The sequence below is a fragment of the Anopheles marshallii genome, chromosome X (assembly GCF_943734725.1).
Source record: "Anopheles marshallii chromosome X, idAnoMarsDA_429_01, whole genome shotgun sequence".
Classification (NCBI taxonomy): Eukaryota; Metazoa; Arthropoda; class Insecta; order Diptera; family Culicidae; genus Anopheles; species Anopheles marshallii.
The window spans coordinates 18,477,077-18,549,165 of NC_071325.1; the positions used below are offsets into that span (position 1 = coordinate 18,477,077).

The window sequence follows — 72,089 nt, forward strand, 5'->3', positions numbered from 1 at the left end:
GAAAAGTACATAGCGAATAAAGAACAGATGTCGGCCACGGTATCAGCTAATACTGAGCACAAGGAGATAACAAAAGAAAAAGCGGAGGATTTGCGGTTCTTATTCACATAGGACCAAAAAAAATTTGGATGGGAGAGTAACTGGGAATGCAGTTTCCTATGTAAATTTTGTATCTAGCACGATTATAGATGCGGAGTTGGCCCAGTAACATAGTAACAGCGGCGCCGGTCTTCACACGAACGGATCGGAAGAAAATCAAATCCGTACCTATCCCCCGTAGCAAGGACTGACTATCTGGCTACGTGGTAAAATAAGTCGATACGGCAGGCCGTTCTAACGAAAACAAATAATAAAATAATAAATAAATAACGATTATAGATACGGAAACCGACACGCAGGGAACGGAGTGTAAAATCAGTTCAGGGTGGGAATGGGGGAGGTTTTGCGATGGGACAATTCATAGGGAACGCAATACAATTGCGGTAAAATTATCTACAGGGGTATCCGTGGAAATGTGCGCAATGTGATTTTGATAGTGCTAGGATTTGTGACGCAGCAGGACGGATTTCGTAGAGCGTTTATAGCATTTTATTCCGGACGAGACAAAGCTTTTTCACGATGTTCCATCTACATCCCGACTTTAAATGATGAAAATGTCAGGGTTTTGGGATCATGGTTGGCAGCCATTAGTTTAAGTCCGGAACACCATCAATGCCAATTTGGTCCTTAATAAAATCCATAACCTACGGCTGGATGGCCGCAGGCGACATATATAGCCAAAACGTAAGCATTTCAGGAGGTAACAGCAATATAGCATGTGATGTGGTGATAGGTGCAGTGCTGGTGAGCAGCGATCAGTGTCTACGGTAGCTAGCAGTATCTACGGTGGAGAGCGATCGACGAGGCGTGGCTAAGCTGTATTAGTAAGCACCGTGGCGGGAATGTGTTGGGTGATCCCGTGATACTGTGTCTATCAATGGGTGGAATCGCATAAGATTTCGATTTCCATCGAAATCGAAAACCTGTAGAAAATTGTTCATTTTGCGTAAACATAATTCACCAGGCCATCCCGAAAGCAACGAGGAGTCGATCGAAATCGTAATGTCAGTTTCAACCAGTCGATAAAATGTATGTAAAACATCAAGCAGTCGACTATTTTATCGACAGTTCGTATCGCGAACACATCTTGTCCATCGAAATCGTTTCGACATTAGGCCAATCACAAGCTAGAAATTTAGAATATGAATCTGTTTATTTGTTTTTTTTTTTTGCTTATTGCGGCTGGCCGCAGTATTTTCCTTCTTGTTTTTTGCCTTATCCCAGGCATGTTCGGTTACAACTACAGATATTTGCTGGTGGTGTTGTTACTGGTAGGATGCTACAGGTAGATTTGTGCGATGAGATTTGTATTGAAAGTGTTATGCTCTATCCGGTTTTATTGCTGTACTGTTTTTTTTTTTTGTTTTTGTTTTTCATCCAGACCAGACCAAAGTTCTCGCTAGCATACTTGCATACTTGCATATAGCATATAGGCATACTTGCTGGGACCAACAACATTTTTGTCTGCGAACAACATCGGACCGAATGGGGGAAAATGGGGGCGGCCCGGTGGTATGATGGTAGCGGCACCGGTCTTCACACGAACGGACTGGACCAATATCCCATCCGGGTCAATCCGTTCATCAGACCGTTCTAGCGAAAAAAAACATCGGTCCGAAGAATAGTAAATCCGCGCGAGAACTAAAGTTATTTACAGAACCATTAATCCATTTCAATAGACCATAACGACAAAAGCGTTACTTTGTAGAAATAAGTCTGTTTTTTAGTAACACGGTCGTACAAGTTTTAACAACGTGCAATCAATTCGCATCAACGATTTTTATCCAAAACGGAATAGAGAAAACATCTATCGTGGAAGTCCCACGTGTTAATACTATGATCATCTCCTGAGAATACGTGTCACCGTACACGCATTGATAAATTTAACACGATGAGTGTCCCGTAAATTTCACAATCATAATAGAAAAAAACTATATAAATTCCGTACTGAAACAGCGCAGTGAGCCAAATGCAACTTCGTCACAAATGTAAACAAATCCCAATTTGACAGATGAAAAACTGCTCGACAAGTCAATCGAATTGATTTTCTCGATCGAAATCGTAAACCCGTATGCGATAGCTATTTCGAGTCGACTTCGATGTCGATCGACAAATTTGCTTCGATCGAAATCGAATCGAGTTTTCTAATGCGATTCCATCCAATGCGTGGTTTGATGTTGATGAGAGAGATCGGGTGAGTGGAACAGAGCATTTGCCGTGAAATGACAGCAACAATCCTTTGAACGCATCCGTGGCTGCATCCAGACATGATGAAAACTCAGCAGATTGCTGTTTTTTCAGCTCAGAGAATGCCATTGATATCTCGGCCGCTGCCAAGGAATAGCCGCTACTGCGGATCCCAGCGCAGCTCGTACCATACCAAAGTAGCACGGAACCTCCCATAGTGAGCTTCTTGACCACCGTACTGCTTACACCAAGGCAGGAACGGTTGGCCCTACGCTTATAGTATATGTCACAAGTATAGGTGTAATACCACAGTAGCACGGAACCTCCCTTAGTGAACTCCTTGATCACCGCACTGCTTACACCAAGGAGGGAACGGTGGGCTGAACGCTTACAGAATCCGTCACAAGTATTGGTGTGTTCATTAGATAAAACAGCACGGTCACAGGTCAAACACAGGTCATCTATTGCGCTAGCGAGCAGAAATAGCACAAAAATTCAACAACAAAAATCAACGTTCAAAAATCAATCAAAATATGTATGAATAATGGCACCACATGGCTGTTAAAGGAGTGCTGGTTTCAAAAAACAGAACTTAATTTATGCACCAGATGTTATGCTTTTGTGGAAATACCACAGAACCACAGAAAGTGAAAAAATACAATTGAATTGAATTGTAATTGATAGTATTTTCACAGAGCCGATCGAACGTACTGGTGACTCGAGAGAGTACTTAAGTGAGTCAGTCTCGTTTAGTTATATGTTCAATAGTTGAATGAAATAAGAAACGGCTTTTTATGATAGCACAAGCAAGCGACTATGCAATTTCAATGGCCAATGACACCACTAATATAAATACAAATTCAAAACACCAATACGCCGGTTTAAGTTTAGTACGACCGGGTGCGTATAAACGCGCTCTAGAGGGAATTTTTACTTCCGAATGAGATGACTTGAGAACAGTTTACACTCTTCAACTTATAATACGGTTCATAATACGGCCGCGCATATTACAGAGCCGCCTGAATAGAATAAATTAAATATATGTTCCTATCATTTTTGTAAAACATAGATGTTTGACAAAAGTTTTCAAAAAGCTAACATATTCAAACTCTTACTTATTTTTTAAAGCGACTTACCATGTTCTGCATTGTTCCGTTCATAACCGTCGTTCCAACAACTCGTCCAAGGCAATTCGTTTGCATTTCTTTGAGATGAGTCTCGCTTTTCCGCGCTTTCTTCCGGACCAGGCAAACCTGTCTGTTCGGACTTTGGATGTTCCGTTTGTGATGAGGATATTTGCGGAAGTTGTCGTGCGTTTTGTAGCTGATGCGATTGCGTTTTGTTTCGTTCATTTCTTTTTCCGCTGTTGCCAATACCGCTATTGGTTACACCACTTCCTGCACCAATAATCGAGTTACCATTGCTTGCTGCGGATCTGCTCTGGTCTGTAACACCAGATGCACTATTACTGCTTGCTAAAACTGTAGATCCAGCTCTTTTTTCACTTTGTCCCCGGGAATTTCGATTATTACGCCCGTCCATGTAGTTACTGCTACCGGCTCTGTGGTCTTTATCAACTCTGGATGTGTAATCGTCCTCATTATCTGCAGCACGCCGAGCTTTTCCAAAATATAAACCAAAATTTGAATTGAATATTGAATATTGAATATTGAATACAATTTGAATTATTTTCCTTTATATTAGCGGAGCAACCTAGCCATATAGCTTCAACATTTGACAACAACAACAAACAGAAACAAGTCAAATGTTCTTTTTTAGCAAAACCGGAACGTTCTTTTTTAAAACAATAATATACTTACCAGAATATCGTTGATTTGCACCGCGACCACCGCGTCCACCGCGTCCACGCATTCCCCCGCGGTTTAAACGGGATCCGTCACTATCATTGTTATAAGATCGATCTGATCGTCGATTCATTGAGAAACTTTGCATAGAGCCAATGCTTGAACCTTGAATAGCGCGTAATTGTTGATCGATTTCAAGTTTTTCTTGGCGTAATTGCTCTACTTCCTACAAAAAGAAAGAATGATTATTGAAATTGCCAATGCTGTAATAAATCTAGTTACAGATGATGCTGTAACTTCCAATAATCATGAAGCAGAAACTTTCCTTCAAATGCACTAAATGATATTCCAACAAAACTTTGGCATTGGCTATAGATTCAACAGTGCCGACAAATACGAATGGGACTTGTCCTTCTTCTCTCGGAATGCTAGGCTGAGGTTCGTTGTCACCTTCAATCTGCATAAAAATAAAATAAAATAGCTTAGGATTATCATTTCATGTCCAAAAGACTGTTCTGTAACATATGCCGAATCGAGCATATATTATGGTACGGATCCAACATTTCGCTGTTCTGGTTTTGTTATGCATAACATGTTAAACATTAAAAACAATTCGGTATGAATAATTGTTGCTATTCAGTCTGGACCCTCATTAAAACAGACACTATTAGTGGTACAGCAGCTCCTCGCTTTACGCTAATGTTTGGGACCGAACGCTTTAGCGTGTATCGTATTTTCGCGTATATGAAATTCCCTTAGAAAAATCGTGTATACTACATGTAGAAGAGTTGAAATAATGACATGTATAAGGGATTACAGAAAATTTCACAATAAATTTGCGAAATCGCGTATAGCGAGTATAGCGTAAAGCGGGGAGCTGCTGTATATCTAAGCAAGTACAAGTAATCAGTATATATCAACAATAAAATAACCTTACCTTCACGCGTACAACACCGCTTTTATCCACAATTTCTTGAATAATTCGACCATTTTTTCCGATAACCTTTCCTACCAAATTTCGAGGAACTTGCAACGATTCCTCGCTATATTCTAACATCGCCCGGGCTTTTTTTACTGCTTCGCTAGACTAAGGGGATAAAAATATACATATATTGTGTATTCTAACATTGATATCAATTCCTATTTTTCTAAAACAATCGACATACCTCTCCAGAAATTTTGAAGGTACAAGTATTTTCTTCCAGTTCGATATTCAACACACCATCCAACTTTCGAGCTGTTTGAATATTACCACCATGTGCGCCAATGGCAAGCCCCATCAAATCTTCACGAACTTTAAATTCATCAGTAAATCTGTTGCCGAATAAGAACACAAATGAAAACATTCTCGTGATTACATGACACGCAGTAATTGCAATCAAAACAAAGAATTATAAATGAGTGAGCAGTGTCCTTACATATAATTATAATATTACAAATTGTATATTTGCATTGCTTCGACGAAACACTAGTTTATTTTTGTCAATAACATTCACAGTATGTAATCGTTAAAACTGAAAACACTAACAATAGCATCGGTGCAATGATAACGTAACGCTTAAAGTAAAGTTATATAACATGTGCTTGCTCAGTAGCTGTTCTGACGATAATTTTAGGAATTGAATCTACGAAATTAAGTTGAGATCGCTTGATCAACTGCTTTAAATGTCATTCAAAGAATCATTCAAGAGCAAAGTAATTGCAGTTAACCCCTGGATAAAGCGCTGTTCATTTAGAATTCGGTCACTTATCACAAGCTGTAAAAGGAGCATTTTTTAGCACAGAAATAGAATTTTTACATCAAACGAAAGGTTTTTTATTATTCTTTTACTAAAAAAAAAACAAAACATTATAATTTTGATGTACGGATGAAATCACAGACTTTTCTTTTGATTCTTCCCACCGATTTATCGACTGCAGTAGCTATTTTTTCCAGCAGTATGCGAGTTATTTAGCGGTTTTGTGGTTTTTCTGTCTTTTTTATAAAAATATAGCCCAATATTTTTAAATCGGACAGAATTCTGGACAGTTCGATGGTTTCATATTCTTGCTGATGGCATCCACATTATTATTGGTGTACCATTGTAACACCTACCGACTGAAGTGGCACTAGTGTATAAAACCGAGTGACCGAATTCTAAATGAACAGTACTTTAATGGTATAATCGGTTTAATTACCAACTAAGTTCTGTTACATCTAGACGGAGCCTTAAACAAATAAACATCTGAATGCAAATCGAAATGCAATTGTTTATTGAGAAATAAGAGGAAATAAAATAATCTAACATATATCATAGGATGAGCATGATCATGAGCTAACATTATTTGTGTACGGACGTAAACTGTAGCGTAAGGAGTAGAGCGCGATAGTTGATTTGCCGTACTGGTTAAAAGCAGTATAGGATAGGACATTTATAGGGCTACGTGATGATTTTGAATATTTGATTTATCATTAATCAATATTGAAATAAGTTCTGGACCTCAAATAAATGGGTAAAAATTTTAGAAGCGATTACTAAAATTTAGCACCACGGTTAAAGGGTTAACAAAAGATTAAACAATTTAAACAAGTCGCGTGGAACTGTCTTCATTGCAATTATGTATAAACAAAACGCACCAGAGTTTTTTATGTGATAATATCTTTTCCAAGAGGGTTAACATAATGGCTTTTGTCGCATTACCAGCCTAGCACAAACAATATTAAAAATAAAATAATATAAAAATAAAAAAATACTAACATAGCATTAGCATAAAAAAAAAAGTTTCTACTAGTATGGTCTTCGTTTGTTAAGAAATGGGTACAGAAGATTGAGCAGTATCTTGTTAACAACAATATCTGTTTGCAATATCACTGTTTTTTGGAGGAATCCTTCTGCAAATGGTTATGAAAAACGAGTTAACGAAACGGTTTTTTTGTGAGTCGTCGCAGATGCGTAGATTCTACTATTGCTTTGCCAAACTAATAACAATGTGTCGAAACTAAAACACAACCGAACCGTTTAAAGAGCTAATTAGTACTAATTTTATTCAATCTGTTCACCATCGCAAATGATGTTGCTACGTTACAGTAGCGATGTAATGTCTACTAGATTGATCCGCCACAGAGTCCCCCTCAGTTACACCAGGAACCGAACACGATGAGCAGTAACTTTTGTTCTGTCGTCAACTTCGTTAAATTGCTGGAAATTTTTCATTTTTCTCCGTTGAAGTTTACGTCCATGTATTTATCGTTTCGTTCGAATATTTCGAACCCTTCATATAGATGCTGAAGAGGTCGTTTCACCAAGTCAATCCTTACTAAAACACTTTTACAATCCTTTAAATCCTTCGGAACGAATACAGAGCGTTTGGCATGGTGGAAATTTTTAATGGGACTTATTTGCTGCATTAAACAACAAAGTTGTTTTCCAAATTCCGTACGACTAATTCCCCCTGTCTTTGAAGGTTCCAAAAATTCTCCCGGATTTCGAAATGGTTGTCCATATGTCATTTCGGCAACGAAGCCATCTATATCTTCCCTTATCGCAGTTCGTAATCCGAGCAATACCAATGGTAGTTTTTGACACCATTGTTTAGAATCGACACAAATGAGCGACTATTAAAACGTTCAATGAGCCCGTTGGCTTCGGGGTGATATGCTGTAGTGTGTATGCGATGAGCTCCAAGTAGTCTCATCAGTTCTATGAACAAACCGGATAAAAATTGGCGTCCTTGATCTGTGGTAATCGTTTCAGGAACTCCAAACCGAGAAATTCAGCATTCTCAAAATGACTTGCCTACCGTTTTTGCTAGCATGTCAGGCAAGGGTACGGTTCTGGCCAACAACTGTACCGATCTATCATTATTAACAAGCATCGATTTCACGTCGGAAGTGGTCCAACCAGATCAATGTGCACACATGACGAAAGCGATTTTTGGGAATATCGAATTCATTGAGTGCAGCAGACGTGTGACGATGAATCTTAGACCGCTGACAATCAATGCAAGATCTCACAAAACGAGCTACTTCCCGGTTTATTGAGGGCCAAACAGGCCTACTTGTTACAATCTTTCTCGTTGTTCGTACGCCAGGATGAGAAAGCCGGTGGATGCTGTCAAGAACTTGTAGTCTTAGCTTCTCTGGAACGTAGGGTCGAAACATGTCCGGAAACCGACAAATCACAGTTCGGAAACTTATCTTTCAGTGTTTTGGGTTGTTTCGTTGAGTTTCCGATAGCAGTTCGAAATACATTGTAGAAGGAGCTACGATGGTGTTTACTCTAGAATATGCGTCTGCAGCAGATTTGTCCTTTCCACTAATGTGCCGAATATCTCTGGTAAAACTCGATATTTACTGTAAATACCTTTTTTCGCATGAAAGATGATTAGAGTTAGAGTTCAATGCGAATGTGAGCGAGCGCTGGTCAGTATTCTCTTCCTTCTAAAAGATAATGGAAATATTTAACTGTTTGCTTCATAGTTGTAAGCTCACGGCCGAAGACTGAATACTTTTTCTACAACGATGAAAATTACTGTGAGAAGAATCCTAGCGGTTCCCGGGCATCGCTATCGTACCGATGTAGAACTACATCTGCCGCTGTATCCGGTGCGTTGATCGTCAAATTCATTAATTTGAAGCATTCATTTGATTAGGCAGGATATGCCAGCAAAGCTGCGTTAGCCAAGCTTTCATTACTTTTGTTATTCGTTAGTTATTTCTTAAATTCAATGGGCCTCATGTGACCCCTTTGAAGCATTTTTAAGATTAGTTTTACAATATTACAAACAGAAAACAATTTAACAGGAAGTTGACCGCACAGCACGAATACTATTTAAAAACGCATAACGCGACATGTCAGGTTCGTAACGATCACAAACAGCATTAAATTCTCGGCAAATAATTAAGAACGGATCAGAGGAGCCGAAACGATTATGACTTTCCTCTACATCAAGTAACATCCTAGCACGGAGCCTTCCTGCTGGGTCGTATAAATTTAGTCTGGAGAGCAGCGTCGACGAGTCAATTCAATAGTCAAGCAGCTCAGCGACAAATAATCTACGCGCATTACCGCTGCTTTAGCGACTCCAGGCCAAGTAATGCGCAGCGTCCATCATGATCCACTCGGACGTTCCAGAAATGTAGTGCAATCCGCGTGAATTTACGCTGAATAGACTCCAGACGCGCCATGGGACGCCCGGCTGTAGGCCACTACACCACAGATTCATGGGATGGGAAGAAACAGCTTTGCATCGTCAGCATACAATAGTAATAATAGTGATACGTCGTTGATGTAGATCACGAACGGTAGCGGTCCAAGATTACTACCTTTTGGCACTCCGTAGCAAGCGAAGTGTGGGTTCCCATTTTCACTTGGTAAGTTCGGTCGCTTAGATATGACCCGCTTAGATCCGCTTAGATAGGAGTCATCATTTGTTCAGGAAGACCCAGAACGTTAAGCTTGACAAGTAGCAACGAATGCGGAACGCTTTCAAAAGCTTTTTCATATTTTATGTCAGCAAACACAGCATCGACCTGGAGACCTGCATCAATGGACCTGTGGCAGAGGCTAACAAATTCCACTAGGTTGGTGGTAGTCGAGCGCTTGGGGACAAACCCGTGTTGAGCGGCAGTTCGTAATGTAGTTGGAAGCGCCTACAAGGAGTGGTTCGCACATTAAAAGCTCGAAGACCTTTGCACAGGCGCAAAGCGAAGTGATGCTACGGTAATTGGAAGCACTCGATATATCACCCTGTATACTGGAACTATTCACGAAGTTTCCAGCAAGCAAGATAGACACCCAACTGTAGTGATTCGTCAAAAATTGCAACCAATATGGGGACAACCATTACGCCGCAGCGTTTCAAGATAGATGGTGGGATTCCGTCAGAACCCGGTGCAAGCGATGATTTAAGCCGTTCGATCGACCTCAAGACCGACGAACTTTCAATCGATCGGAGATTGGGGACCATGGCATCCATTGGAACGTTAGATAATGCGTCTTTTATCTGGCTCTGTTCAATAGTGTTCGGAAGAAACACTCTCTCTCTCTCTCTCTCTCTCTCTCTCTCTCTCTCTCTCTCTCTCTCTTTGAAACTTCCCTGGCACCAATATTTGAAGCGGCTGTTGCAACGAGATAGCATTACGAATAAAACGTTTGTATCCGTTCAGCAATACCAATCGTCGCAATTCTTTCACCGTAATAGGATGTTCATAATCAATAACAGCTTGTACACGATTTGCTTGAGGTTTGATACCAAAACCACTTATATGATATCCCAGAAAATAAACTTCTGATAGTGCAAACTTACAGTTCTCTAAGTTCAGAACTAGGCCGTTTAACTTGAGGCGCTCGAATACAATCCTCACGTGTTTCCGATACTCGTCTTCAGTGGAAGAAGCAATGCATGTATCATCAACAAACACAACCACGAAATCGAGATCTCCGAAGATACGATAAATAAAACGCTGAAATGTCTTGCTGGCGTTACATAATCCAAATTGCGTCCTAGTAAATTCAAAGACCCCAAACGGAATAATAACGGCAGTGTTGGGAATATCTCTTTCTTTAACAGGAATTAAATGATATTCTCGTACCATATACGGAGCTGTAAAGATATTCTTATCCAGAAAGTTGTTCAGCAGATCATAGGTATGTGGCCATGAGTAATGATCTGGCACGGTGATCCGGTTTAAACTCCTGTAGTCTCGACGAAACATAACTGACCGTTCTTTTTAGGTAAACATTAGAGTGGACTTGCCCATTAATTGTTGGATGGTCGACGATACTGACAATACAGAGCTCCATCATAATCTCGAATTCCTTTTTCGCGGCTTGCAGTTTATTTGGTGACATTCTACGTGATTTGCAAGCGACTGGAAGACCAGTGGTTTGAATGTGATGCATCACGTCATGCCGTACCTCAGTGCGCATCGTGGAACTCTACAAGCAGATCCCGAAAAGGGTGATCACATGCAATGGTTGTGACGCCGTAGACAGCAGATTCAGTTTAGCTACAAACAGTCTGTAGCTGCGTATCATTATCGATGAGTCTTCTGTTTGCTAGGTCTATAAGAAGGCCGAAGTACGCAAGGTAATCGGCACTGATTATTGCAGAGGTAACATCCCCTGTAAAAAAAATCCAAGAGAATTTTTGGCGCAAACCGAGATCCGTAGACACATACTTACTCCCATACGTACGCATTTTTGTTCCATTCGCGGGGTGGAGATCTCTAGTTTTCTCTAGCCTTGATGCTGGAATTATCGATACATCTGATCCCGTGTTGAATAGGATTAGGAAGCGAGTTCCTGAAATTTTGTCGAAAATCTGTAGACAGCGGCTGTTTCCTGATCCACCCACCTCGTCAATTTTTGATGGGCGGAAAGTTAGTTTTTTTACTGATGGTACTGACAAGGGCTTTGATATCGGTCAGCTCTGCTTCCGTACTTTCGATGATACCAGCAGATACTATTTTCATTATAAGGGTCACGGGAATTAGAACGTTAACTGCTGCTGTTAAAGCAGCAACTTGATTTTCAAGACTTTCCTGTGAATCTGATTCCACGGAAGTATGGATGGCCGAAGTTTATGGAACCAATTCCATCATTTTATCTCCCGTCTCTGCCAGCTTTGAAAGACTGCCATCGTTGACTACCGCACGAATATTGTCAGGTAATTTTCGTAAAAAGAACATCTTTAACAACGAATCGTTTACTTTTAATTCCGAAGCAAATTCCCGCATCTTGCACAAAATATGTGTAGGGCGAAGGTCTCCCAAATCACACGGTCGAAGTAGCCTTTCTATTTTTGGTTCTGTGATGAGCTCGAACCGGAAGATGAGACATTCTATGATAGTGTCAATTTTTTTCCGTCGCAAGAGGCTGTTTTACCAATGTGACAATGTGATGGAACTTTGTTTCATCCTTCATGTTTAAAAAGAACAGGGATTTTGCTTTCGCGAACCATATCATAGGATCCGACTTCCAGAAATAGGGAAGTTTTATAGCGACGGCTGCAGAAACAGTGGGTGCTTCGACCATAGGTATATTTTCAGTAGACATACTCGATTATATCACGTCGGAGTTACCAATATGGGATCGAAACTGAAACACAACCGAACCGTTTGAAGAGATAAATAATACTAACTTTATTCAATCTGTTCACCATCGCAAATTATGTTGCTACGTTACATTAGCGATGTAATGTTTACTAGATTGATACACCACCATGTTTTATCGATACAGTTTGACATCCCAAAATAATTATCATGTTTTATAAAATCATACTATGAACAAGTTCTATATCATTTGAGACATAGTTATTGTAAAAGTATGTATGTAATGATGAACTTTTAACAACTTGAGAGCTATGCATGAATTACTATTCAAAGTATCTTTAAAAATAGAAAAACAACATCTAATATTCCCATATCTAACAAACCAGATAAAGCAAACATATGCATACATTATATCGCACGTTTATGGGTTGATAAATTTTATTTTTCCTAATTATTTGAGAACTCCTGAATTATTTGTGAATTTAGAAAGAAAACCAAATTTCAATTTATTTTTTTTTAGTCGTTTTCAACGCCTAACATGAACGTTAAATGACTCCAAAGCGTCATTTGGTTTAATGTACGCATTAATTAACAGATTCTTCGTTTTTTTTTATTTAACGCCTTCTAGGCGTTAAAATCGAACGCCGGCGCAAATGTATGTTAAAATATTTGAATAAGAGATGTAAAATACACTATGTAAATCATTGAAAATGTAGAACAAATAATGAAATAGCAGTACCCATTCACGCATAATATTGACGATGAAAATTAGAGCCTAACCGTGGTTAGATTGCGAATCGTATAGATACAGATTAATAAAATTACTAATAAAAACAATCATATCAACATATTTCTAAGCTTGGTGATAAAAACCGACATCCGGAACACCTATTAAAATATCTTTGAGACATCTCGACAGTCTGACCGTTCTGACATATATAAAAAATAAATTAAACCTTTGACTACTAATGAAACTATGCGTCCATGATGTAATAATGAAAATCATAATGCATATACTATCAAATTAAAAACCAATATGCAATAAATAATACGCGATCTGGTCGTTCTTAAAGAAATGCCAAAGAGAAAAAACATTACCAATGAAAACTAAAATGAACTCTACCATGACTGAAAAAAACTTAACACAATTATTTAACAAAATAGGACTTCGTGTTTGGTATTCTTTACCTTTCACTCATACATTGTCCCATAAAGGCAGATATTCTCTGATTGTTATTAAATTGCCTGGAAGCAAAAAAAGAAAGATACATATTGATTCAACTGTATTATTTTATAGCATTTCTTCCATATTCATGAATTAATTCATGAAGAACAAAACCATATAAAATTATCCAAATTGTTGAAAAAAAAAATAAAAAAAGTATTGTCAAAGAATCAGTGTTATGTGAAATGTTTAAATTTATATACGCTTACGTTGGATTAATTTATTTTGAATTTATGTAAAATCGATTGTCGATAATGTAAAATCGATCGACTTCCTATAAAGTAATATACATCATTAATTATGAAATTAACACATAACAAATAAAACAAGTGAGCAATTCATACAGCTTTGGATTTCCCCTTCGCTCAGTAGTTAACCATTCATGTATTTCATGAAAAATTACCATCTTAGGTGAACATTTTTAACTTCGTTATTGTTCAACAATTCGCACATGAAAACAATTAGCTCAACAACAAACGGTATGAAGAAATTAGAGAGACATAAAAGGTGGCAAAATTATCAATCAAACAAAAAAGCACACCAGAAACATTCAATTTTGCATGTAACCTGGAAATGATTTTAAGAACTACAACAATCAGTAAATTTGAGGGTGAATTCAGTTCTAACGACACTAAGAAAAGCTTAAAACGTGACTTATTTTTTCCCACATATAGCCAATTTATAATATAGTTAGTTTATGTCGCTGTATCGTCTATTGGAGAACTCTTTATAATTTTTGGATAACTTAAATTACCTCTATTATTTATATTATTATTTTTAATACATTTTTGTTCATAGTACAGTTCAAACTACATAAAAGATAAGTAAAAGTAATGCATCAGCTATGGTAGAATTGTTTTATCCAAAAAATTTATACAATTCCCCTGGTCCAACAATTGCAAACAATTCCAATTGTTTTACCCCAAAATTAATAAAGCGTTCCAATCAATATGACTGGTCCATTAGTTCTAGAGATAATCCTGTTATATATGTTATGTTATATGCCAAAAAAACACCATATTGCTGGCAACCGGGCTACTCGGGTAGCCAAAACGGTTGGAAGCTCATAAATTTTGTAAACGTAATGCAAAATCGATGCAATGTTTAGATGAAAATTAATTTAACTCTTCTAGTTTACATTGCTGTTAATAAGTCGCCTCAACCCAAATTCGTTTTCATGTTATAGCTTTTTAAAGTTGACATGATTTCTTTCAATTAAATGACAACACCAAAAATATGTTTATTGAGTTTTTTTAATGAAATTTTCATTACAAAATGCTTTTGATAGTTAATGAAGTTGTGTACCACGGGTCTAAAGTATTTTTTTCAGAATTTTAATAAAAGCATGTAAAATATAAGGAGCTTAAGTTTGAACTACAACCGTTACATAAAACCCATCTTCATTGTTAGACTCATTCCCAATATAAAATAACACACAAAACATCAAATTCACATTGTTTTTAGTCTTTTTATTAATTAAATGTAACCAAATTGTTAAACGATAACTTAAACGATGCGATAAATTAAAAAAAAATACTGAATCGTTAGTAACGATTTTAATTGAAAGTAATATGACTTTTTACTTACTTTCACTGTAATTCTGAAACAAATTTATGTTAGACTCGTGGTACACAGCTCTAACAGCTATTAAAGCAGTTTGTTATAGATATTTGTTGAGGTCATTAAATAACTACGTTTTGTTTTTATTTCGAACAAAATCATGTCAACTTTGAAGAGCCATAAAATGAAAACGGGTTTGAGCGGGGTCACTAGCCATGTCTATTAGAAAAGTTGATTTAATTTTCATCGTATCGCTATTGGCTTACGTTTTCAAAACATATAAGCCTCAAAAAAAAAATTTTTTTTTTTCGTTAGAACTGCCTGGCCATATCGACTTATTTTACCACGTTGCCGGATAGTCAGTCTTTGCTACGGGGGATTGGCACGGATGGGATTTTGGTCCGGTCCGTTCGTGTGAAGACCGGCGTCGCCATCATCAAGCCACCAAACCAAATTACAGGCTCATTTTAGCTCTCTTTAGAATGTAGAAACTTTCAATAGTGCCGATATAAATTCGGCCCACATTTAACCCTTCAAAGTGATCTCTTCTGATTTCTTCATGGATGAATTGAATAGTTTTCGCTATTCCATATTCCAAAATGCTTCATGAAACGGACATTTCTCGGGTTTTTTTTCTGACTGAATGTTGTGTTTATGCTGGTGCATTCATTTACAGCGTTTCAGACTACACAAGCGTATGACTTACACACAAATGCGGTAATAATATGCGGACAATAATATTCGTTGTGTCCCATCTATTTTAATCTCTATACTGTGTCAAAAAATATTCAATCTATTGTCCTATACAATCCATTGAAATCAAAATAACTGTCGAGGGCATAGACAGCCACCAAATTTTTTTTTTTTTAATTTAGTTTCTTACGAATTGTTCAGTTTTAAATTACTTGTTTGGTTAACGACAAACAAACGACACATAAAAATAATATATATCCACAATACGCTTCTTTATCGGCACAATTACAACTTCAGGAGGTCTAGGTCTACAAATTCTGGCTTTCTGTGACTTTATTTACCCGTTTGGTCTGTTTTGGTTTTGGTCTGTTGTGGATAGTTTTGGTCTGCTTTTAGCCCGTAGATGGGATTTTGGTCGGGTCCGTTCGAGTGAAGACCGGCGTCGCTAACATCATGCTACCGGGCCTCCCCATGCATGCACAATAAGCACCCAGAATTTTATTTCTCGATTACTGCACTCAACGAATAAAACATATACCCTTATTATTGGGTACAGGGCTTAATGGCTTGTCTTAATAACTTGTTAAAATTATGTTTATGAAAATCCATTTAATTTGAACTTATTGCAAAAATATATCATAATGTACATAAATCTTGAAATAAAAACACGGTAAATATGTACTTACCCTCCAGAACTCTGTAATTTCGTGGACTCTAATTGCCTGGCAGCTTCTTCAGTACGTTTTAGCAAAACCACCTACAATTGTATAGTAAATATTATGTTCCAGGCTAGTAACAGTGAGTACGCTGCAATAGTAGAGTTTAACTTTACTTTTTGATTTAAATTGCGGAAATGCATCTCTTGAATCATCGTTGCTTTTCGTTGAGTTGCTTCGGATCGAGAGATAACACGTAAAACACCGTGATCGGGTATGTACCGACAAATAGCTGCTTGTATAGTTTTCTGAAACTCTTTATGAACACCATCAATTTTAGCGCTGCAAATAAGACAACGAAAAATGTATATCAATACCGTGCCTATTCGAGTTTTATGATAGTTTAAGTTAAATTAGTTAAGTGTAAGATCGAATTGGTTTTAAGTATAAATATAAACAACACTCACTATTCCCGCACTTCTTCTGGTACCTCTATTTCGAATCGATGGAAGGTTTTTTCATTGATTGTTGAACTAGGATTTATCGCTCGAATCCGATCAGTGTTCACAATTTCTGTATAACTGTGGTCCCAGCCAAGGTATTCAACGACGAGAAACTCTCCTTTCATCATCTAAAAGTTGATAGAGTAATGTTTTCCTTTTGATTTTTTGAAACATTGATTGGTTGTCAGATATTGCAGCTGATTGCGAACAACATAGCTTCTCTTCTCTGTTTGTGCGCGAGGATGCAATTTTTATTTATTCTAACTATCCTCGAAACAAATCCTTACCTTTATAACCGCCCGCCACCAACCGCAAGCTTCATTTTCATGTGAACGAGAAAATACTTCCACCTCCATTCGCTCGACAAAACCTTCATAATTTTCGCTTGGTGGTAATCGTACTTGATTGAAGTGGAACTTTGATGCCTCTTGCCAACTGTATTGATTGAAAAACAACGTGTGATTAGTGTTAGCATTGACGAATTTCAAAATAGTTGCTTCTTGATAATGGAGGAATAGTATCCATTATTGCAAATAACCATCCGGAACTGTGAATGTCTCTTTGTAACCAATATGCAGTGCTGTTTTCACTTGAGATCGTTTGTTGTTTACTTACTCATTCTCGAACTCGACCATGACTCCATCATCAAACACTTCGGTGACAATGCCCTATGCGAAGAAAGTAAAAAAAAAATACTCATAACTTTTAATCGTAATACAAAGTTTTTTTTTTTTAAATCAATCATAGCGATTAACATCATATTTGGAAAATATCGTCGGAATCCAAAAACATTCTTTGGTCATATTGAAAATATCTGATTAGATAAAATCTGGTGATTTGTTAATTGTTTAAAAAATGTATTACAAAACTAACTAATCAGAAAAAGGATCGCTTAAGCCATGACATTGATAGAGTATTTAACACGTTACTATAACATTGTGAATAGATAACAACGAAAACTTCTTGGCACTCGGTTTATTTATTGTTTCAATTCATCGAATTCAAACAAACATTTTCCAAAACTTTAGTAAGTTATAGAAATTCGCAATTCTTCATTCTGTTCCCCGCACACAGCAACGCCCTCATGGCATCGACACAACCATCTAGAAGGTCCAGTTCCAGAATACATAAGATAGAGTGAGACATGACAGAGAGATAGACAGAGGTTATTGTCCCTTCAGCTGCCGCCGGTAAGCGGAAACGTCTTTACCAATAGAAAAGCGTAAGTGTTTTTTTTTTATAACACGCAACAACTCCGTAACAATACGATGCAGAACACTTATAACAAAATAAATTGTTTTTTTTTTGTAATTTCTGTCAATACGTAGTCGCGCTAGGCTGGGAACGAAAAGTATTCACTGACCCCTACGCAGGGTTTTTTCACTAACATTGGGTAGACGCCTTGACTGGCTTTAGTTATATAAAGAACTACCAATATAATGGATTGCACCAAATATTAACCTTGTAGTGAGCACCATTGTCACCACATACTTCAACTGCAAGTTCATCCATTTCAAACAAACTATGAACAAATTATATTTTCCTATCACACTCCTTTTTTCGGGGTACAGCTCACGCGATCCAATCAGCCAAGGAATGAAAATGATTCGATCCAATCCCTCGGAGCTAACAGTTCCCGGAACACAATATTCCCAAGTTACAATTTCTCGCATGACTCTCATTCGAGCAGTTAGCCATCACCCACCCAAGCAGCCAACCAGTCAAACAACGCGTTGTTAATTTACCCATTCAGGCAGTTTTCTTCGTCAAGTTGTATCATTCGCTTCTGAGTTGTGGAAGCAGTTTGATGATGTAGAAGAAAGCAAAAAAACAGGATAACAGATTTTTGTAGTTCCCTCCCATAAGTTTTGAGCTACTCTGGACAAAAATTTGACATGACACTATGGGCTGAGCTTAGTCATGAAAAATAAAAACAAAATAAAAGTGTTTTTATTTTTGGTCCCCTTGCAATAGAGGTTTTAAACGGTGATTGAAGAGAAGTACTGTGAAAAATAAATTAACTTTAAAATTCAATAACTTTTTAGTGCGTGATCCAAATTGGATGAAATATTCAAGAGAAATTCAAGATATTTTTTTAAATTTTTAAATCCGTTTAGAATTTCTCTCAACTTGTTTGAAATGTGCATAAAAGTTTTGTCAATGTTTTTTTTCAATAAGCAATATTTAATTAATTGTTATATTAAATAGAAAATTTAAAAAAAAGTAGTAAACGCTTTATGTTGCCAAACTAACTTTACTCAAGCATTAAAATTGAAAAGCTACAATTTAGAAAATCTAATACTACGGTTTTTTTTTTGCTTGAAAACTGGTTCGTTTTGTTTTTTTTATGCATCTCTGTGCAGCATCTGTTCAGTACTCGTGTTAAAATTACTTTACTAATGGCACAAATACCGGAAAAAGTAAAAAACACAGTGTTCACAGTAGAAAACATGAAACAGAAACAAATGGAAAATATGTTTTATTCGTGTTGCTTTCATTAATTTAGTATTTCACGTAACATTTTCCAGAAAAAAGCACATTGTTCTTGGGTACAAACAAAAAAAAACCAATCAAAACAAAAAAATAACAAAATTCAACAGTCAAAATTCACCTGTTTCAAACACACACTGGAAATTTGAGTGGCACGACCAAAAACTGGTGTTCACACGTATGTTGAACAATTCGAAACGCGCTCCGTTTGACAGCGTTCACGCGCGTGTCTGAACCAAGGCTATTGAAGGAGACAAGGTGAATATTAGCGATTTTCCGCAAAATTCTTCTTCCAATAATTTGACGTTTGTGCCATTTGAATTGCAACGGTGTTTCTCTGTTCGTTTAAAATTAATCATTTCTATGTTTTTCTTATTGTACATTTACACAAAATTTTGCGCTTTAATTGGAAGTAATGATAATAACTAATGAAGTATAAAAGAGAATGTCCGTTGGGGACGGTTTATATTGTTAAGGCTATTGGTGAATGCAAAGTTGCTACCAAGCAAAACTGTATCATTTACATCCAAAATAATTTGAGGAGTGAAGAGGCATAAGTGAAACAGTTTTTGATGATGATTACATTTCATAATATTTTGTACAATCATTATCTATCGATATCGATTAGCCACAATCGTCCGTGAAATGTCCCTTTCCACTTAGTGTGGAAAGTCGATCTGTCGATCTTAAGAAAGTGGCACTCCCAAGAATGAACTCGTGCGCAGATTCAGTTATAACGAAATGAATGCCTTCCGATTAATTGATGATTTTTAAACGAAAAGAACCATATGCACTTGGTACAGTAACATCCTTTCGTTCATATTTAGCACCGCCACAATTTGGTTTCAAGTCATACATTCGGCGAACCACACCAAAAATCTTGCTGACCACAATGCGTATGGACATATAAATCAAGCATATACTGCAATATTCTTATTTTTTAATAGATAAGCTGGTATCAATTACCTAGCAATGAAATGAGTGATATATTCTACAAATAATTATTAAATTTCCCCTTCTCAAATGATACACGTCCTATACGCTTGAACCGCTTTAACTGTAGTTATAAACTTATGACCCCACACCCACAAACGTCAAATTATTGGAAGAAGAATTTTGCGGAAAATCGCTAATATTCACCTTGTCTCCTTCAATAGCCTTGGTCTGAACATACGTCTGAACGGCGCTATGACACTATGGGCTGGGCATAGTCATGAAGGAAAACAGAATAAAAATGAAATTGTTTTAACTTTTGGTTCCCGTTGCAATGGTGGTTTTAAACGGTGATTTAAGTGAGGTGCGGTGAAAGTTTAAGTAACCTTAATGGCAAAAGATTTGGCAAAAGATTTTTGTAGTCCTCCCCTATAGGGTTTGAAGCTACCCTGGACATATTTGTTGCACTATGGGCTCGAGTTGATCATGAAAAGGTAAAAATTAAAATTTTATTAGGTATGTTTTAATTTTTTTTCCGTGGCTATAATAGTTAAATACAATGGCGGTTCTGAAAATTAGGGAAATATTTTAAAAAATATAATACTATCAGCGATTAACTTCTAGTATATTAATGGCTGAACAAATGAACAATGAACAAATGGCTCTAGTGGTAGAGCAAGGGCGTACGGCAGGTCCTGCTGATGGTTCAAGTCGAGCCAGCACAACAACCACAGGGGTACAGGGGTGTGGTCTCATTTTATTTTGCGTCCTTTTTTTTCGTCAAATTTTGACCGATGACAGTTCTTCGATCACAAAGGCCTGTTTTTTAAACGCAACTGTGAGGGTCACAGTTGCATGTAACTGTGTATAACCTTTGCGGTCGCTGAGCTGTCAGCTGCGTCGCTGGCTCGTATCCCGCATATCTGGGATACAAGCCGGCGACGAGCGTGTCCGGCTACCTTAACTTCGTGCAAATCCGAACATAAACGCCTATCCTTTACCGTACGCACAAGCGAGACAGCGTTTGTCGTACGATCAGCCCGTATGCTCCGTACGCGTCATTCTAATAGAAGCATACGTAAAATTGAGCGAGGATGTAGGATCTTACCCTCTAGTTCCTTTCATAAACATTTTCTTTGCGTTTTGAACTAAACGAATACGTTTATATGCTGACGTTAGACAAAAAAGAGTTGTAGAAATCGATAAACATTTTTCTGTGAAACTAATGGTTGGTTTGGAAATGGTTTATGATAATGAGCAAAGTTAAACCTTCTATTTATGCCGATAAATATAAAAAAAACAGTACTACCGAGCATTTTCGTGTGCTTATTTCGCCTAGTCTAAAATTTGTTCGTATAATTATATGTTTAATATAGGTTTTAGATAAACCATTGCAAATATTGAGTTATTGAAAATAATAATATTGTTACCAAATTTCGTTGGGGTTGTTGTTTATTGTTTTTATAGAGACTTTAAGCTGGGCAGCTTCATTCGCCTTCTACATTCGCGCGGGACCGCTTCGCAACATGTATGTAGTGTATAAACATTCCATCACAAAAAAATAATGCTTTTCTAGCTAATTCTCACAACGGTTCGATCATAACCCATCTGTTTGCAATCCATCCTTTTTTACTCTACAACAGCAAGGCTGCGTAAGCGGGTGAGAGCAAGTAGGCTGCTCTCGAGAGAATTATTTCCGATTCCTCTTTCACTTCCTGCGTTGTGGACGCTTTGTGGACGGCAGGACCCAATTTTTTTGAATTATTGTATGACTTCGTGGATTTCGGACGTCCAGTGGACGTACATGTGTGCCCAGCCATACAAGTTATACGCGGCCGCCCGTGTGGATTCGGCCTTAACCCTATCACTGGCAACCAAAAAACATCCTATTCCTGGCAACCGGGTTACCCGAGTGGCCATAAAGATGGGAGGCTTATAACTTTTGTAAACGTAATTCAAATTCAATGCAATGTATAGATGAAAGTTAATTTAACTATTCTAGTTTACATTGTTATTCAAAAGTCGCCTTAACTCAAATCCGTTTGTATCTTAAAACTAAAGTTGACATGATTTCTGTCGATGAAATGACAAAACATCAAAAATATTTTTTTTCTTTATTAAATTTTCACAACAAAATGCTTTTGATAGTTAGTAGAGTTGTGTACCACAGGTCTAAAATTTTTTTTTTCAGAATTTTACTCAAAGTAAGTAACAACTTAAAGGTGCTTGGATTAACTGTGGATTAAAACCGTTAAATAAAACTCATCTACATTGTTAAACTCATTCCCAATATAAAATAACACACAAAACATCAAATTCACTTTGTTTTCAATCTTTTTCATAAATATATGTAAAAAATTTGCTATAATAATATACAAAATAACTCCATACAAACAAAATTATACAAAAAATATTTTTATAAAAAAATACTGATTCGTTACTAACGGTTTTATTTAAAATCTAAAATAATATAACTTTTTAGTTACTTTCCCTAAAATTCTGCTAGACTCCTGGCACCCAGCTCTAACGACTATGAAAAGCAATTTATTGTAGAAATTGTATAAAGTACTTAAATAATTATTTTTGACATTTTATATTTTTTTCGAAAAAATCATGTCAACTTTAAAGAGTCATAAGATGAAAACGGGTTTGAGTTGGGGAGACAAATCACTTGCAATATAAACTAGAATAGTTAAATTAATTTTCATCGATACATTGCTTCGATATTAGATTACGTTTACAAAAGTTATAAGCCTCCAAACTTTCTGGCTACCTGCCCGGTTGCCAGTAATAGGGGTATTGAAAAAAATAATCTAAAAACAGTGATTAAACAATTTCAAAAAAATGCAACACATACATTTATGTAAAAAATTCCAAGTTTTGAATAGCTACTATTCTTAGAAAAAAAGTTATAAGCGAATAAAAAACGGCTGGGCTACCCGGGTAGCCGTTTGCCAGGAATAGGGTTAATGAAATCGTGCGGGGTGAGGAGATGTGTTAAGATGGTGAGATAATGTGTCACAAAACAAATGATATATCCTGCCCATATGAATGTTTTGACGTGTAATTTGGCAGGCAAGTCAATAACACTACTATTGACAGTAAAAAAATAACAAACCGTCAATTTCTTTGACGCGTGTCATTTGAGATCGAATGTCGCCTTATTTATTGTGCAGAATAGTATAGGAGTGAAAAACACTATGATTTTTTTTTTTTGCTAGAAAAGTGGTGATTTCACATCAATTGTACGTCTAACAAAAGTCAACAACTCTCAATTTAACTCGTTATTGGTTCAATAAGGCTAGTGATTTATCAACAACTGATTCGTGTTCAGTATCATCAATTATATAGCTTCTAAAAGAAAGAATCGCCCCAATCATAAAAATTGTAAATATCTAAAATAACTATAGAATGTATGTATTTGTCAACCGTTACTGACTTCTATCTATAACTAATTGAAAGAATAAAACTAATTTTTTGAACAAAATGCTTGAAATGGTAGCGGCGCACACGAACGGCCCGGACCAAAATCCCATCTGGAACAGTCCCCCGTAGGAAGACTATCCGGCTACGTGGTACAATAATATGTCGATATGGCCATATTCCGTTCTACTGTTCTTACGAAGAAAAAATAAATAAATGCGTAAACCACACCGATGTTACTTACATGTGCCATATTTGTGGAAAGACCCAATTACGAAACATAAAAGTAAAATGAAGGATGATACGAACTTTGTTTAAAATACACTTTTTATTGTTAGGCCTTAATGAAGCAAATGTTTTTGTTTGAATAGTAATAATTTTTCCAAATCGTGTTGAATATTTCTCCACTTTAATATCCCGAACAATCAATACAGCACTAGAGTTAAATTAAAAAAATTAAATTACTGAACATGACCAGCTTACCAAATTTAAGAGCGTTTTCAAGGTGCTATTTCATTTTGACAAAAAAACTCAATTAGTTTGCTTCTTTCTTGCTTTTGATGTGATTGATTAATTATAAAAAGCGAAGTAAAAGAGAATCAAATCTATTTGCTTATAAGAAGCCATTTTTGTGCACTTACTATCACGCCTCTCATTTCGATCGATGTCAGCAACACTCAATGTGGTTCGACCAATGTGTGGAAAAACTTAAACTTTACTTTAATTTCTACGTTAACGAACATCTGGTGTTACATATAACAGCATTTGCATTCAAAACTTATGCCTTTAACTTATGCTGCCTCGAATGAATCGAGTCTTAGATGCAGCATTATTATTATTTTTCCATTTTTTTGTTCTTTTATTTGTTAACAAGATGCAATATTCATCCTATAATCATAAATAATATAACATCGGTTTTGCAGTAGATAATAGAAACTAATAGACAGAAGCGCCAACGCAACATAACGCATGTGGAATGATATCTTTTATATGCTTATTCATGCTACAACTCATAACTTCATTTAACTAGCCTTTTTATCGAGAAATTATATTTGTTACTTGAGTAAGACGCTTATTCTGATTTACACCGAGTGCTATTTGGAAATCAAATGAAATTCAAACCAGTCTTTTAAGATTACGTTAAACCGGGGTAAATGCTTCGATTTTACACCTCATACTACGCGCATGAGTTGTAAGGAAGTTATTTAATAGTGTGTGCTGTAGTCTGGCAGAAAAGCGACAACAAAGCTGCGTACTGCCCAGAAGCATACTACACTGATAACGTGCTTAGTGGCGAACATCGATATAAGCCTTTGTTGATTTACTCGATTGAGTTTAAATTGGTTTAATCAGCATGTTCAGCTTTCCTTAACGTATGCTGGCTGGTATGTAATAAAACGTTATGTTTTAAACTTACATGTGTGTAATTTTTGTTTGACATATTCTCTTGTATCTATCGTTTTTTTTTTGGTTTTATATTATCGTATTGTTCATTCATCCCATCTTATTATGCTCTTTATTGCTTACATTACCTTCCAAGTAACAGTTGTTCAATGTCTAAACCCATGTAGGTGCGATCAAGTGCCTTAACAGGTAGGGCTGCATGATGCTTATTTGGCTATTTTTTTAATTACTTTCTGTTTTTATTTTTCATAAAAATGGAACAAAATATGTTTCCCTCACAAACGTCAAAAACCTTACAAACCAACACCTGGACGCATGCTTTTGCAATGATTGTATTAACAGCCTAATTCCGGATTATGTTGAAGTATTTAAAATACACACATCCACATCAAGCAATATTTAACCGCTGTGGTTCAACTGGTTTATCTACTGTTATTTTGTTGAGCGAACTGTGATTACTGTAAAGTTACCTATGGACGCTGCGAAAGTTTGGTTTGTACAATGTGATGTTTTGTGCGTCAAAGTTGTAATATTACCTTGTTTATTAGCATAACCGTGCATTGTTCATACATAATGATACAGCAGTTGGAGTGTTTCCTGTTTTCCACAGTCATGTCAAAGTTTTAGTTTAGTTGGGAGTAGTACTCAAGTTATGATTGCATTTTTGTGTTTTCATAGTTACATTGCTTGCATCTATAAATTCCTCTATTTTCCTTCACATTTACGTGTCTGCTTCACTATTAGATGGGTTGGATTACGTGGTTTTTCCCCTGAAGACATATAGCTATGTTTTTTGTCTTTTGCTCTGTTGCAGTTACAAGTTTTTGCTAGTAACGTCAAAGGTGCGCCAACTTACACTTGAAAAGTATGCAGCTATGTATGTATAAGCAATTGTTGTCCATGCTCTTTAAATTAAACTTAAAAGAAACAGCTTGCTTCAAATTTGTTACTTTGTTGTATGCGTTGATATTTGGTGTTTATTTGCTTAACATTCTTCTTCACTATTCCCCGCACTGGAATCTTTAAATCAAATCAGCATATTTTATCCAATGAACGTTGCATGTATTTTGTTATACACGTTTTACCTAATAACCAGTCTGTTCCAGTACAGTAATAATGTGTTTTCGAACACATTATGAAATAAACATCGATTATAAAAAAGAGTCACCAGGTCCCAAATTGAAAATTGATTGTAGTAAATGTTGTTATAACTAAAAACCAGCTCATTGCATATTGCTGAAAACATCATTGTATTTGATACAAGTGAAATTTAGTAACAGTTACCATGATGGAACGATGGCGTATGCACAAGCAATAATATTCCTAATTTGTGTTTTCGTTTTGCGATTGTTGCTTTGTGCGGGGGAATATATGTTATATTGCTTTTCATGCACTACCGTACTCTGATTAGAATATTATTATCCATTTGTCTCACTCCTACGCTGGATAGGCCGCTAGGTGGAAAGGAAACAATAGCCTCGTTCCACAATTTCCTGCCCTAAAAGCCTCCTTGAGCTTAAATGCATTTTCCTTTTGTTTTAGAAATCGGATCCTTTTTAACAATGATTGCTTCATTTAATTAATTTCATGTTAAAACGTGCTGATTTGCGTCATTTTCTTTTTGCTATCAATATCTATAACAGTATATCGGAACCGCTTCAGTGCTAGTATCAAATATTTATAACAGTTTGACTTTTTTAATATATCTCAGACTGTATAATCAAGTAAAAGCCCCTTTTTACAGTGCATCATCTCTAACACAAGCTAGCGATGCGTTCATGTTTGTTACAAAGTTTGTTGCCTTCGTGTAGCGTTAGTTGAATTGCTCCTACATAAATGCAATTCTACTCTTACAAACTTTAGTTTTGGCAAATTATGTTAGTATGTTTCATGTTAAATGCTTCTATAGTATGTATGAGACCTTCAGCATTTTAGCTGTTTTTTAGATGTATACATTCGGTCATCAATGTGTTTGTATATGTGTTTCGATCGTGTAGTGTAGAACAACCTGCTTTTATGACTATCTGCAAAAGAAGACCGTCCGAATGGTTTGCAAGTTTGCAATTTGATTCGTTTTTTTCTGTTTTGATCTTTTACAGATTTTACCGGGTTGCATGTCTTTGAACTTCATAACAAGAAAAACTATGCATTGTATCAACACATGTCACAAATGAAGACGAACTCTAATAATAACACGCGAAACGTTTTCCTCCTATTTATTCATGTATGTGAATTGGTGTAAATAGTTGCAATTATTATGTAAATATTTTTTTTCAATTTCTCAGCCTACGTTCTGTCTTGCATCGTAACCATTTGTTGCTTTTTCATTTCTATGACTTTTAAGAAAATAAACGATTTTTTAAAGTATCTTGCACGAAAAATATCAGTTGTTACTAAAATGTATTTGCTATCAACGTTGAACATCTACATTGCGATATTCTTCAAAACGGATGCGATATTTCTCCCACGATGCAGCCAATATACTTGTTCGAAAACAAATAGTAAATTTTTGGACCAATAATCGATTAACTAATTGAAAACTTACTCAACGAAAAGGTTACATTGAAAAATAAAAACCTATCCATAATGCGTTTGATTACTTATGCATTGATGGCATATTTTGATTGCCTTCGGTTTAACATTCTTAGTCATTTAATACCTTTATTTGCTTTGTATTGCATTCCTTTCCAAGTATGTTAATAGATTAGACTACCAATGTTGTCTTGTTATCGATTCCTAATATGATTCCGCTACATAACTTCACTAGAAGTGAGCTGGAGAACACGAGTTTAACGAACAATCAGAATTAGATTAAGCATGTATCTTTCCTAAGCAAGCAATTTTTTCTGGTTGATTGATAGCTAGTTATTTTTTATCGATTGTTTTCACATTTTTTTCATCATATAACGCGTTGTGCATGATTGCTTATTCAAGTGTGTGAATTTCAAAGTTTATAAGGTGTCATGTGAAATATTACAACATAATTTTGTATGATGTGCAATTAAGTTAACACTAAGTTAAGCCTCGGGGACAGGTGACATTAGCAAGCGCAATTTTTTTTGCTGAGCATTCAATCACTTTTGCAAGCGTGAGTTCATTGCCCACTGTTTCGTATTTGCATTCGGAATCAATCGTGCTGACACTCATGTATGTATACACTCAGTAGTAGGTAACACTCTGCCTTTTGAAATTTGCAAGCGGTTTTGTGTTCGTGCCACAAATTTTGCAGAACTCTTTTTTTACAAATTCACTCAAGATCCATAATGGCCGCATTCCACGATGGCTTTTTGGCAGGTTACTTTCTGTCAAATCGCGTTTGACAGATTTTTTTAGGAAAAAGACATTCGACATGACCAATTTTTTTTGCCATCGGAAGGTTTTTTTTTCTGTCAAAGTTAAAATTGTGTGTAAACATCCACTGTTTGGTGTGGGAATCATCATCGGCCTCAGGCCGATCATTTCAACAGTGATGTTTCGTTCAATTTTATGTAAATAAATCATGCTTTATGTTTTAGAAATAAATTAATGACAGAAAAAACCTTTGGGCCAGGCTCAATGTACTACACGGTCCAGGTGGAACTTTGCGTCAAAGTGCGGATTTTGACAGAAAATAACCTGCCAAAAAACCCTCGTATAACACGGGTTTAAATTTGCAGTCTTTTGCACTCACCGAGGCCCCGAGGCTTTACGTAATTATTAACAGAAGTTTGTATGTAATAATCACATAATTGATAATACTGATTAGCGAGTGATCCTATTCCATAATATAGCTAGGCACATGAACACAAACTGAGAAATGATTATTCCGAGTAAATAAGACGGAAGCTAGAAAACTGTTTCTAGCTTATAAAAATATTTCAATAGGTTAATACTAGATTATTTCTTGGGTATCAAACACGACACATTCCATCCCATTAGGTGTTTCATAACTTTAAGCATAGCTCAGTTTGGGCTAACAAGTGCAACTTTAATAAACCAGCGCAGCTGTTCGAGCAAACTAAAGCAAAAATGCATCACACTTATAATCAAACTGTAACCAATTTCATATCAATACAAACAGTGCGTTGCTGCGATTTATTTCGATGTTATGCTTCACATCGTAGCAATATGAACGTGGCGGGATTTGTTCATCCTCCCGCATTTCATCGTTCGGTTAATCACCACCTAAACTCAAGGCTTGTACAATCCTGGGATCTGCCTTGCTGCCTTCGCGGAACTCTTCCAGTGTAAGCCGATCGTCGTGATTTTTATCCATCTGATCGAAGATTTTATCCACTCGCTTCTGCGGTGTGTTATCGTCCTCGGTCTGTGGTTGCTGACCCTGTTTAAGAGTAAATATATTCATTATTTTCATATGTAAAAGTTTCTCAGAATTTCTTGTTGATTTTTAAGGTGTCATATCGGATTCAGTTGATGACTTCTCCTTGTTCCGTTTAATGGAAATGTCACTTTTCTAATGTTTTATTTGCTACTTACCACCATTTGGTATATTGCATCGACAATGTTGTACATCTCCTCTCGGGTTATGAAACCATCATTGTCAACATCATAGAGTCGGAATGCCCCTGAAATTGGAATAAAATTTCATTAAATTGCATACCATTTCAAAAAGAAAGTTAAATTATGCAACATACAATGTAGCTTTTCATCAAGGTTTCCTCTAGATGTTATAGATAGCGCCCTTATGAACTCTTCAAACTCTATTGATCCGTCCTGTTAAATTGGAAGAATAAAAACACAATAAAAAAATCAAGAACATTAGAAGTTGATCTGTGTGGGATTTTAAAAGAGTATTGTTAGTCCTGTACATATTTCATAACTGTTGACCGGTGGTGGGGGGAGGGGGGTTGGGTGGTATGCTACTTTCTCTAGAGGCCCCTTGTGATACACTTCGGGGCCCCTCTAGCATCCGGAGAGGGTTTAAGAGAGGCTTTTCGGGCCCATTTCTGGCCCACAATACAGTTTTTCTTGTTAAATAGCTTTTTGCGGGGCCCCCAACACGGCGGGCCCTAGGCGGCCGCCTACTACGCTTTTCTGCGTTTTCTGGGACCTACCATTAGATCCGCCACTGGTTCTTACGATGCCGTTATTGCCATGCCAATAATCGGGTTATTAGTCCTGACCTATTCTGCCAAATGATTTTATCGTCTATCTGTCAAACGGGACTCTGGTAAGGCGATTGATAGATAGATGCTGTGCGTTAGTGTAATACCGCTACGGAACGTATTACCAACAAATTTCGTTTTATTTTTTTAAAACTTCAAAGATCGAACGACGAACGAACGAAAATATTTTCGTAACACGTACCATCAAATTAATATGAAAACAACACAAAAGTTAACAAATCGCCTCTATGACAGATTAACGTTTGCCCAAAGCAAATCGGAATCGTGCATTCTCGATTCTAATTTTGGGATTATCGTCTATCGGCCATTACTACCATGCATTACTACAGAATCGGCCATTACTACCATGCGGCAGGTTAGCCAAACCTCCCCTCGGTGATTTGCTCGTACGATCAGATAAATAACGCGAGTTGTCACCGGCATATTCCTATCCCAAGCCTACTCGTGGCGTTGCTGGATACGGATATACTGGGCCTCACTAACCCAGTATAGCTTTACTGATTGAGAAGGTTTTGGACCGCGAGATATTGGAAGTGGAGCGTGGCATTCCGCGTCTGTCACTGAAAGGTCAACCATAAAATCCGTTATGTCTACAGGTAGATCCGCGAGATGTTGAAAACTGTTGATTGTTTGCCAGGCGTCAACAGGTTAACTCTAAAATCCGTTGAGCCCTACGCGTTCTCTTGGCCGTTTCCTTCGGCTCTACCATGGCGGTGGAGCAAGAAAATTCTGACTCCGAAAAGGAGATTGAACCCTGTGTGAAGCGTAAGCCGGGACGCCCTAAAGCTGCACCAGCCACTAAAAAAGTGGCATTGGAAGTTCGTCCTTCAACTTCGAAGGATGAACAAACAAACAAAATAGAGCCTACCCAATCAGCACAACATAGGGCACGTGCTTACCCTTCCTCCTGGGAAGGTAAGCCTCTCGTGTATTTCATGCCGCGAGACAAACAGCTCGACGTTTGATCGATCGCGGGAACGATCTTTAAAAAGTATCCGGGTGTCGCCGATGTGTTTCGGATGCGCCCAAACAAGATCAGGGTAACCGCAAAGGACCGGGTTCAAGCCAACGTTATTGCGGCTGATCCAGATTACACGGAGCACTATCGGGTTTATATCCCTGGTAGTCTGGTTGAAGTTTCCGGCGTAATCGAGGATTTCGATTACTCCGAGGAAAATGTAGTTAAAATGGGCCAGGGAGTGTTTCCTTCCCCTGACACGCGCAAAGTTAAAGTACTGGAAGCTAAAAAGTTGTATAAGCTGGACGCTTCAGCATAAGATAATGAAACTTTTGTCCCTACTTCCCCGATCGAACGAATTACGTTTGAGGGTACGATACTTCCGCAGGCCCTCATTAACGAAGGTCTTCGGATACCCATTGACCGGCTATACGTGCAAAAGGTGGCCACCTGTTCTAAGTACAGTCGAATTGGCCATGCCGAAGCGTTTTGTACTCATAAAACGTGTTGTGGAAAGTGCAGAGGAGCGCACGCAACTGAGTACAAAGCGCCGTCTCAGAAATGCTCGCATTGCCGAAACGAGTGGCAGGTTGCACAGTGCCCCGTGTACCGGAAACATCAAAAGGAGCACAGGAAGACGGTAGCCGAAAGGGCACGCGGCTCGTACAGCAATGCCCTAAAGGAGCAAGCGTTAATCCTTTTGTGGCATTGACCAGCGAGGATGCAAACCATGCATCATCCCCGGCTGCCCTAGGTGGTGGCCATGGCAGGTGGCCATGAGACCAGTAAAGAACCGGAGAGTACTTTACAAAAAAGTGCAACGGAAGGTCTTAAAATCAAAAAGGAAACCCTTGGCAACACAGCGTCTTGGTAAAAACGAAATCCCCCTTCCCGTCAATCCAACACGGGACGCTGCTCCTTCCACCCTTGATCCTCATCCCAGAAAACCCAAGACAAAGCGATCCGCTCGGTCCGAGGTTCCTTTGGAAAGCCTGGCTTTCTCAAAAGAGCCAAGAAACTTCCCGAGAACCCCCACCCCATCCCTTTCCGAAATCCTGGAGTCTCTCCTCATGACCTTAATCCTCCCGCAACCTTTGCAACTGATCGCTACTTGGGCCCTTCCTTACCTAAAAGGGATGATCAAACAGTGGCTGGCACAATGGCCGTGCTTGAGTATGATGGTCCGCCTGGACGACTAGTCTTCCAATGGCTACCATCATTCAATGGAACTGCAGAAGTTTGTTGGGAAAATTAGATTATTTTAAAGCATTAGTGGGTGAACACAATTGTGTTCGTTCTCTGTGAAATCTGGCTATCGGAAGACATTACGCTTACCTTCCCGGGATATACCATAATCCGTGAAGATCGAATCTCTAGGGGTGGGGGGGTATTGATTGGTATAGGAAAGAGCCACAGCTTCTCCAGAATACCAACCCCAAGACAAGAATCCATTGAAACTGTCACAATAAAGGCTAAACTTGACGATCTTCACGTGACAATTGCATCTGTTTATATCCTCCCGATAGCCAATAGTGAAAAAGAAAAATTGAAAAGATCAAAAAGGATCTTGGAAATTTTACAACGGACTAGCCTGGACCGCTTTTGATCCTGGGAGATTTTAACTTCCATGGAATCGAATGGGGGAATGATAAGGATGAAATTCGCGCTCCCATCATTCGAGAGTTCTGGGACCGGTTTGCGTTTTCAATCCTAAACTCAGGAGAGGCAACTAGGATGCCGACGCCTAAAAGTAGAGCAAGTGCAATGGATCCGTCTCTATTATGTCCATCAGTTATGGCCCTGGATTTTTGTTGGAAGGTCATCCAGGACCTTATCGGAAGTGATCACTTGCCGATAGAAATTTCCTATATCAAGGGAGGCTGTCCTGTTAATAGGATTCCCGTCAAATGTAACTTAATGAGTTGGCTCACAAGTTTTGTCCCGATTTCGTTCCAGCGCAAAACTTCACTCAAGATGCGCCTGGTAGTAACCCAATTTTGGACTTACCATTCACCATGGTGGAGCTATCCCTGGCTCTTCTTTCATGCAAAAATTCGACCCCAGGTCTGGATCAGGTTAGTACCAAACTGCTTCAAAACTTACCAGACATGGGCAAGAAACGACTGTTGAGAATCTTTAACAATGTGTTGGAACTCAACATCGTCCCGCAAGAATGGAGAGAAGTGAAAGTTGTCATTATTTTGAAGCCTGGCAAACCACCATCAAGACAAGACTCATATCGTCCGATATCCCTGTTGTCGTGTCTGAGGAAACTTCTAAAAAGAATGATTCTTTTCCGGCTAGAAGAATGGTTGGAATCCAACAACCTTCTCTCAAGTACCCAGTTTGGTTTCCGTAAAGCTAAGGGTACCAATGACTGTTTAGCGCTGCTGGTAACAGAAATTGAACTTGCTCGTGCTTGCAAGCAAAACATGGGCTCTATTTTTTTTATAGGTATACAGGGGGCGTTTGACTGCAGTTTCTCCACACAAACTGAGCCAAAAACTGCAAACCGCCGGGCTGGGACCTAAAATGAATAATTTCTTATTCAATCTTTTGGCGGAAAAAGCTATGAATTTTTACACGGTCACGTCTTTCAATTGGTCACGTTCAATTGAAAGGAACCTGCTACCATGGACTTGCACAAGGGTCCTGTCTGAGCCCCCTGCTATATAGTTTTTATGTGAGTGAAATAGATTCTTGTCTAGCACCCAACTGCAGTATTAGACAATTGGCAGACGACAGCGTCATTTCAGTCGCTAGCAGAGACGCCGACGAAATACAACAAGCTTTACAAACCACTCTGGATAACCTTGCCGAGTGGTCCGATAATCTTGGTATCAAGTTCTCTCCAACGAAAACAGAAATGGTAGCCTTTTCTCCTTTTTGCAACACGGATAAAACAGGGAGAAAGGACTATATGAACCTAACATTGATGTCTTTTTATATGGGGAAAAGTTTTCAATTACCGACAATTTTCGATACCTTGGTGTTTGGTTCAACTCCAGGCTAAACTGGAGCATGCATATCACCCAGCTGATCAAACAATGTTCAAAAAGAATCAACTTTCTAAGGACAGTCACAGGGTTTTGGTGGGGCGCACACCCATCAGATGTCCTGCGTCTGGATAAGACTACGGTACTCTCCGTATTAAAATATGGAAGCATATGCTTCCATTGGGCATCCAATACGCAGCTCCTTAAGTTGGAGAGATTACAGTATCGTAGTCTTAGAATCGCACTAGGCAGCGTGAAATCTACTCACAACATGTCCCTAAAAGTGATGGCCGAAGTGATACCGCTGAGATTACGTTTTGAAATGCTGTCGCTTCGCCTTCTAGTTATTTCTTCAGTATCAAATCCCTTGATCATAGACAATTTTAAAGCACTTATAAAGGCAGGTTCTAAGAGCAAAATCATTAAAATTTATAATGATAGTTATTCATTTATTAAAATTTATAATGATTTTGTTGCTCTACAAGTCAATCCTAACGCCCCACAAGCAGTAAACCGAGCTCCCCTTCCTGAGTGCTACAGTTCCATTCCATTCCATCCAGCTGAAATCTTCGCATGTAGCAATTCTACAAGTAAAGGACGAGCACCGCGCGCATCAAATCGTCGATATGAACGACGGTAAGCATGCCATCACCGCCAACGGGAAAGAGGTCCCGATTCCCATCAAAATGAACGACGGTTCCGTCGTAATCAAAATACACGATCTGTCGACCGATATTAGCGACAGTGAAATTAAAAAGCAACTTATGGCCTTCGGAGAAGTCCAGGCAATCCGTGAAGGTATCTGGGGCAGCCAGTATCCATGCGAAGGCATTCCGGACGGATACCGTTACGTGACAATGGTCCTGACGAAACCCATACCGTCATACATCGCAATTGGCGGAGAGCGAACACTCCTCACATACACGGGACAGAAACCCACATGCCGGTACTGCGAACTTGCTGCTCACTTCGGCATGACCTGCACGCAAAACAGAAAGTTGTGTGTACAAAAGGCAAGTGTGCAAGAGAGACTCTTGTCATATGCAGCAGTAGTACATGAGAGAGAGTCTGCAGTAAGCCCAGAAGGCGACACGCGGAAACACGCACCCAAGCAGACACAGCAGCCAAACACAATCCAGCAGGCAAGCGCCAGAGCAATTAGACAAGGTCATTCGCTGGCACCTACACATACACGCTCACAATCAGCTAGTAACAGCGTGTCATGCAGTTCCCGACCATCTTCTTTAAAGAGGCATGCCGAAAAAATCAGTGATCAGGGCTGGACTTCTGTCCTTCCTAGAAAAAAGCAAAATCCATATAAAAGGGCAACCAGTGATGATAGTGAATGCGAAGTCAAAGAGCAAGTAAAAACGGTAGGATGTGGTCGTGGCCGTCCTAGAACGATTCGGAACGGAACGGTACGGAAAAAGTAGATTTAAAAATGGCATCGTTGAATGTAATGAATGAATGTACAGTGAATCTGAACAATATCCAAAAACAAACGAAATTGGACAGCTTTCAATCCTTGATGGGATCCTTCGTTGCAGATATAATCTGCATGCAGGAAGTTGCAGACAGTGATATGACAGTGAAAGGATATGAGACAATAACAAACGTAGATCATACAAGAAGAGGCACAGCAATAGCATTCAGAAATAATTTTAAAATAAAAAACGTAGAGCGAAGCTTGGATTCAAGGCTAATTAAATGTGACTTACAGGACAATATAACATTCTGCAACGTTTATGCTCCTTCAGGATCGCAAAATCTGAAGTACAGGAATAAATTCTTCAACAGTACGATTCCCTACTACTTGAGAAATAGCAAACCAAACGTTATTCTGGTAGGAGATTTTAACGCCGTTATAAAGCAAAAAGACGCAACATCAAACAGTGGAATTTGTCACGCTTTAGAAACTCTAGTGCAATCTATGAATGTGAAAGATGCGTGAGAAACGATACGTAGAAACGACGTGGAGTTTTCATACATAACATCAAACGCGGCTTCAAGACTTGACAAAATGTACGTGTCCGATAACCTTCAACAAGGTATTCGCACAGTAGCATATCATATAAACGTTTTTTCTGACCATAAAGTGCACAGCATGCGAATAAGTTTACCTATAACTATAATACATGCTCCAAGAAAGGTATACTGGACGATACGGAAAAACATACTAAGTCAAAAAAACATTACGGAATTTGAAACACATTGTACTTATTTAACACGACAAAAAAAAATAATCAAGCTGGATAGATTGGTGGGTTTCACACGCCAAACCCAAAATAATTGCATTTTTCAAATGGAAAAGTAATGAAAATATAAAACTATTTAGGCCTCACTGGGCCTCACTAACCCAGTATAGCTTTACTGATTGAGAAGGTTTTGGACCGCGAGATATTGGAAGTGGAGCGTGGCATTCCGCGTCTGTCACTGAAAGGTCAACCATAAAATCCGTTATGTCTACAGGTAGATCCGCGAGATGTTGAAAACTGTTGATTGTTTGCCAGGCGTCAACAGGTTAACTCTAAAATCCGTTGAGCCCTACGCGTTCTCTTGGCCGTTTCCTTCGGCTCTACCATGGCGGTGGAGCAAGAAAATTCTGACTCCGAAAAGGAGATTGAACCCTGTGTGAAGCGTAAGCCGGGACGCCCTAAAGCTGCACCAGCCACTAAAAAAGTGGCATTGGAAGTTCGTCCTTCAACTTCGAAGGATGAACAAACAAACAAAATAGAGCCTACCCAATCAGCACAACATAGGGCACGTGCTTACCCTTCCTCCTGGGAAGGTAAGCCTCTCGTGTATTTCATGCCGCGAGACAAACAGCTCGACGTTTGATCGATCGCGGGAACGATCTTTAAAAAGTATCCGGGTGTCGCCGATGTGTTTCGGATGCGCCCAAACAAGATCAGGGTAACCGCAAAGGACCGGGTTCAAGCCAACGTTATTGCGGCTGATCCAGATTACACGGAGCACTATCGGGTTTATATCCCTGGTAGTCTGGTTGAAGTTTCCGGCGTAATCGAGGATTTCGATTACTCCGAGGAAAATGTAGTTAAAATGGGCCAGGGAGTGTTTCCTTCCCCTGACACGCGCAAAGTTAAAGTACTGGAAGCTAAAAAGCTGTATAAGCTGGACGCTTCAGCATAAGATAATGAAACTTTTGTCCCTACTTCCTCGATCGAACGAATTACGTTTGAGGGTACGATACTTCCGCAGGCCCTCATTAACGAAGGTCTTCGGATACCCATTGACCGGCTATACGTGCAAAAGGTGGCCACCTGTTCTAAGTACAGTCGAATTGGCCATGCCGAAGCGTTTTGTACTCATAAAACGTGTTGTGGAAAGTGCAGAGGAGCGCACGCAACTGAGTACAAAGCGCCGTCTCAGAAATGCTCGCATTGCCGAAACGAGTGGCAGGTTGCACAGTGCCCCGTGTACCGGAAACATCAAAAGGAGCACAGGAAGACGGTAGCCGAAAGGGCACGCGGCTCGTACAGCAATGCCCTAAAGGAGCAAGCGTTAATCCTTTTGTGGCATTGACCAGCGAGGATGCAAACCATGCATCATCCCCGGCTGCCCTAGGTGGTGGCCATGGCAGGTGGCCATGAGACCAGTAAAGAACCGGAGAGTACTTTACAAAAAAGTGCAACGGAAGGTCTTAAAATCAAAAAGGAAACCCTTGGCAACACAGCGTCTTGGTAAAAACGAAATCCCCCTTCCCGTCAATCCAACACGGGACGCTGCTCCTTCCACCCTTGATCCTCATCCCAGAAAACCCAAGACAAAGCGATCCGCTCGGTCCGAGGTTCCTTTGGAAAGCCTGGCTTTCTCAAAAGAGCCAAGAAACTTCCCGAGAACCCCCACCCCATCCCTTTCCGAAATCCTGGAGTCTCTCCTCATGACCTTAATCCTCCCGCAACCTTTGCAACTGATCGCTACTTGGGCCCTTCCTTACCTAAAAGGGATGATCAAACAGTGGCTGGCACAATGGCCGTGCTTGAGTATGATGGTCCGCCTGGACGACTAGTCTTCCAATGGCTACCATCATTCAATGGAACTGCAGAAGTTTGTTGGGAAAATTAGATTATTTTAAAGCATTAGTGGGTGAACACAATTGTGTTCGTTCTCTGTGAAATCTGGCTATCGGAAGACATTACGCTTACCTTCCCGGGATATACCATAATCCGTGAAGATCGAATCTCTAGGGGTGGGGGGGTATTGATTGGTATAGGAAAGAGCCACAGCTTCTCCAGAATACCAACCCCAAGACAAGAATCCATTGAAACTGTCACAATAAAGGCTAAACTTGACGATCTTCACGTGACAATTGCATCTGTTTATATCCTCCCGATAGCCAATAGTGAAAAAGAAAAATTGAAAAGATCAAAAAGGATCTTGGAAATTTTACAACGGACTAGCCTGGACCGCTTTTGATCCTGGGAGATTTTAACTTCCATGGAATCGAATGGGGGAATGATAAGGATGAAATTCGCGCTCCCATCATTCGAGAGTTCTGGGACCGGTTTGCGTTTTCAATCCTAAACTCAGGAGAGGCAACTAGGATGCCGACGCCTAAAAGTAGAGCAAGTGCAATGGATCCGTCTCTATTATGTCCATCAGTTATGGCCCTGGATTTTTGTTGGAAGGTCATCCAGGACCTTATCGGAAGTGATCACTTGCCGATAGAAATTTCCTATATCAAGGGAGGCTGTCCTGTTAATAGGATTCCCGTCAAATGTAACTTAATGAGTTGGCTCACAAGTTTTGTCCCGATTTCGTTCCAGCGCAAAACTTCACTCAAGATGCGCCTGGTAGTAACCCAATTTTGGACTTACCATTCACCATGGTGGAGCTATCCCTGGCTCTTCTTTCATGCAAAAATTCGACCCCAGGTCTGGATCAGGTTAGTACCAAACTGCTTCAAAACTTACCAGACATGGGCAAGAAACGACTGTTGAGAATCTTTAACAATGTGTTGGAACTCAACATCGTCCCGCAAGAATGGAGAGAAGTGAAAGTTGTCATTATTTTGAAGCCTGGCAAACCACCATCAAGACAAGACTCATATCGTCCGATATCCCTGTTGTCGTGTCTGAGGAAACTTCTAAAAAGAATGATTCTTTTCCGGCTAGAAGAATGGTTGGAATCCAACAACCTTCTCTCAAGTACCCAGTTTGGTTTCCGTAAAGCTAAGGGTACCAATGACTGTTTAGCGCTGCTGGTAACAGAAATTGAACTTGCTCGTGCTTGCAAGCAAAACATGGGCTCTATTTTTTTTATAGGTATACAGGGGGCGTTTGACTGCAGTTTCTCCACACAAACTGAGCCAAAAACTGCAAACCGCCGGGCTGGGACCTAAAATGAATAATTTCTTATTCAATCTTTTGGCGGAAAAAGCTATGAATTTTTACACGGTCACGTCTTTCAATTGGTCACGTTCAATTGAAAGGAACCTGCTACCATGGACTTGCACAAGGGTCCTGTCTGAGCCCCCTGCTATATAGTTTTTATGTGAGTGAAATAGATTCTTGTCTAGCACCCAACTGCAGTATTAGACAATTGGCAGACGACAGCGTCATTTCAGTCGCTAGCAGAGACGCCGACGAAATACAACAAGCTTTACAAACCACTCTGGATAACCTTGCCGAGTGGTCCGATAATCTTGGTATCAAGTTCTCTCCAACGAAAACAGAAATGGTAGCCTTTTCTCCTTTTTGCAACACGGATAAAACAGGGAGAAAGGACTATATGAACCTAACATTGATGTCTTTTTATATGGGGAAAAGTTTTCAATTACCGACAATTTTCGATACCTTGGTGTTTGGTTCAACTCCAGGCTAAACTGGAGCATGCATATCACCCAGCTGATCAAACAATGTTCAAAAAGAATCAACTTTCTAAGGACAGTCACAGGGTTTTGGTGGGGCGCACACCCATCAGATGTCCTGCGTCTGGATAAGACTACGGTACTCTCCGTATTAAAATATGGAAGCATATGCTTCCATTGGGCATCCAATACGCAGCTCCTTAAGTTGGAGAGATTACAGTATCGTAGTCTTAGAATCGCACTAGGCAGCGTGAAATCTACTCACAACATGTCCCTAAAAGTGATGGCCGAAGTGATACCGCTGAGATTACGTTTTGAAATGCTGTCGCTTCGCCTTCTAGTTATTTCTTCAGTATCAAATCCCTTGATCATAGACAATTTTAAAGCACTTATAAAGGCAGGTTCTAAGAGCAAAATCATTAAAATTTATAATGATAGTTATTCATTTATTAAAATTTATAATGATTTTGTTGCTCTACAAGTCAATCCTAACGCCCCACAAGCAGTAAACCGAGCTCCCCTTCCTGAGTGCTACAGTTCCATTCCATTCCATCCAGCTGAAATCTTCGCATGTAGCAATTCTACAAGTAAAGGACGAGCACCGCGCGCATCAAATCGTCGATATGAACGACGGTAAGCATGCCATCACCGCCAACGGGAAAGAGGTCCCGATTCCCATCAAAATGAACGACGGTTCCGTCGTAATCAAAATACACGATCTGTCGACCGATATTAGCGACAGTGAAATTAAAAAGCAACTTATGGCCTTCGGAGAAGTCCAGGCAATCCGTGAAGGTATCTGGGGCAGCCAGTATCCATGCGAAGGCATTCCGGACGGATACCGTTACGTGACAATGGTCCTGACGAAACCCATACCGTCATACATCGCAATTGGCGGAGAGCGAACACTCCTCACATACACGGGACAGAAACCCACATGCCGGTACTGCGAACTTGCTGCTCACTTCGGCATGACCTGCACGCAAAACAGAAAGTTGTGTGTACAAAAGGCAAGTGTGCAAGAGAGACTCTTGTCATATGCAGCAGTAGTACATGAGAGAGAGTCTGCAGTAAGCCCAGAAGGCGACACGCGGAAACACGCACCCAAGCAGACACAGCAGCCAAACACAATCCAGCAGGCAAGCGCCAGAGCAATTAGACAAGGTCATTCGCTGGCACCTACACATACACGCTCACAATCAGCTAGTAACAGCGTGTCATGCAGTTCCCGACCATCTTCTTTAAAGAGGCATGCCGAAAAAATCAGTGATCAGGGCTGGACTTCTGTCCTTCCTAGAAAAAAGCAAAATCCATATAAAAGGGCAACCAGTGATGATAGTGAATGCGAAGTCAAAGAGCAAGTAAAAACGGTAGGATGTGGTCGTGGCCGTCCTAGAACGATTCGGAACGGAACGGTACGGAAAAAGTAGATTTAAAAATGGCATCGTTGAATGTAATGAATGAATGTACAGTGAATCTGAACAATATCCAAAAACAAACGAAATTGGACAGCTTTCAATCCTTGATGGGATCCTTCGTTGCAGATATAATCTGCATGCAGGAAGTTGCAGACAGTGATATGACAGTGAAAGGATATGAGACAATAACAAACGTAGATCATACAAGAAGAGGCACAGCAATAGCATTCAGAAATAATTTTAAAATAAAAAACGTAGAGCGAAGCTTGGATTCAAGGCTAATTAAATGTGACTTACAGGACAATATAACATTCTGCAACGTTTATGCTCCTTCAGGATCGCAAAATCTGAAGTACAGGAATAAATTCTTCAACAGTACGATTCCCTACTACTTGAGAAATAGCAAACCAAACGTTATTCTGGTAGGAGATTTTAACGCCGTTATAAAGCAAAAAGACGCAACATCAAACAGTGGAATTTGTCACGCTTTAGAAACTCTAGTGCAATCTATGAATGTGAAAGATGCGTGAGAAACGATACGTAGAAACGACGTGGAGTTTTCATACATAACATCAAACGCGGCTTCAAGACTTGACAAAATGTACGTGTCCGATAACCTTCAACAAGGTATTCGCACAGTAGCATATCATATAAACGTTTTTTCTGACCATAAAGTGCACAGCATGCGAATAAGTTTACCTATAACTATAATACATGCTCCAAGAAAGGTATACTGGACGATACGGAAAAACATACTAAGTCAAAAAAACATTACGGAATTTGAAACACATTGTACTTATTTAACACGACAAAAAAAAATAATCAAGCTGGATAGATTGGTGGGTTTCACACGCCAAACCCAAAATAATTGCATTTTTCAAATGGAAAAGTAATGAAAATATAAAACTATTTAGGAACTCACATTATCGATTATACTATCAGCTAAAACGACAATTATTTTGGCAGTCCTGAAGAAATCGTTAAGATCAATCAGATAAAAGCTAAAATGCTAACATTGCAACGGAATTTCATGGCGAATGAATATAGAATCAACGAAAGCAGGGAACTGGATGAAGAGATATCAATATTCCATATAAAAGCAAGAAACAAAAGAAAAGCTATTAACATCGCAGAAATAGTTACAAAAGACGGAACCATTATCAATGAATCAAATGAACTGAAAACCTACATAACTAATTACTTTGAAAAACTATATACAGAAGATCGACATGATAGCCAATATACTTTCTCGTCAAATAGGGTAATTCCTACAAGCTGTGAGAACAATAATAGTATGCATGAAGAAATATCGACATCAGAAATTTGGTCAGCTATTAAACTATCATCCAAAGGCCGAACACCAGGCTGCGATGGAATCCCAATTGAGTTCTATCAGTCGTGTTTTAACATCATACACCGTGAATTAAATTTGGTTATGAACGATATTATGCATTGCAAAATACCCTCTACATTGCTCGAGGGCATAATTGTACTTGACAAAAAGAGAAATGGAACAGATGAGATCAGTCGTTCAGACGCATCACGTTGCTAAATGTCGATTCTAAAATTTTCAGCAGAATAATACGAATACGCAAAGAAACAGTAATTGACATACACAATGTTTTGTCACCAACTCAAAAATGACATAACAAATAAAAAAAAACAATATCTTCCAAGCTACCATATTATTAATAGCTGAACTGAAACAGAAAAAGGTTACAGGGAAACTCATCTCCTTCGATTTGAACCAAGCCTTTGATAGAGTAAATCGAAATTTCCTATACAAAACAGTGAACGAAATAGGAATAAACAAAAACATTATCCATATACTATCAACAATAGGAGACAAAGCAACATCAAAAATTTTAGTAAATGGCACACTAACCAATACATTTCATATACAAAGATCCGTAAGACAAGGGGATCCCATGTCGATGCTTTTGTTTGTGATCTACCTAAATCCGCTAAAAAGGAATTAGAAAAAATATGCTCTGGAGCATGACTGCATCACAGTATATGCTGATGATATTTCTGTAATATCGTCCCCCCTTAAGCAAACTCCACAGAATCAAAGAGTTAATCACACAATTCGGAGAGAAAGCTGGGGCCAAGTTGAATTTATTCAAATGTAAAGGATTAGATATAGGACATACAACAAATCGCAACAAAACTTCACTATCGTGGCTCAATACAACACTAAACATGAAAGTTTTAGGAGTACCGTTCATAAACGATATACGGCTCATGGGAAAAAACTGGGATGAAGTAGTAAAAAATTACGTATCATGTATGGCTCATAACCATAGAATTCTGAATACATTTCAAAAGGTTAAAACTTGCAACACGTATATTCTGCCCAAGATATGGTATATTGCTGCACTTTTTTCCCCGCTGAACTCACAGATCAGCAAAATCAAGGCATAAATAACAAGATTTGTATGGGACAGAGGGAAACTAAGAATTCCGGCTCACACTTTAGCTCTACCAACTAAAGAAGGAGGCCTCGGTCTCCAGATGCCAGATTTGAAGAGTAAAGCTCTGTTGATAAATAGGTACATAAAAAGAAAAGAATTCACGACTATATCCAAGCTAGCATTACAAACAATAGAAAATCCACCAAATACTTCAGCGTCAAATTTTCCCTGTATAAAATCCGTAATCCAAGAAACAGCATATCTTCCGAGGAAAATAATAGAAAATCCGTCAAGCAAGGGCATTTAACAAACACTTTTTAAGACAATTACAAAAACCGAAAATATGTACGCAATACCCGTCCAAACACTGGAAGCAAATATGGAGAAATTTTCACAAAAATCGTATGACAAGCAATCAGAAAAACCTGTACTACTATTTAATTCACGGAAAGGTACACGTCAACGATACACACAAACGAATGAACATCAGAAACTCTGAAAAATGTGAAAGATGCAATGAAATAGAAATGTTAGAACACAAGTACTCAACCTGTTCCATGATAAAACAAAAATTGGAATTTTTTTTAAAATTAACCAAGCATTAGTTTTCCCCGATACTTCCAGGAAAGGAGCGGTTTTTAAACACTTCGTCAATTACATAAATGCAGTTAGTCAAAATCCCGATGTAGACTTAAGTGAAGAATTATTAAGTATAGAATTATAGACTAAGATATTTTATATTGAAATACAGTTTTTGTTTGACTTTGTTATAAAAAAAAATCCATTGGGCAGCTCCTTAAGTTGGAGAGATTACAGTATCGTAGTCTTAGAATCGCACTAGTGAGCATGAAATCTACTCACAGCATGTCCCTAGAAGTGATGGCCGGAGTGATGCCGCTGAGATTACGTTTTGAAATGCTGTCGCTTCGCCTTCTACTTCGTTCTTCAGTATCAAATCCCTTGATCATAGACAATTTTAAAGCGCTTATAGAGACAGGTTCTAAGAGCAAAATCATTAAAATTTATAATGATTTTGTTGCTCTACAAGTCAACCCTAGCGCCCCACAAGCAGTAAACCGTGCTGCTCTTCCTGAGTGCTACAGTTCCATTGTTAGTACAGACTCCCCGTTGCGTGAGGAGATCAAGACCATTCCTCTTGATCTTCGTCCGAGAGTCGTACCGGGCATTTTTGTGAACAAGTACGGCCATTTTGACAAAATGAACCAGTATTACACCAGTATAATTATGGATCACCCTCTGAGGAGGGCATTGGCTTCGGTGTGTATAGTGAGAACACCGAAGCCTTCTTCAAATTGAGGCAGTCATGTTCCGTGTGCGCGGCGGAGCTTGTCGCAATTTTTTACGCACTATTGTTAATAGCAGCGAGTCCCCCGGATCAGTACTTCATTTTTACAGATAGCCTTAGTGCTATTGTAGCATAACTGCTAAATAGCTTAAATTTGGATACAGAAAAGATTGTGACCACCTCACATCAAACGATATATCATAGTACATTTTAAACCCGGTCTGTAACAGTGACCCACATATAGCAAAGACCATGAAAGAAATAACAAAATCAGCAATTGCACGGAACTAGTGACCAACGCAAATGAAAACATAAACAATATGAGGCGCTGAAGAACGCTCAGGTGTTGTGTGTTAAGAAAAGTAAGCATTCTTACAAACCCGCGTGAACTATAAACCTACTTTGAACAGTTATTGAACTATAAATAATAAGCAATTATATTGAGATCATTTTGGTTCACATAGTTTAACAAATAGAGTAAAACCCACAATGTAAAAGTGAGTATAAATAAAGATGCTGCAGCTCAGAACAGACAGGATCGTTTGGACCGTCTGAGCTAGAGATTACTCAACCAAACCTTACATCTTCTCATTTCAAGAGCTTTGAGTGTCCCCCTAGCCAAGGTAAGGCCTCAATGTCTCCAACAGTAGAGTTCTGACGAATCACCCTAACGATCGAAGTTCTTTCGCCCGATCGTACGATGTCAGCGTAACTGACCCAGACACCGGAAAGTGTGACGCGAGTGTTCCCCGTTATCCGTTGGTAAGAACTGTACAGGTAAGCACGTTTACAGCGACGCGAGTGTACCTCATAACCTGGTAAGAAATGTGCTGGGAAGAACGTTTACACTATTGAAGCACTGAAAACTCCAAGGGCTGTTAAGAGCCAAGACTATTTTGTAGTAAAAATTGATGAATTGCTCGGCTCAATGTTTAACAAGGCGATCAGAATCGCTAATCGATCGATCGATCGATCATCTGGGTCCCTTCTCACTGTGGAATTCCCGGCAATGAGAAGGCAGATTCACTGGCCAAAACAGGCGTCAGAGAAGGCGTTTTTTTACGACCGATCCATCTCTTTCCATGAGTTCTTACGCACTCCACAGCAACTTTTCCTGTCTCGTTGGCAGAGTATGTGGGAGGCGGATGAACTCGGGCGATTCCTTTTCTCGATCTCTTCGCAAATGTCCCTGCGACCTTGGTTCGGTGGGCTCCCTATAGATCGTGCGTTCATTCGGATGATGTCCCGACTCATGTAGAATCATTTCGCATTGGATGCACATCTACAGCGTATCAATCTGGCAGAAACAAAAGTGTGTGGCTGTGGGGTCGGATTCCATGATATGGACCATCTTTTATGGTACTGAGTGGAATTCGAAACCGCCAGACTCTCCTTGATAGGAGCAATCGAATCCAGCGGTAGAATCCCGGATACACCGATTCGAGATGTTTTGCCGGGCAGGGATATGAAATACATGAGGCTGATCTTTCGCTTCGAAAGGGACAACGGCCTTATCCTATGAATCCCATCCTTATTTCCCCGTGTATCCTTTCGCTCCCCATCCTTTGTTATTCGTTGTCGTTGTCCTTGTGAATTAATGTTTTTTGCAGTGCTATTTTTAAACCGTTGAGGAAACAGTCGCCTTTGAGGACAACACCAAATCCGCAAAAGGGAGGCAGACTAGACAGGGTGTTTTGTATCGTACAGTCTGTATCCCTTTATTTGTTTTGTTTCAGTCACGCCATGGCCCGTCGAATAATGTCCCTTCCCGTCGAAAAATGTCGAACACAGGAGATCGTTCCAGTGAAGACCGACGCAATAGCACAACAGCCACACCACAAGCAATAGCTCCATAACCACAACAATAACTACAATAACATCACCGGTCCTAGACCATCACATAAAACAATAGGACAGACAAAACGAACAACAACAATAGCACAAACCCCAAAACGACACACAACCAACAACCACCATACACCAACAACCAATTCAACCGAGTATACCCGGAATAAAGCAATTCGCAAGGAGGAAATGCATTCAAAAGGCAAAGTGACTTGTTAAACCCTGTAAGACATTATCGTTACAAGATGACCTCATATTGAAATTTTACTATTTTTACATTTGATCTGGCTACGGGTGCAGCAGATACGGGAAGATCACGCGAAGATAATGCCCTACTAGGTCATGATTATCATTTCTAGCTAATTAAATATTGTTTATTTTGACATACCACGGTATTTGATACCGGTGCAGTTGTGAAAAATAACATCACTGTTATCAGCTGCACCCCTGAACCGCTGTTGTAGTCCAAAAAGCGTTCGGTAGGATTAAATTTGTTATACAGTCATTTCCCGAGCTAAGCAACTGAGCCACTCAAAATTTTAAAATTATCCCAAAAATACGCTACATTTTGATATTAAAATCATTAAATTAGGTAAAAATTCACACAATATGTCGAAATAAACATAAAAATATCAATTAATAATTTGCTTCGTAACGTGAAAAGAAGAAATCAATCACTGAATACTAACTATAAACGATGTTATAAACGAAATTCGAGTTACCCGAATTTCTCTGGCATTATTCGCGAAACTCGGGAAAAACTGTACAATGGTTGATAAACAAAATATCAACACTGAACTTTAAATTACCAGGTATGAATTGTTGAAATTTAACCACTTTATCAAAGAAGTCATATATTTTGACATGGATAAAATCAGTGCTAGGGTAGAACAAAACAAAATTGAGTGGGGGAGTTGAAGGGTCCTACGTTAGTAAGTAATTTACCAGTAATTTACCCAAAACATAGCCATAAGGATGAACCAGACATCATAGAGATACTAATAAACCGTGACCACTAAGCAAAGTTTCCAGATCTCGGAACCATAATAATAAATTCAATACTCCACGACAATGCTTTGTAAATTAAAAACAGCTTTTGAAAAATTCGCATGAGTCATTCTGGGATGAATTGGAGGATATTAAGTCAATGTTGTATCAAAGGGTGCTTTGCTGCTTTTTGTGATGGTTGGTCCCTGGAAGATATATTTATCGTTCAGCTAACGAAAGACTTACAACAGCTCTCTGTTTACCGCCTTTCAACCTATCACTGATATTCTATTCGCTGGAGGTTATCAATTAACAAAACTTGGAAGGATTTTAATATTCCGTATCAACTATTTATTTTTTATGATAACCAGTATTTTAAGGATACTCACATTATTTTCGTCGAAAACTCTGAAGACAAGTGATGCAAATTTACTCGGGTCGCCTTGTGGGAAGAACTGTTTATATATTTTAATGAAACCCTGTAATAGATTGAAAAAAACTGCATATTTTAGGAATCCTTTATGCTTTACGAATTGTTGAATAATGTAACTTACCTGCTCTGTTAAAAGACCATTTGGACAGTCTTTCAAAAATCCTTTATGCCATTGCCGAATTTCTTTCTCTGTAACTGTATTGGATTAGAGACCAGAAAACAAATGAATGATTTATTAATATACCATGCAGTGTTGCGAACACATTTCCTTTTACCCGAATAAAAACAAAACCAACGAAGCAAAATCAAGCAAAAAATACATTCTGATCCTCGTTTATGTGCAAATTTATACGAGTGTTAAACTATGCTGCTCTAACTACCGATGTAAATATTAATGTTTTCAAATACGCTGAACTAAAACATTTTTTTTTTTAAAAGCGAGTAAGTGTTCCCCTAATGCAAAATAGTAGTAATAATTCTTTTTTTATGGTATAATAATAACATCCGAGTACAGATTACCTCAAACTACGCAAACTTTTTTAAACCCATAACTACAAAACGATTACCATACAGTACCATGAGTTTGATATGTAACCTACAAAAATTAAAACATACTCGTGCATCTGACTGAAAGGAAATTTATGTTATTTATCATATGCAGTCTTTTCCCGAGTTACGCGAATTCGAGATACGCGAATCCCGAAATTTTGATAATTCGTGTAATTTTGTAAAATTGAACGCATAACGCCATATCCATAACCTAAGGCAGCCATAACGCCACTACTTGGATTACATTGTCCTTACTATGCAATTACGATTTCACAGATTTATTTTCAACCCATCCGTTGCAAAACCTTCTTTGATGCGCTATCGAATCTTACGGTTTACGACGCTCGCCTTATTGGTTTAGATTATTATCCTGTATTTGCAAGCAAATCAGTAACAGTTGAACAGCAGCAGCAACAGTAGAAGTGGAATAGTAGCATACAGAGAGTGGTCGAGGATTTAAAACTGAATTCAAATGAACGTAATCAAGAACTAACCCGAAACAGGGTATCTCATTTGAACCGGGACATTGCAACAAGATACGCCACTCCACCGGAAGAGAGTTCTGCAGCACGAAAGGCACGATTGAATCGGAAGCGTCAATTTGAATATCGACAGCCAATGGCAACATTTATTCTGTACCTGTACTTCAGGAAACATACATAGCAAACACGTCATCAATTTGTGTAAATTTGCCAAATCTTTTAGGCGTGGAAGCTCCAGTTAATCGTGAGCCGCGCCAACATCGCCAAGATCGTAATGCCAGACTGAACAGCGACAACTGCTTTTGAGGCGATATAGTTGTCGAACATTAAATGTAGAACTTGCTTTTCACGTCCACTACAACCAACCCGAAAGACATATGCTATGCATGCTACAACCATGTCTATGTTGTGCCGCACAAAAGTGGCCTGGGGAGAGCCCGTCACAATGCTGCAACGATGCAAAAATTTTCCTCCCTTAATTTGATAAACCACCAGCCACTCTGCGCTAGCCTAATGAAAACCGGTATTTTATACAACGTTTTTATATGTATAATAATGCGTTCGCTTTCACTTCTATGAGTTCATCAGTGCGTCAAATTGAATTGATCACGATAAAGGCTTTGCTGCAGGGTGTAATGTGTACAATTAACGAATTCAAGGAGCCCTCTGTCACAAAATAGGTAGTCTGTCTCCTTGTCCAGAACATGCGCCGCTCTATGCACAGCTTTATTTCTACGATTCGAGCTCAGAACAACAGCGCACTGTTATCTTTTGCTATGCGTATGAGCGAATGTCCCGTGATGACAATTTGCAGCTGGGTATTCATGCGAGAATGCTGGATGACGATCGAGGGCGTTATAATTGACCAACCGCAGTCGAGATATATATATTGGGTATATTGATCACCTCTGAACACTCAGAACCATGTAAGGTGGGTGTGCTACAAATCCGTGCCTCTGGAACTTTAATGCATGTTTTTGACCGCAACTAGCTTTACGATGCTTTGCAATATCCCTTACACCACCAATATGGTATAAGTTGGGTGGACGTATGAAGTGAGCAAAGCTTCAAGGCGGAACAACACAAGGTTGGTAGTCAATGGACATAATCAGAGTAGTAGTGATGCGGATACGCACGAACATCGCTCTTCACAAAAAATGCATCCTTGCGAATATGCTGCATATCGCCTATGCTGGCCGGAAGGAGATCATTCATTACTTCATTAGCAGGACGATTGATGCAACAAAATTGTGTATATCAGTACTGTAAAATGAAGGAACACAGGTTGAAATACCAACGCGAACATCAAGCACAGCTGCGTGCTGATGCATACGCTGACGATGATAATTTTGACGAATTACAGTTGCGTTCAGAGACTACTCACCTTTTTGTTACAAAAGGCTTATTGATGAGAAGGGGCACACGTATTATCCTTGCATCATTATTTGTTAAAAGTAACCGCTCCATGCGCACCAAAACGCAATTGCTATGGTACGGGCTATGGGTAAGTCGGAGCTATTGGTAACGGTAACATGCAATCCGACATGGTCAGAAATCATGATTGCCTTGCTACCTATGAAACAAGCTTTAGACTGGCCAGATTTGACAGCTCGATTTTTTCGTCTAAAGCTCAAGGCGATCCTAAATGATTTATCGTCAGGTGCGTCCGACCTCTAAGTCTCATGAATACATGTAATCAAATTTCAGAAATGTGGCCTTTCCTGTGCTCATTGACTTATAATTATTATTTATAAAGAATCCGACAGGCTGGTATCAGCAGAAAGTAAAGATCCTGAAAATGTGCAACTTTACGAGACGGTCAGGAAATGCATGTTATATGGACCGTTTCTGAGATCAGGGCCACAAAGGCCGTGTATGAGAGACGGCATCTGCTCGAAGCACTATCTGAAAGAGTTTTGTCCCCTACAATCCGTGGTTGTCCCATAACTATAACTCCCACTTTAATTATGAGTTATGTGGAATGGTAACAAGCGAAAAATACCTCTTTAAATATGTCAATAAAAGATACGACCAGGACAGGACGAAACGGTAGATTAAATGCAACAGTACCTTGATGCATCTTACATTCCGGCGTCGTAGAGCTGCTGGCGCATAATGCGTTTCGAACTGCATGCAAACTCACATACCATTGTTTAAATATCGATTCATCCTTAGACAGTGCCGAATTGCAGTCATCATACGATGCTTACGCGTTTTTTCTGGTCTCACATGACGATTTCACTCGAATGCTGACATACCAAGATGTACCAATTAGGGAAGGGTTGATCCGACCATTTGCCGGATCGGATCGATCCAGAGTGCTCCGGGGTCGTAGAGCGGTCCGGATCATGATTCCGCGCTCCGGATTTCAGTTTCAGTTTTATGTTATTCCATACATATTAAAGTTTTATATTACTATCTCAAGGAGTCACAATCGAATGTCTTGAATAAAAGTCATGCCAACCTATCATGCCAGCATAGTACAATGCTAACATAATACTGACAGAAATATTTGATAATAAACTTAACATTGTTATCACCAGCATGACCTAACAAACCCATACAATGAAAAAGGTGCTTTCGTTAACCGTCTGAGGATAACTTACGGAACAGTATTATGTGGATTGAATTCAATTTACGACAATTGAAGTTGATTTCATGTTGTCTTCATAAGCCTCCTTGCAGTTATTATCATGAGTTACGCCATGTTTTGTAAGTCACACCGACGAGTTAATTTAAGACTGCCTTATTAATGTAATCTAATATTTTTTGAGTTTGTATATTAGATAACATACAAACTCAACAAATATTAGGTTACATTACTAAGGCAGTTAAATTACCTCTGTGTCACCTGTGTAATCTGTTGTGAAAATTGTAATAATAGCATCTGTGTGATTCCCAGCGAGCAATCGAGCCACTCCCCATCAAATTTTTCACGGATCTCTCGTTCTGGCCTACACGCGACGTGAGATAAAAGACAAACACACACGTCATACACACGCGAAATCACGGTTCGCCCTCGCCTCGTGTACGGACGTACGAAACGCACCAACACATGCAAAGCGACCGACCGCAAAGCGTGTGTCGACAGCGTACGTACCTATGTATAGAATGTGTTGCCACTTGCGCGACCTTTTTGCATAGCTGGCTGACCTGGCTTTTGCTATTTCGGAGCCAGTTCGACAAGCGCAGTGTTCTGCGCTGTATACAGCGCGGGTGCTTTTCGGACTCATCGTACTGCGTTTTACACAGCGCAGTGTTCTCGTTCGGACTCTTCATCGTACTGCGTTTTACACAGCGCAGTTTCCTCATTCGACTTCCGCATGGTTCTGTGGAACAAGTGAAACAAGTGCTGAAATTCAGTGGTATAATTAGATACATTCCGATGCAATGCATAGCGGCGGTCAATAACTTACGGGTGTTTGAGAATAGCAAAAAAAAAGCAATATTTAAATAATAATTTTATTAAAAAAAGAAAATGTATTTCTTTATGATTTTCCTGTGTAAAATTTTTACTGCCGTAAAAATGAAAAAAAATTCGAACGAATGTTAATAAAAAAGACTAATATTAGACGATTGCATTATTTTTAAATATTAATATTTGGAACTTATTTGCTGCTGTAAGTTATTACATAATTGCTTCAAATAAATATGCTCAATTCTGTTATACTTGCAACTAGTTCTTCGATTACCCGAATTTTTACCGTTGAGCAGCGTGTTTCAATTTTAATTAAAAAAACATTCCCTGCTTCTGTGGTCGGTGTCCCGTAGCCGCACTTACCGACCACTCTCAATAGATTAATGATATGAGTTCTGTTTGAAAATTGAAGTTTTGGGCCAGTTCACGCGCAACTGCAAAACAAATGTTTATCTAAAATCAGGTCCAGAACGTTTTACATTCGGTTCTTTGGATCATTGTGACCGACTGTTGAAGCTACGAGCACCACATTACGCAAGCGTGGTCGTCCTAAAGAAAGCTTTCCATGAAGCAGCATACAAGAATTTTATGCTTTTATTTTGTGCAGCAACATTCTTATCATCTTCTGTATATGAAAGCGAATGGGAGCTTACAAAACAAATGCTGGATCAGTTCGTCAAGGATTTTCGCACTATTTATGGAGAAAGAAGTGTTTCAAGCGATTTTCACAATATTCAGTATGTTTACGAGAGTGTCGTCAGATTTGGACTTTTGAAAGAAATCTCCACGTATGCTTTCGAAACCGAACCAACACCTGAAGTGTCGGATGAAAGGAAGGAGCAAACTTTTGGAACAAATTGTTAACAGAGTGTGTGAACTACGTCATGAAAATGTAACCACAGTAACAACGAAACCAGCAATTACCCAACGATAACTACACCAGGGCATAACATTTCGTTACACATCACTCTCGAATTCAGCTTAAGGAAAGGACCCAGGAATGAATGGTTCTTATTGAAGGACAACACCAAAATGAAATATTGCAGGGCAGTTCAATCAGAAACTGAAGGTATAACCGTCTATGGTTATGAATTCGTTCGTCAGTACGAATTGTTTGACTATCCTTGTTCTTCTACAAAGCTAATGATGTTCCAAGCCAGTGTGAGTGTCCTTTCCCCTTCGATAAGAGAAGTGTCGGTTTCCGATATCCGCTGTAAGCTAGTAAGAATTAATGTGGATCAATCTGCTGCAGCATATCTGCTAAACCTCTAGTTGTAGCACAATTCTATCTGGAATAGTGAAATTGCTAACTGTGACCTACTTTAAGTGGAACCAAATACGCGGAAGAACAGACGAGCATCGCGTAATCGTAAAGACACAATACAATTGTTATTAACACGGAAACATGACAGCAACTCGTAGCCACGCAACTAAAAGAAAGGAAGTAAACATCTTAGCGTAAACTCATGACTTGGTCATCGCAACCGCACCGCGCATCAAATAACGGTAAGCCGAAATTTACCGTTTCTGTTTAGAACAGAAGAAAGCTACAAAACTTAAGAAACTAAAATAAAACCTCATACATTTAAGCAGATAAAGCATAACATATTAATGTAACAACGAAAAGGAAGCCGTTTAAAACTAAATATAAATAAAAAAGCCTAAGATATAAATAAAGCCAACTAAAGCTTGAAACATTCAAAGTCGGAGATGAAGTTGGCCTGACTGGCTTAAAGTTCATACAACTACAACCCATTGTGTTCTTCTTTCAAGAGCTTTGAGTGTCCCCTACCCAAGGTAAGGCTTCAATGTCTCCAACAATCGAGTAGGAGAACCCCCTTTGAGTTCAGACGAAGAGCCTGAACGATCGAAGTTCTTTGGTTCGATCGTACAATGTCAGTATAACTGACCTACCCACCGTAAAGTGTGACGCAAGTGTACCCCATTACCAATCGGTAAGAAATGTCCAGGTAAACACGTTTACAACGAGGACTCGTTGTAGTTCCGTTAATACATACTTTGCAACCCTTGTAAGTTATGATGAATAAAATATGTTAATACATACAGTAGATTGTTCATAAATATGGTTTCATCCTTGTGTTTCAAATGAATAACATTAACATTAACATTAGCGATTAACATATAATAGCATAACCAACGTTTATAATTTATACACTGTAAACGGTTAAATAACATACATACAGTAATACGTGCCAGAATAAAACGTTATGTACAAATTCCAATTAAAACGTTTCATGGAGCAGCGCCTTAAGTTACAATAAAGAAAATAACCGAACCCGCATCAGCGAGCAACGGTTTTGATTCATTTAAATAAACCTGAATTCTTCACTTGTCTCCAACAACCGCAAACTCCTACCGTACACATCACTGTACAGCGATACCGAACAGTGTTTTTCACAGGTACCTGTGTCCGTTACCTGTTGTTTATCCAGTTTCGTAAAATAATCCGGCACATGATGCAGTTGTGTAACAAATATCTTACATAAAACTGTATACTTCTAGAGAGCAAAAACAGGAATTATCCACCAAGAATGAAATAAACAGCAAACAATCGAATCATTCATGCGATAATAATGAGGATAATCATTCATGCAATAATAAATGTCAATCAATACGCAGAACGCGTAAATACAATACAATACGTAGAAAGCATACAATAAATTATTTCGTCTACAAATGTACACTATTACGAAATGAAGTAACTTTGTAATCTACGTACATTTAAAATATTTCCCGTTCCGTCACGTTCATATATGATATGCAACGTACGCAACTCAACAACAATCAGACGGCAATAATGTAAGTACCACTTTCTTCTGTACCAATGCTTTAATCCAATGTTCTCTTTCATTACAGCACCAGCGACAAGAAAATTGTATGGGAAAAAGAGAGACGTATCGAAAAAAGACACGGGAGCACATACGAATGCTCCCCATTAGCGTATAGCGCTCACCCCGGCTTGTCGCGGCTGAGAGAAAAAAAAAATTATATTTTTAGCCAAATTTCCCCCTCCACTCGCATCCAATATTTCGTCATAAAATCAATCAAAATTTTGCTGCAACCTAGCGTAAACCCTTACGCTGCAAACGCCGGAAGGTGACTGAAGCGTACGTGGCCACCCCGGTGAGAGTGTGTGCGTGAAGGTTGAAATTATCTGACCATCGGTACTCCGAATGTAGGTCGATGCGGTATATCCGCGACTAAAAGAACAAAAGGTGTTCGGAAACTTTGTTCGACTGGGAATTATTTAATGTTTATGCGCATAATCAACGGGATAAGATTTCATGAAAAAGGAGCAGGTGTGCAGGTTGGGAGAGAGACAAACAAAAAACGAACAATTTTGAGCGCAAATACTCTAACACGGCCACTCGGGGCGCTTTAACATATGTGTGCAAGTAGGAAAGATATACACTTCAGATAAAACATGAACAAACTGGTTTGTTTTTCATTGAGCTAAAATGTTCAGCGAGCAAATTTTCCATACGATTTGACGTTTCTTGTTCAATGTTCAGTGCCTGTAGACCGCCGGTGTGCGTTTGTTTGTGGCGTTGCGCCGTAATTTTACTTTGACTGATATTGAGTTTGTGTGTATTGTGTTACATTTATTTGGTGTACATTATTTGGTGTACATTATACATAATGTTATTTTTTACATTGAAACTAAACAGTTTTGGCGTTGATTTGGGAGAATATTTTAATAATTATTTTTGAGTGACATAGGATTCCATGTATTTTTAAAAAATTTCCCAAGGGTTTATCAGCAATTTTGAACGCAGTTGTCTTTACTATTCAGATTCCTGCAGTTATTCTCGTATTTTTGTTTTTTTGTGTTCATTAATATAATAAAATTGGATGTTGCGTTTTGTTATGTTTTATTCAAAATCCGTAGGAAGTATAATTTATTTTAAAGACAATTTTCTAAGGATACTTCAGCTACAGCTTTTCAAGGGTGTTTCAAGATTTCAGCCTTTTATTTTGCTGCTATAAATTGATTGCCCAAATGTTTTTATTGTGGTTTTAGCTGAAGTTTTCGTTGATTTTCCAAAAGTATTTCATGAGCTTTCTAGAAATCTTTCACGGTCTTAGAGAAGTTTTCCACGAGTTTTCCAGAAGGTTTTATTACATTTGAAATCACGTTTCGGCTTATTTTGAATCAGATCACTTAACGCTACGGACTTTACTTGTAGTATATTTAGATTCATTTTAACCCGGATCGCTTGGACTCAATCGGAATCATATTTATGGATCGGATCGGACTCTGTTGCTACAGAAATGTCACATGGGTGCGGCATACGTGTGCGTTATGAAAACGCGTTGAGAAACGCAAAACTAGGATCCGGTAGAGACCTTGGAGAAAAAGAAGAATAGAGAGGAACCTAGTGTGTGAGGATTAGTATAAGGGCGACAACGAACGCACTAGGACGAGCACAATTTTAATAGCTCAGTGCAACAAGCTGGACTGAATAAAGTGTTTAAAACTAGTAACGCGTTCAAATTAGTGCTACTCTGCTTCCGTAAGTAATAGACTCATTATTGTATCAGATCGGATCGGAATCATAATTCCGGCCCGGAACGCTCAACTCTAGTACCAATGCATTAACACTTTGCAGTGCTGACTACAATCCAGAAACTTTCATGACATGGGACAGGAAAACCCTCCATCGTATTCGAAAATACGGTAAGGTGATAGGCCGAATGGTCGCTTGCTCGATAATACACATAAAGCGCTATTGCAAACGGCTGCTTTTATGTTACCGAAAAAGACCAACATCTTTCTAAGATCTGCGATGGACGAAACATTGTGTACTACATATCACCAGGCAGCAATAACGGCAGCAACGCCATTTGTTTGCATTAATCTTTACTGAAGTAGACCCGCAGAACCCACTAAGGTTACGGGATACGTTTACAAATGATCTTTGTGAAGATTTTCATTACCATAATCGAGAGCGGTATACCTTTGAAGACTCACATCAAAACGAATGTTATGTGATATGGATCAACTGCAAGCATTAAAGATCATCGCGATGAACTACTCCTACCAAAATCCCCTCCACTTTTATTGATAAGTCCCAGCTTACCAAGTTTGAACTCGTCCAGGATCAATTTTCGGTTGAGATGGACGTTAATCCACTACTCGATGCAGAGCGTTCATACAGCGTGAGTGCACTGAAAGGAACAATTTGGACGGTGGGGTGTCTAAATCCAGAACAGATATATGAGATAATCACAGCCACAGTCAATCGTAACTCTGACAGGGAAAATATGACTCTGACATCGCAGGGAAATGTCTACCATTCGATAGAAGGGTGATGCTACTGTGCGGTGACTTTTAGCAAATACTCCCAATTGTGCCGAAAGGTACAGATGCGCAAATTTCAAGTTAGTGCCTTCAGCAGAGTTAATTGTGGTGTTAATTGGAGCAGAGTTAAAGTGTTAGATACTGCGTTTACGTATTGAATATAAATACCGCGTTTACGGGTTACGTATTTGAAGTATTATGCCCAAATCACTCCCTGCTTTTAAACAAATGATTCAAACTCAACGCAATCTTTCACAAGGGGGGTTATAAACATGCAGCCGAAAAGCTGCCAAGAGTCGGGCTGATGAAATTAAAAGCTCCCGTTCAAAAAACCGGAGCTTGCAATCAAAAATGTGCGCCGGCGACAAGAACTCGACGCGTCAAAAAATGTGTGCTGCCAGTCAAAACTAAAGTGTAAAACCCTATATTTGAAAAAAAAAACGTATCGACCAAATTTTTTTTAAACACATTTCAAACGAGTTGCGGAAAATACTTAACGGATTTAGAAATTTATATTTTATTCTATATTGATTTTCCTTCAAATTTTATTAAATTCTTCAATTATTCATTTTCATTACAATATTTCACCGAACTCGGATCACGCATTGAAAAGTAATCAAATTTTAAAGTTTACCGTAACGGTGACAGTGTCGTGCATCCATTTTTCCTGGAATGCACATCTTGGCGCCACATTGCGCTCAGTCGCGCGTGTTTCAACTATCTTGTGAACGGAACTTTAAACATCATTCGTCATACTTTGTCTATGCATTAATGTACCTTTATTGCATCCGTTCGTTCATACATACCTTTTGTTTCGTCACTTTGTTAAATTATTTTACTATACTAAATTTGAATGAAGACCGCAACACATACTGCCAACACAACTGTCCCCGTTAGCGGATCCAACGATACAAGGGATCACAATAAAGATTCTCGGGCATTCGCATACAACTACTCGTACGACATTTAAACGGATTTAGAGCACTGTCGTTTCCCATAGTCAGCGTGTGGTTAACTGGCTGCATATTTGACAAGATGAGCGCATAATCTTCCCCGTTTCATTGAGTCGATAAAGCCAACCTACGCAAATACAAGAAGCGCAAATACAAGCATTGTGTCGAAATCATTGTTGGGTTTGTAAGGCGCAAACGTGAAGCGTAAACACTAGTAAACAAACCTTCAAGCGCAAATAAATGTAAACAGATCATACCTACGACTAGCAGATAAGATATGCACTTGTACTTATGTGCTTTATTCATTTTGGTACAATTTGATATAACGGCCCTTCTTTGCGCGCCAAATGCAGTGTTTGGATGAGACGCGTACTCGGGGAGCCCGGGAGCGCAAAAATGTAGTAACCAAACGAAGCGCAGAAAAATCAGTACATCTTGACACAACGCTTGTATTTGCACCCGGCGTTTGCGCCCCCTATTGTTTAGCTTATACACTCCGATAAAACATGAAACAAATGAGACACAATAATATGCAACAGATTAAACATAATAATATCAATTTTCAGGCTACAATCGTCAAGAACATTCCGACAAACTATAGAAACTTCAATTTACAAACACAAAAAAAAAACCCAAGCACATTGCCAAACCATTCAAAAAGTGGTGTAAGTATAACATAAAAAGCTATAATATTGTAATGCTTGGAAAGCAAACAAAAACAAAATGAAGTATTAACATTTTACCAATGATCAGTTGCTGCAACTGCGCTGTATACAGACTTGTAAAACATCTCTTACCAACACTTTAAAATACTTCACAACCGTTCATAACACGGCTAAATGTAGTGAGATTTCTCTACTTTGTTGATCGTACGATGTTCTTTTGGGCGTTATTTTTAACTGCGGTGCATTAAGAATAACATCCAGGAAATAAAACAAGGTTATTTCGAACGTCGAAACTAAATGTACTCGTAACCTCAATAAATAGCTACACTACGTCACAGTTTTCAGTCATTAACACATTTTATGTACTTTACATTTTATATTATGTATTTTATGTAACTTTAAACAACATTTTCAGCAAGCTCTTATGACTATTCAACTATACACGTCTGTCGTTGAGATAAATTGACCGAAACGGTTTGTAGGATAGCACCCAATAAACTGCTACAGAACTCGAACTACACATGCACATGGACATTGAAAGCATTAAACTTCAGCACAATCACAAGAACAACAAATTTTGCAGCCGGCATTTTGCCACTGGTACTCACAGTAGGTTGCTGTCGTTAGACGATCGATGGTATCTTGTTTTAGTTTGGAATTCTTTTTTCCCATTGTTGTGCTCGGTTACACTTTGGCGTAGCGTTGTAGATGAGTATATTATTCTGGTATGAAACTATCTCGATGAACTGTTAGCAATACTCGGATCACGTTTAAAACATATGGTTAATACTTGAACAATATAGCTCTTATAGTTCTTTTAATCTTATCGTAAACACAGCACTGATTCGCTATTTCCACTCGCCCTGTGTTTCTCACTCTGTAACGGTTATCACGTATTTACTGTTATACTAATCCTTTCTCATTCAGACTAGAAGATACTGTTGTTTGTTTTAACATCATCTGTAAAATAAAAAATACGTATATTTATTTAAAGGATATTGCATGTAAAAAATGCAGTAATTCTTCATTTAATTATTTTTATTCATGAAACACTCATACCCTCCGTCTGACTGTCCGTCATACCCAGTGGAGGTAAAATAAAGAAAACAGCCCTTGGCAAAATTTGCTAACAATTTCGTTTGATAGTTTCTTTGCACTGTCAGCTTTATACTGGAACGAAGAAGTAAGACATCACGAAACACTTTGTGTTATCAGAATACATTCAATCTGCCTATTAAAATATGTTATTCCTTCTGCGGAAAGGCGAGAATGTTGAATAGAATCCGTTGGGTGAAACAGAGTTACAGGTACCCGATACTATACGTGATTGTAAAGGGCAGTGGAATGTAAAGAAGAGTTTCGAGTAAACTGAACGCAAAACTTCGCCAGAAGGTAGAAACAACTGGGTTGAGAAGAGATATCGGAATAAGATTGCCTTTGTTTTACGAAAGTGCTTCTATAAGCTGACTACTTCTGAGTATTGAATGCTACAATGGAGGAGTTGCGGAAGGTTCTAAGTAAAAAAAGAACTTTACAGCCGGATAAAGACATTAATGTACTGCTGTTATTATTATTATTATTATTATTATTACTATTATTGGGTTTTTTAGATGACAGAACTGTCAGGATGCAACCTGGCAGTTGCATGGGGTAGTTATTTTCTTTTCATGCACTGTAAATATCATCGTATATCATAACCTTACTTTTATGTTTTCTTTCGCGCCAAATAGGAGGACACTATACATGCACGAAAATGAATTACACGTGAACCGTTTACAACACACGTATTATAAAGTAATATATTCTATACCGAAATTCGACACCTTACAACATGCACACTCCCGCCTCTCAAACGTTCATCGCGGTCGCTTGTCCGAACCGAAGTGTCTGGCCGCGCGCGCCCGTACGCTGACCTCTCGCTGGCACCGGTGGATCGCACTTACACCATCGACCGCTGGCCGTTACTTGTCAGCGGTGAGTTACCGTGTCGGATCCACAGATGCGACATAGGGTGGTCCATAACATCTCCCCCTTTTAATTTGCAGGTTATACCCCTCGAGCCTACGCGGAAGTCTTCTAGTCCTAGAAGACCGGCGTGGTGATCCTACTGGTTGTTGTCGCCTTCTCGGAATGAGGGGTATCGGTCTGGGAGATGGTCCACTCGGTAAAGGTATTTCTTCAGTGCCTCCAGCAGGCACTAGCTGTTCGTCGTCGGGAGCACTTTCAATGAGAAAGTCTATGGGTAGCTGGTGGCGAGGCGCTAGCGTGGAAGACTGGCGAGTGGCGCTAGTATTTCGCTCCCTCAATTGGTTCAGGTGGCGGCGATGTAAACGACGATCCTCGGTCTCGATCTCGTATACCACGTTACCAATTGCACGTAGGACTTTTGCAGGAACCCATTTCCATGAGTTCCGCGTATACCACTTTGCGTAGACAAGATCACCTCCCTGGAAACTACGATCTCGTCTTACTGGTTCTGCTTCCGGTGTCAAAGGTGGTTTTAACAGCTCCATTGCTGTCCGGATCTTTCTTCCGAACATAGCCTCCGCTGGCGACCGATGCTTTTCCAACGCTGGGTTGGGGGTTGCTCGGTAAGTTTGCAGGAATATTTCAAGCGCTTCTGAACGGGATGCTCCTCCTTCTTCAATCTTCTTTACTGAACGCTTGAAAGTGTCGACGAAACGTTCGGCTTGCCCGTTGGATTGAGGATGAAATGGTGGACTGGTGACGTGTTGAATACCGCTGCTAGCACAATACTCCGCGAATGTGGTACTAACAAATTGCGGTCCGTTGTCACTTACGAGCGTTACCGGAGACCCGAACCTCGCGAATAGGTTTCGTAATATGGCGATTGTTGCCGATGAAGATGTGCTACTCGACTTAATGACTTCTGGCCATTTGGTGTAGGCGTCCACTACTACTAAAAAATATTCGCCCTCAATCGGTCCTGCGTAGTCGACGTGTATTCGCTCCCATGGCTGTTTCGTAGTTGGCCAGGATACTGGTTTAGTGTGCGGTGGCGTTTTGGCGGCAACCGCACAAGCACTGCACGTTCTGACGCATTGTGCGATGTCCTCGTCCATCCCTGGCCAGTACACGTAGCTTCGGGCTAGTGCTTTCATCCGCTGCATTCCTGGGTGCCCCTCGTGCAGTTGCTTAAGACACCTTTGGCGCAATTTTGCGGGAATAACCACTCTCTCCCCGAACAAAATGCATCCACGTACTGTGGATAGCGCTTCGCTTCGATTGAAAAAGCGTGCCAAATCTTGGCCGTACGTTGTGTCTTGAGGCCAACCTTGCAGGATGTAGCGGTGAACTCGTCGCAGTACCGTATCAGCCCTAGTAGCGTTCGCAACGTCTCTAAAATTAAGAGGGAATGCATTTATTGACTGTATGGCAATGTAACTTACGTCCTTTTCGAGTTCAGTGCTGGCTACGATGTATTCCGGATCCGGCTTCGCATGCTCGCTTATCAACCTCGACAGTAGATCCGCGTTTCCAAACTTTGTCGAGGGAACATATTCGATGCTGAAGTCGTACAGCTGCAAGGACAGCGCAAAACGTTGCAGCCTGTTAGCTGTGTAGACCGGTATGCCTTTTTTGGATCCGAATATCCGTAGCAACGGACGATGATCTGTCTGCAGACGAAAATGCCGACCGTACAGCATTTTGTGAAACTTCTTCACCGCAAAAATGATGGCAAGGCCTTCGCGATCGATTTGGCTGTAGTTGTTTTCCGCTTTCGTGAGTGCCCTCGATGCGTGCTGAACAACCTTTAACGAGCCATCTGCGAATTTGTGGCTGATCGTGGCGCCAAGTCCCACCGCTGATGCATCTGCAGATACTACGATTTCGGCGTTTGGATCGTAATGTGTTAGGAGCAGATCCGATGATAGTATCTCCTTGAAATGCTTGAAAGCGCGTTCGCATTCGCGAGTCCAGATAAAACTGGTTTCGTTCTTTAAAAGAACATCGAGAGGGTATCTAAGGTCGCGCATTTTCGGAACGAATCTACCATAGTAATTTACTGCGCCTAAGAAAGACCGGACTTCGCTTACGTTAGTTGGCGCTGGTAGTTTTAGGATCGCTTCGATCTTTGCAGGGTTTGGCCTGAGTCCACGACAATCGACGATGAAACCTAAATATTCGATTTGGTGCGTTTTGAATGCACACTTTTCCGCACGGATTGTAAATCCGTAATCGCGTATTCTGTGGAAAAGGTTAAGAAGGTTTTCGTCGTGCTCGCTTTCCGTTTTACCACCAACGATTACGTCATCCATGTAGCCGGATGTTCCTCGTAACCCTGCGAGCATTGTGTCGATTAGTTGCTGAAATGCGGCCGGTGCTATTTTGATACCCGGTGGTAGGCGATTGTAGTGGTACAGTCCACGATGTGTGTTGATGGTTAAGAGGGGACGGTATTTAGCATCAATTTCGACCTGTAAAAACGCGTCCGAAAGGTCGATTTTGCTAAAAAATTTACATTGAGCCAGCTTTGCGAATATATCATCTGGGAGCGGTAAAGGGTATTCGTAAGACTGGAGAGCCGAATTCAATCCTGTCGAGTAGTCTCCGCAAATCCTAATACTACCGTTCCCTTTTCTTACGACGACAATGGGCGCTGCCCAATCGGAATAATCGACTGGCGTGATGACGTTAAGTGCCTCTAACCGATCAAGCTCTTTTTCAACTGTTGTTTGCATGGCATAAGCTACTGGGCGCTTGGGACAAAAGGTCGGACGTACGTTTTCTTTTACTTGCAGCTTGATACTCGCCTTGGTGCATAATCCGGTGCCGTTGAAAACAGTCGGAAATCTGCTCTCCCATTTCGCAGATTCACACTCGACTCGATTGCAGAACTGGTCCATTGGCAAAGTTCCTAGCGAAAAAATGTCGACAAAATCGGCCCCCAGAAGCTGTAGATTAGAGGGAACAACTCGAATCGTTGCGGATTTTGTCACACCGTTGATCGTGACTTTCGCCTCAAACTCGCCATCCAGCTGAAGGCGTGTACCGGATGCTGTCTTCGCATGCACTTTTGCTGTCGTTAGAGGCGGCATGCCTAGCTGCTTCCACGTTTTCCTTCCGACTATTGTGATGTCCGATCCCGTATCGAGTTGCAAACTAGCTGATTTGTTACCTATTTGAATGTTTACAAATTTGCGCTTATGAATGTTACGAACATTCACTACCACTACACGTGTCGCTGTCGAAGTGCGCTTGTGAGATCGGATGAACTTCTTTTTTCGGCCTGACGAGCTGCAATGACCCTCGCGATGGCCAAATCTCCCACAATCCTGGCACTTGTGAGAGCCGTACGTACACTCTCTCACCCAATGGGAATCGCCGCATAACCAGCACGGTCTCGGTGGCTTCGATGCCGGTGAACTTCGGTCGGGATGTCGCTGGTTAGTACGCTCGTTTTTCTGAGCGCTGCGCTGCTTATTCTCGCTCTGCAATGCAAGAACTTTTTCTTCCTTCCCAGTGGCGAACATTGTACTTACTACCTTTAAGCCTGTTAACCGTTGGCCTTCGGCGGATAGCTGCTCCAGCGTGAGATCCGGCCGATCCTCAATTCGTGCTAGGAGCCTTGTTCGGACGTCGTTATCCACTTCCTCTCTTAACCCGCAAACAAACATTAAGCATTTGAACTGGTCCTCCGTCATACTAGCGAACTGAAAATCGTTGCAGGCACGATTTACTCTACAAGCGAACGGAAGCAGATCTTCGTTTCGCTCTTTCGCTGTTTGGAGGCACTTGTATCGCTTACTACTAAGCGATTCTACGGTTCCGAATAGCTTCTTTAGTTTGCTTACCGTCTCGTCGAACGTGAGGTCGCGGGGCAGGCAGGGAAGAATGAAGTTTGCGTACCGCGCGTGTTCCGCTGTACCCAATTTGCGAGTGAGCAGGCGGATTTTCGCTGAATCATCGAGCCGGGAAGCGTCTTGTACGAACAGATCCTCGAAGCGCGAGTACCACGCTTGAAATGTGGCACCGGATTCTGCGTCGTACCGAAACTCGCTTATGCTTCCCGATAGGGCGTCCATGATCAGCTCGGGATCCCGTGGCGCTAGTGACTGTTGCTGGGCGGGGGGCTGGGGTGTCGTGTGGTGCTGCTGCTGCATCAACTGAGCCATCATCTGCTGCTGTTGAGCTGCTTGTTGCTGCTGCTGTTGCATTTGCTGCTGCATTACTTGCAGCATTTGGTACAGTAACCCGAATTCAGGACTCTGCGTTACCGGTCCTGACTGGAGTGACGCTACGCCTTGATGCTGCGACGGCTGTTGCTGGGTCGATGCATTTTGCGATGGTGGAGGTACGCGTTGTGAGAAAGCCGCGTTCAAAATGCTTGCACCATTCTGCGACAACCGACGCTGTTCGTCTGTCTCTGGATTTTCGCCGGGACTATACATTTATTTTGCGGTATCTTTGACGGAATTGTCTAGGATTTAAATAGGAAGCACTTCACACGCGAAAAAAAAAACTTTTTTTTTTTTTCAACACTTATAGTTCCTATTTTAAATTTCGTTTTCCTCGTCGCCACTTTTATGTTTTCTTTCGCGCCAAATAGGAGGACACTATACATGCACGAAAATGAATTACACGTGAACCGTTTACAACACACGTATTATAAAGTAATATATTCTATACCGAAATTCGACACCTTACAACATGCACACTCCCGCCTCTCAAACGTTCATCGCGGTCGCTTGTCCGAACCGAAGTGTCTGGCCGCGCGCGCCCGTACGCTGACCTCTCGCTGGCACCGGTGGATCGCACTTACACCATCGACCGCTGGCCGTTACCTGTCAGCGGTGAGTTACCGTGTCGGATCCACAGATGCGACATAGGGTGGTCCATAACACTTACAAAATGTAAATACACGATGTCTAATGTCGCGCTATGGAAAACTTTAAAATTGAATAACTTTTAAGGCGTGATTCAAATGCGATGAAATATTCTAGTGAAAGTTGGGAGAAAATTTAAATTTCTAATTCTGTTTAGTACTTCCCTTAACTCGTTCCAAATGTGAATAAAAAATTTGACGATACTTTTTTTTTCAATAAACAATATTCAATTAATAATATATTTTATACAAAATTTTTTTTTTTTTAATTCAATTCAAAAATTCAAAATAGATTAATTTATACTTTTGGTAGCCTAAAAAATTCTTTCTTATTATCTCTAAATAATGCTCAATGATAGAACAATCTAAATATTTGGCATTTTTCCTTGAAATCAGGTACGATTTGTTTTCTGTTTTCTTATGCAACTCCGTGCAGCATCTGTTCAGTGCTCGTGTTAAAACAACTTTACCAATGGCACAAATTCCGGATAAAGCAAAAGAAAAAGCACAGCACAAAATATGGCACCAAAAAAATGGAAAAATATTATTAATTCGTGTTACTTTCATTAATTTAGTCATTTAAGCAACGTTTTCTGTAATAAATCACATTGTTCTTGGGTACAAACAAACAAAATCCAATGAAAACAAAAAATAACATAATTCAACGGTCAAAATCCACCTGTTTCAAACACACACTAGAAATTTGAGCGACGCGACCAAAAAATGGTGTTCACACGTATATTGAACAATTCGGAGCGCGAACAGCCCGTTTGACAATGTATTCTACATACTCTGAACTTTGCGTCACACGTTTCCCCGATATATATTTATCAGTGCAAGATCTTTCTGTAACGAGAAAAATTAATTTTGGAAAAATTGTCAATTGCAAGCGGAATCAAGTTCATCAAATCTTGAAATTTATATCATATCCGACGCAATTTCCCAACCGCGCTGTCGAACACTGTCCTTCATACATCAACATTTGAAGTATTTGACCAAGAGGTTTAAATATATCGGTGTCAAAGCTAAGTAATGAAATACGTACAATATGTAACAACTGTGGCAGATTCAACTACTTGAAGGCCATGAGCAGCATGGTAGTTGGGGCCCACGAGTAGAAAGAGACTCACCGACCTTCCAGGAACCTATGTTCTCTCCTACCTCACATGAACATACTCTTTCTTATTATCTCGTTATCAAATACAAACTATATCTTGTTATCGAATACAAACTCTTTTTACACCCAAGCATTCTTCGAAGTCCCCGTTGACGACGGGGCCTTAAAGACAGGCTACGTGGAGCGCAAATCCAAGCGTTGTGTCGAAATCATTTTTAGGTTTGTAAGGTGCAAACGTGATGCGCAAACACTAGTAAACAAACCTTTAAATGCCTTTCGCGTCTTTTTAGGACAAAAATTAACATATAAACACATTTAAACAAATCATAAATCAGACGGCCTTGATTGTGTATTTTTTACAGAATGATTCTGAGCAATCTTGAGAGATTTATGATAAATAAATCAGATATTTATTCTGTTGTCATGTAATCCGGCTGAGCTGATTCGATCAGTTGCTCGCCGTTGGCAGTTGAGCGATCTGCGTGTCGATGTTAGGTGAAGGATCAGCTCGGTAGGTCAACTGTTACAAGACATTGGATGAACAGAAAAAGAAATGGAGCAATTCTAGATGGTGCGACCGGTCGATGTTCGCGCGGGTCCTAATCGTTTTATCTGGAAATTGTTTGCATATAATTAAGTCAATAAAGCTAACGTGTCCATAGGGTTTGATTAGTAGTCTGGCAAGATATCACGAACATTTTCTACAAAACTTAAAATATTATAAATCTCAAGCTTACGCTCCGTCTAAAGAGGTTATAATATTAAGGCATTAAGTTATAGTTTGTCACATAAATCACACACTACTCTCTGCTTCTTATATGCGGATTCGGAGATACGCGGTTTTAGGAAATTTTACAGCAGAGTTAATTTATTGCACATAATTTAAGCAAAAAGTTGTAAAATTGGTCTAAAATAGCTTGCTTTGTCATATAAAACATTTGTTTTTAGTTTATTTTAATGTGTTTTATCGAAAAGTAGCCTGGTTTGCTGAATAAATTAAGGGCAGAGAAGGAATACAACTATTTTACTTCGAAGTATAAACGATTTTACACCCGGATTCGACTTACGCAGAAATTCGATATACGCGGATTTTTTTTTCGATATACGCGGGTTATGGCGGTCCGCTATAATAGCGTATCTCGGGGACTGCCTGTACTGCACTTGGGAAGCACTAAGTTAAAATTTACTTCATGATTACTTTTTTTCCAGAGTCACCGATATGTTTGAACCTCTTGGTCGAATAGCGCAGATTGTTCGACAGCGCGATTGTGAAGAAGTGCGACAGGTGTTATATATATATATAATTTCGCTAGCAATCCACCTTTTTTTATAAAACTATTTTTCCTCGTTTCAAAAAGTTCTTGCGCTGGTTATGATAAAGCGGGAAAAGGTGTAACACGGCACATCACAACAATCTCCTAATCATTTAGACCTAACGCCATACAGAACTCAGAAGTGCTCGCTCTAACCGCTATTTCTCTCCTGCTTGCACCCGCACGGAATGGTAACACTCATCGATGGGTCGACCGATTTGAGAGAATTCTCTCACGCTTTGCATTTCTCCTCCGTCATTCTCGCACACTTGTACACGTAGCGCACATGGGTCTTGTAGGTATAGGTGGGTTTAATGAATGTGTCTTCCTTGCACATGTCTTTCTTCTCCGTCAAACATAGGCGAATCGTGCAGCTGAGCGTTTTGTGACTATGAATTAGTGTGTGACCCCATGTGATAATGCATGAGCTCCGCACGATTTGCCTTGTTTTAACCCAACTTTTTGATCGTGGATTAGCCTGCACCAATGCATCGCTAACAAAAAATATTTGAAACTATGCAGTGCAGTCAGAAACGGATAACGCACTACGCAAACTAATCGGTCCTGCAGGCCTCGAGGAGCAAGGGGCTCTGAACATCAATAATACCAATATCTAATTTCAACTAATTTCCAAAGAGCATCATCCGCTATAGAGTGTAATTTTGATCACTTAATGCACTTAAGCTTTTCACGCATAGTGCGAAACTGTGCGTATCAGCTCTTATCCGTCCGCACGTTTTTGTTTCCTCTTGGTCCTTCATTGCCCAGTACAAAATGCTGACACTTCTCGAATAGTGGGCTTCTTTCTGGCACACAACAGTGAAATGTATAGCGCTGGAAATATTGCGTAGGACATTGCGCGTGACTCCTTGGAATTGATACAGATCAAGTAGCAGATTCGCGTAAGGAACTGGACATCACAAGAGACTTAACTCGGGAACGGGAAGGATATGCATCCCTACGAGTCTGACCGTATAGGCCATAAGCCTTCAGCTTCAGCCTTCAGCTTCAGCCTTCAGTCCCAATAAGGATAGATCATGCAATAGATCTTGTGACCACTGATATTTGTGACCAGCATTAAACCGAAGGTTTTCTCTCAACTCCACATTGGTGTCGCTGGTGCTGCCATTGGTGATGGCATGGCCAGAGGATGGTTGAAGCATTTTACGTTCTTACACAGGTACAAACAGTCAAACAAATCAAATGTAACTTCCAGTGTTGTGTCAACAGGTTTCTTCTCACCTGCTGACTTTTACATATTTCAAGTTCGATCTGTTTAAATGTAATGGTTAATGAATACTGTAAAATATTCAGAAAACTAACCATACAAAATTCCAAATTAACAGTATAAAAGGACAACATTTTTTCACCAGAAGATGGGATAGCAACTTCCAACGCAAACTCGTCAAATTTCTCCTTATCAGTAACCTGTGCAAAAAATATAAGCATCCATAGCCGACTAGACCACCATCACCTACAGTAAAGAGGCGAATGAAACTGCCCAGCTCAAAGTCTCTATAAAATCAATAAACAACAACAAAAAGAAAGCAACTTCAGTTCAGTTCAGTTCATCAAGTGCACATCAGCGATCCATTCGAGTTACCATTCAGACCTGTCTTCAAGAGCCAGCGCCTTTCAAGGCTACACCTTGGTTCTCATTCTGTTAGCTGGCTTGAATCGGTGCCCACGGGTAGGACTACAGTAGTACAGCATCCGCCGGATAACCAGACCAGCTGGTTACAGCTCTACCTGTGTTGAAGAATAGTGCGCCGGTGCCTGCCGAAGCAATTTGTATTTGAGATGCAAGGAATCTCCCAGCTGCAGCGATCGGAGGTTTTGGGTAAAATTTTTCCTTCCGACCGTTAATGGATAACATTTAACGGAAGACCTCAACTCTCCCAACATCATTCAGAAGCGATGAGCATAGTATTGTCCTTGTTGACATAGTAGTCCCTACATCAAACGGTAGATCTATTCCACACGCAGAGCCACTAGATCGCCACCATAACAATATTATTCAAAGGGCAACATACACTTTCTATCGGCCTTTGCTCTAGATCTGGTCAGACGGCGTAGATTGTTTCTTGAAATTATCCCAATCGTTTTTTTTTCTAAATCAATCCAACAATAGGATCAGACCATTATCGAAAGGGTAGTTTGGGGGGCATGTGATGGGAGAAGGGAGAGGGGGCCTTGAAGTTGTGCGTTGATGTTAGGCGGTTCTTTGTTCAACATTTGGAACAACATTATACCTTGCGGAAGAGTTAAAATATTTCTTTGACAATCCAGATACGCTTTCCAGCATAGCAACTTGTTACGAGGCTCTAGGCGGTTGCCTACTCCGCCCAACTTGCATACGTTAGTATCAATCGACTGATTGTTAGGCTCACTAGTTAGTTCTGAATTTTGTTCTATTCAAAACAGATCTAATGTCCGAATCATATCCAAATCCGATAGGAAGAAGACACATTGTACCGTGAGCGTATGCGGTCCCGTTATCTTCGCATGTATGCGAGTATATGTTCATACATTGCATACACACATACTCTACGATCTACGTTTTATGTATAGCGACTAATGGGCACGAAAATTGCTACGAGTGTCTTTTTTATTTTTGTGATATTTCATTGAATAAACATGATATTCTCAATCTGATCGGTCGTCGACTATCACTTGGAGCAAAAAAGGAAAAATGCGCTAAAATTGCCCTAGCCTCTTTTTTCTGAATTATGTTTTGGTAGCAATCCCCATTCATCATCAATATTTTCCTTTTTAGCATCATAATGCAAATGCAGCAACTAACTGCATGATGACAATCTAATTGTGCATCCAATAATGATTCTTATCTTCGACAAGAATGAGAAGATGACTTTTTATACAACATTTGAACAATAACAAGACAAAATAATTTGTCATTTTTCTGGCATTTTTTAATCATATACTCATTTGTAAGTTAACAGCTTCGACGGCGAGTCAAAACCGTGCAGGGTATTTGCATCACCTGATGCAAGTCAATTGGCTTACTACTTTTACTCCCAAACTGCGTTCTTATACATGCTCCAATCAGCTGTGCGTTAATGTTAGTTTCTACATGAA

General features: G+C 39.5%; 3 protein-coding genes across 3 annotated transcripts in view; all 3 read right to left on the reverse strand.

The window, feature by feature from the left end:
- The window catches only part of LOC128713957 (fragile X messenger ribonucleoprotein 1 homolog), a 20,868-nt gene extending 2,593 nt beyond the window's left edge, over positions 1-18,275 (reverse strand). Inside the window, exons 1-12 of the mRNA XM_053808835.1 lie at positions 18,225-18,275; positions 17,379-17,431; positions 17,051-17,198; positions 16,728-16,891; positions 16,437-16,602; positions 16,291-16,361; positions 13,315-13,371; positions 5,258-5,405; positions 5,029-5,178; positions 4,413-4,548; positions 4,107-4,313; positions 3,423-3,905 (exon numbers count right to left, since the gene is read on the reverse strand). Of these exons, the coding sequence (XP_053664810.1) occupies positions 3,423-3,905; positions 4,107-4,313; positions 4,413-4,548; positions 5,029-5,178; positions 5,258-5,405; positions 13,315-13,371; positions 16,291-16,361; positions 16,437-16,602; positions 16,728-16,891; positions 17,051-17,198; positions 17,379-17,431; positions 18,225-18,275 (1,834 nt within the window). The remainder of the gene's footprint in view (positions 1-3,422; positions 3,906-4,106; positions 4,314-4,412; positions 4,549-5,028; positions 5,179-5,257; positions 5,406-13,314; positions 13,372-16,290; positions 16,362-16,436; positions 16,603-16,727; positions 16,892-17,050; positions 17,199-17,378; positions 17,432-18,224) is intronic.
- A 10,891-nt stretch (positions 18,276-29,166) lies between these two features.
- LOC128714698 (frequenin-1) lies at positions 29,167-60,388 on the reverse strand. Its single transcript, XM_053809576.1, has 6 exons — positions 60,325-60,388; positions 48,448-48,521; positions 48,283-48,372; positions 29,648-29,726; positions 29,490-29,578; positions 29,167-29,334 (listed from the first exon to the last, which is right to left on the reverse strand). Exons 1-6 carry the CDS (start codon positions 60,386-60,388, stop codon positions 29,167-29,169), a joined length of 564 nt encoding a protein of 187 aa, XP_053665551.1.
- A 2,667-nt stretch (positions 60,389-63,055) lies between these two features.
- On the reverse strand, positions 63,056-65,853 carry LOC128711209 (uncharacterized protein K02A2.6-like). The gene is made up of 2 exons (XM_053806079.1): positions 63,127-65,853; positions 63,056-63,076 (listed from the first exon to the last, which is right to left on the reverse strand). Exons 1-2 carry the CDS (start codon positions 65,851-65,853, stop codon positions 63,056-63,058), a joined length of 2,748 nt encoding a protein of 915 aa, XP_053662054.1.
- Between the last annotated feature and the right edge of the window lie 6,236 nt (positions 65,854-72,089).

Coding starts and splice junctions, on each gene's coding strand:
- LOC128711209 (XM_053806079.1), bottom strand. CDS start 65,853: ATGGCTCAGTTGATGCAGCAGCAGCACCACACGACACCCCAGCCCCCC. Junction 63,077..63,126: donor GCACTGAACTCGAAAAGGAC/GTAAGTTACATT, acceptor TCTTAATTTTAG/AGACGTTGCGAACGCTACTA.
- LOC128714698 (XM_053809576.1), bottom strand. CDS start 60,388: ATGGGAAAAAAGAATTCCAAACTAAAACAAGATACCATCGATCGTCTA. Junction 48,373..48,447: donor ATGGTCTTTTAACAGAGCAG/GTAAGTTACATT, acceptor AATCTATTACAG/GGTTTCATTAAAATATATAA. Junction 29,335..29,489: donor ATGCAATATACCAAATGGTG/GTAAGTAGCAAA, acceptor ACTCTTAAACAG/GGTCAGCAACCACAGACCGA.